The sequence below is a fragment of the Meriones unguiculatus genome, chromosome 1 (genome assembly GCF_030254825.1).
Source record: "Meriones unguiculatus strain TT.TT164.6M chromosome 1, Bangor_MerUng_6.1, whole genome shotgun sequence".
In the NCBI taxonomy this organism is placed as follows: Eukaryota; Metazoa; Chordata; class Mammalia; order Rodentia; family Muridae; genus Meriones; species Meriones unguiculatus.
The window spans coordinates 126,047,611-126,119,699 of NC_083349.1; positions in this window are offsets into that span (position 1 = coordinate 126,047,611).

The following is a 72,089-nucleotide window of genomic DNA, read 5'->3' on the forward strand; positions in this document are numbered from 1 at the left end:
GGCACATGGTTGGACCAGAGAAGCGTCTCATAAATTAGTCATCAGTCAACCTGTGCCTTTACAAAAGTTCTCAAGATCAAGAAGGCCAGTTCTCATGAGCACTGGTTTGCTGGCCAAACCAAGGGTGATTACAGGAGTAAAGGATCTTTCAAAATACCAAAGATTTCTGAAGGGGCAGAATCTCCAAGCTCAGGCTGGGTGAGGATGGATCGTTCTTTCTTGACCCTGTAGTACATGTATTGTGCTGTCTTATGACATCCCAGAGAACTGCAGGTGCTCAGTGGTGGTAAGCTGTGGCAGAGCATCATCTATGATGAAAACACAACTGCCTTGGCCTCCAGCCAGCAGCCTGTGCCTGTTCTTGGGCTTTACTGCCTCTGGGGCTGTTGTTACGTTCTCTAGGTCAAGAGGACATGAAGCTAAACACATGGGACAATTGCCATGATACACAATGACGACCATCACTAACAACCATCACCTTCCGCACCCTTCTGACTGCTCTTTCCTATTTTGACCTCTCTGCTATGTTGAGAATGGGTTAGATACTAAAATTAGTTATAGTTATACCATTGATTAGAAACACAACTCCACACCCCAAGTGCCAACATGGGCTTAGTTTAATCCATTTGCTAAAATCCAAGCACATACTATAACAGAAGATAAGCAGCCTTCCTGTGTCCACAGACTGGTTTACTGGAACATCCTTAAAGAACCAGAAAATCTCTAGAAAGGTTGTGCACTCTTTGTTCTGTTTATATGTGCTCTGCCACCCCTGGAATTGTCAGAGGCAAATAGAGGATGGGTGAATGCAGCAATGTAGATTCTGATCCATGATATTTTGCTCCAGGACAAAAATCCATCTGAAAGTTTGGAGAAAGTGGTCGATGTCTGGCTTGTGCTCAGGAGGCCAGGTGAGCCCGGAGGATGTTGTGAACTCACCTGGAATTTCCAGTGTGTCTCCACAGACAGTCTCATGAATGATGCTTAGTCCCAGGGACCTCCATATATCACAGGAACCTCTATGAAGGAGAAAGCATTCTACAAGGAAGTTACACACAGGAGAAAAATGAGACTCAGCACATGGAAGAGACGTGGCTCCATCTCCCGGGAGGAAGTTAGCAGAGTCTGTATTTGCACCATGGCTAGGAACAGGTACAGTGTCCCCATGCCAGGACTTCTAAACCCCACACTTGCATCTTCTGCATCTTCTGTCTTTGTTTTTGGAAGCCACAACTTGTCTTATTAAAATTCTCATGTTCTACAAACTCTGCAAACCTGTACAACAAAAAATCACAGGGCCTGTGACGTTTAGCATGTTCTAACCATTGGGATAGAGAGATGGCTCAGTGGTTAAGGGCACTTGATGCCTTTTCAAAGGATCAGGCTTCAATTTCCAGCACCCACGTGGCAGCTCACAACTGTCTGTAACTCCAGTTACAGAAGACCTGACACCTTCTTCTGGCCTTTATATGTACAATATGCAGGTAGTGCACAGACAAACAGGTAGCCGAAAGACTCATTACACATATTTTAAAAATCCTTAAAGTTACTCATTAGCTTCGGGCTAAGGTAGTACAAGGCTGTGTTGCATGGAAGCAGACCCCCATGCAAGATGAGAGCAAGCCTTCTCCTGCCTTAAAGTACTTGCTTCATCCAGGCAGTGGGAGAAGATACCCAGATGTACCAAAAAGCAGAGTGTGGGGCTTGTCACACACTGAGCAGGACTACAGAGGTGGAGAAGAGGAAATCTTGGGAGTAGGATGTCACTTTTCATGTGAAAAATCAGAGTGAAGCCAGCACTCAGAGATAAGCTATTTCATTCCATAAAAGGATTCATAAAACTGACATCAGATCAAAATGGTGGAAAGCTGTCTTAATTAGGGTTTCTATTGCTGCCATGAATCACTATGACCAAAAAGCAAGTTCGGGAAGAAAGGGTTTATTTGGCTTGCACTTGAATATTACTGTCCATCATCAAAGGAAGTCAGGACAGAAATTCAAACAGAGCAGAAAGAAACCTGGAGGTAGGAGCTGATACAGAAGCCATGGAGAGGTGCTGTTTACTGGTTGCTAAGCTTGCTTTCTTATACAACATAGGACCACCAGCCTAAGAGTGGAATCTCCCTCCAATGGGTTAGGCCCCCCTGTATCAATCACTAATTAAGAAAATACCTTATAGCTGGATCTTATGGAGGCATTTTCTCAGTTGAATTTCCCTCATTTCTGATAGCTCTAGCACAATAAGTTGTGGGGCAGCTGAGCCTTGCCATCAGGGAAGCTAGCCTGGAGCAAGAGTGAGGTTAAGGCAGTTCCAAACCCTGAAACTCTCATTTTGAGACTGGCAGGAGTAAGACCTTATCCCTCCCTCTTCTGTACCTGCATGCCCTGGTGCATCTAGCCTTTTGACCCCCACCTCTGCCACCCTTGAGGTAGTCAGGTAGCCTGGTGGGCAGTTTTCAGGTCAAAACTTCCTATTTTGTTATAAGAACATGTCCAGTTAGCACCTGGAATTTTTTTTCATGCAAATGAAACATTCACTGTACCTCATCCCCAGACAATGATGTACACTCACCCAGAAAACACCTACCCACTTTCCAAGTTTATCTAATGATTTCCCCAATAAAAGATGGCTGTTTCACTGGAAACCATCTCATTGAAGGCTGTTTCTCCCCACATTTACTGCCAAACAAGGTCCTGCAAACTCACCCGCTCAACTAAGCTTTATTCTTTCCAGTCCAGACTGGTGTGTAGTGGTGTCTGGATACCCCAAGGGCAGAAGTGGACCTGACAGTTCATGTGTCAAGTTGACATAAGACTAGCCAGGGCACATCCTACAGAATGGGAAAAAATTTCATCAATTCTACCTTGATAGGGAGTTAATATTCGATATATATAAAGAAGTCAAGAAACTAAACATCAACAAACAAATAATACAATTAAACGTAGGGTACAGATCTAAAGACACAATTCTCAAAAGAGGAGTCTAAAATGGCTGAGAAACACCTATGGAAGTATCCAACATCCTTAGCCATCAGGGGAATGAAAATAGAACTGTTTTGAGATTCCATCTCACATCTATCAGAATGGCTAAGATTAAAAATTCAAGTGACAGCATATGCTAGTGAGAATGTAGAGTAAGAGGAACATGCCTCCATTGCTGGTGGAAGTGCAAACTTTTTCAACTATTATAGGAATCAATCTGGTAGTTCCTCAGAAAATTGGGAATTGCTCCACCTGAAGACCCAAACATACCACTCCTAGTTATATACCCAGAGGACACTCCATTCTACCACAAGGACACTTGCTCAATTATTTTCATAGCAGATTTATTCACAATAGCCAGAAAGTGGAAGGAATCTAGATGTCCCTTAACCAAAGAATGGATAAAGAAAATGTGGTACATTTACACAATGGAGTATTACTCAGCTGTTAAGGAAAATATGACATGAAGCAATTTGCATGGAAATGGATGGAACTAGGAAAAAAAAAATCCTGAGTGACGTAACACAGACCCGGAATGACAAACATGATAAGTACTCACTTCTAAGTAGATATTAGCTGTTAAGTGAAAAATAATCGTACTACATCCCACAGATCCAGAGAGGCTAGATACCAATAGACTCTAATGGAAAACAAATGTATCTCCCTGGGAAGGAGAAATAGAATAGATAATGTGGGTGGAATGGGGGCAGGTGGGCATGGAAGTTGGAGGGATGATCAGGAGGGGAAGAGAGGGACTGAGGGAGAGAGTACGGAAAGATGACTGGAATTTGGGGGGCACTTTGGGGACAATGTGGAAACCTAGTGCAATAAAAACCTCCTGGAAATTATGAGGGTGACCCTAGTGAGGACCCCTTGTAATGAAGGATATGGAGCCTGAATCTTCAATCTTCTATAACCAGGCAAGGCTTTCAGTAGTGGGACTGGGACACCAATGCAGCCACAACATTTCCTGCCAGCAAGATGTGCTGGGGCAATGGTAGATCAGAGCTTGTGGGAGTGGCCAACAAGGACTTGTCTAACCTGAGGTCCAAACACTTTGGAAGAGGGAGGTCATCTGGCAAGACAGTCAGAAACCAGAAGCTGGATGGATGGAGACCTAGGGTAGAACCAAACACTATGACCCATTCCTCCCCACCCCTGCTCCCTCAAAGAAGAAAAAGTCAATGAACTGATTTGTAATGATATTCTGCTACACTCATAGACTAGTACATAGCCTAGTCATCATCAGAGAGATTTCCTTTGGCTCCTGACTGGACCAGATACAGAGACCCAAAGCCAAACATTAGACACAGCTCAGGAAACCCTGAGGAAGAGGGGAAAGAAAGGATTGTAGGAGCCAGCAGGTTGTGAACATCAGGAGATTACAGCCCATAGAATCAACCAAGCAGGGCTCAGAGGGGCTCACAGAGAGTGAAACAGAAATCATGGAGCCTGCATGGGTCTGCACTAAGTCCTCTGCATATATGTGTGGCTGTTTAGCTTTGGGGGGTTGTGGAACCCCTAACACTGGTAGTGGGTGTGTCTTTCACTCTTTTTCCTGCTCTTGAGACCTTTTTGCTCTTACTGTTTTGTTCATCCTTGATATGGGCCATCTAAGAATGGGAAAACTCATGAGTTTTCACAAAAGCACATGAACTGCTAATACTTAGCAAGCATGGGTCAGGTGCTCAGACTTGAAATGACTGCCAGAGGGCAGCTGCAGTCTTTTTACCAGCAAGTAGACTGAACATTGTAGGAGAAATGTGAGACTCTGCTGAATGATGTTGAAGTCAGTGGTCTCCTGATAGCCAATTATTTGTGCTCAGTCTATGTGATAGACTCCCTTTTCTCAGCTGGATTTTAAGAGTCTCCCCTGATCTGGGTAACCCAACGTCCTATAAGGAGCGTCACATAGCCATCAGGGCAGAGTATAGGCCAGACCCTTCTTTAATAAGGAAACTGCTCTAGCAAGCATCTAGGAATTGCCCCACCCTGCTAAGGAGATCTTGGTCTTAAACCTTGACTTTCAACTGTACTTGGAGATTTTTCCTTCACCCTTAGGATAATTAAGTACTATATTTTTCTTCTTGTGATAGCACCATTAAGTATCTCTGATGCACTGACCCCAGCAAATCAAACACTGTCACCCCTTGAAATCCCTCCCTCTGCCCAAGGTTTATATTGCCCTTGATTTCACATGAATAATGGCACACATTCTCACTTCAAGGCCATCTGAGATTCCTTATGTATTCTCTGCCAGACCACATCTCACCAGGCCTGTCCTCCAGCCCACTAGGCCTCAGCCTCATTGGGTCTGTGTCTTGGCTGCAATCCCACCAGTCATGACTTTGTCCTGCACCTCTACTGTGCTTAGCCCAGCAGCTTGACCAAGATCTGTAGAACTTCAGTATTGCCATAGGCTGCGGAAAACAGGAGCTTCCATTACTACCTGTGACCTCAAACTAAAAGAGCTAAACAGTAACACTCTGTGGAAAACCTTTTCTACACCCTGGCTTAGCACACTTGGGCCTCATCCTAAAGTTCTCTAGCTGCTCCTGAGAGAAACAGAACCCCTGTTCTCTTTCCAGAAGCCAAGTTCTGGGACCCCAGCAGAGATCCAGGACTCTGTTGAATGAAGAACAACAGAAAAACACAGCTTTATGTTCATGTGTTTGTTGTTACTTTTTTTCTTTCTCTTCTCAGAAGTTACCCAAGAGCAAGAAAACCTGTGTCCACAAAAATTACTTATAGAGGAATGCTCTTCCTTCCCAAATGGCAAACAACCCTATACCTGGGGAAAGGATAATAGCTTTATAATTCTGTTGGGTTCAAAAGAATAACTCACTGCTAAAGGCAACATAGGTAGACCTCAAAAACTTTATGTGAAATGCCAAATTAAAAGCAAATGAACTATTGTTGGAAGAGAAATTTTAAATTCTGCTGAGCAAGAGACCAAAACCCACATGAAGAGGCACTTGTAAGATTAACAATTTTTCATTATATGCAAGCAGGTGAAAATGGTAGATGCATCTGAAGAAGATGGCCATAATGCATAACAATCCAGCTGATGCCAGGAAGAGAGAAAGAAACCTAAAGGGATGAGCAGGGGACAAGAAGTCAAACACGCCTGTTCTAGGACTTCTGCAAGAACAAAGAGAATGAAGGAAGAGAGGCATTTTAAAGAATGGCTGGTCATTTTCCAGAATAGTTTGGTATAGAATATGGTAGTTACAAGCATCTTGAACACTAGGAAAGAATGAGACGTGCAATAAGCAGAGTTCTATTCAACTGCAAGACAACAGAGACAGAATGAATGCAGACTATCAGAGGACGAATGGAGAGAAGTTTGCCAAATGAAGAAAGTTACAGCCAGGAGGTAGTCAATGTTTTTTAATGACAAGGAAAAATGCCCACATAAAAGTGTGCCTTTAAAAACTCACCATCTTTCAACCCGAACAGAGTCACTAATGTGGATAACAGAAAATCTGAGCTGGATCCAATGAACCCACCCCCTGGGAGCTTCCTGCTAGGAAGACACCAGGACCTTGACTCTAGGTATGCCCATGTAGTAGAACAACCTAAGTAGGTCAATCCCAACATTCTTCCGTAAGATGCTGGCACATCAAACTTCACTGAGAAAAAAATGGGAATCTATCTTCAGCACTGACCTGAGTTTCACATCTATAGGCTTCTGTAGGGTGCTCTTGGAGATGAGGCCAGGGCTCATGATGTTGGCCTGAGCTCAGATGGTACTATGCTGATTAAATGACTCTTGTCACCATTTGCAGTTCTTTATCATTTAAGAATACTAACCCACACATTTTCTCTTTATACACTGGGCCCTGTGTATATATGTATGTAGTGGTGCTGACCTGCAGACTATTGATGCTGGAATGAGACTGAAGAGCTTCCCCTGAATGCAATAACTGCATGTGGAGAAGAGAGAGGCTTGAGCTTCCTAGTGCTCATGCAGCTCATGGGACACACCCTGTGATCTCCAAAGTGATCTGCCAAGCTGAAATGGTCATTTCTATATCAGGTTAGACAGCTGACCATAGGAAGTAGAGTGGGCCTGCCTCGTCCTTCAGCCTATATTGAAAAGGTAGAAACTGACCAAGCATCAGAAAGGACAAAGAAGCGTCTTCTCTGTGGGATGATCTTGTTGCAAGGATAATGAAGGAGGTTCTTTTGTCTGCTCCCAGTCACCTACCATCTCCCAGCTCATTCAGATACAGCCAATCTCTTTGGCTGTTCAGGGCCTTTGGAACAGAAAAGAAAGTGACAAATAGATACTATCCATACACTGGCTAGACTTGGGGGAAATAAACAGCTTACTCATGAAATTAAATATTTAATGAGATAAATAAGAAAACAGAATACTGAGAATTAAAATTCTATTGGGCTTCCCTTTGAACAGTTATGAATTCTTTTATCTACCTTGAAAACAACTTAAATTATGTAGGAGACAAAAAAGTCATGCTTCTCGGTCAATAGGGATATGAATAAATAGAAATAAAAGTCTTTATCCATTTGATACTATATTTACACAATTTGAAAGTAAAATAAAATATAAGCATATTATTTAAAGTATTTTTATTTACATAATGCAGTTACAAAATAATTTCCCAAAATTATATAATGTACTAGGTCTCTGCTTGATAATATTTTTATAATCATCTAAATACTAGCAATACAAAGAGCATAGAAAATAAATCAAAATTATTTTACAAGAAAGACAAAATAAAATTCTTGCTGTGTTTCTTGATTATTTTAGGAGACTTATTTATACCAATAAAATACTATAATTATGCTACCTACAAATAGCATAAAATTAAAATAATTAGCTTATGAGTTAGCTTTTAAATAACCATGGAGTTATAAAGAAGTCTAAGAATTATACTCCTAGTATGTTTCCATTCAGCCATTGTATAGTCACTTAACAGAAATAAAACTAAAGGAGAAATTATGCTATTTTCAAGAATGAATGGCATTTTAATGTGGTGCTGGGTTTTCAGAAATAAGTTCTTTGGAAAGTAAGTTGAAGGGCCATGCACTTCTGTTTCCACTGTGTGCTACAGGCCTCAGTGAGGGTTTGGAGGAAAGATGGGAAGACGAAATACACCAAGTCAGTCACTCAGAGAACATCAGACTGAGGGATACTAACTCTGTCTTACTAGGACAGGAAGAAAGGAGAAGGTTGATGGCCTCTTCGGAAGAGATGTTCAGGTGGAAGGTTGAATTTTGATAAGGTCTTGAGCATCTCCTACTGTACTAAAATCTCTCCTCTGTGTATATAGAGAAGATGCTGCTCTACATTCAGGTACTTGCTGGGTGAATGTGGGTGGTTGGCATGGTGTTCACCTGGGAAACAGGATAATAGATTTACAAGCCTTAAGTAAGAGCTTGAATCTCTGGGCATCTGGTCAACCTGAGGATTTTTTGTAGTTTTCTCAATTTATGCCAGATGATCTGTTTATAATCTTGATTATATAGATATTTTTGAAATGTGTTTATTTGCCTTTTGGTATTGTTTTGTTTGATGTGTTCTTTCCAGAAATTACTTTTATATGACTGAGAATGTGCTCAGTAAATAGAGTTCATGATTCATAACCACTCTTTTTCTTATGGACGGTATGCTAGCTTTCAGGTTGTCTTCCATGTGATGGTTTATACTGATTGTCAATTGGAAGGATCTAAAAATCACTTTGGAGACAAACTTTTGAGCAAGTTTGTGAGGGACTTTTGGGATTAGGTCAACTGAAGGGAGAAGACTCACCCTGAATGTGGACAGCATGATCTCATAGCTTTGATTCCAGACTAAAAAAGCAAAAGGCAAAAGAACAAGATACATTCATGGGTCTCTGTCTCAGAATATAAAATGTGACCAGCTACCGTGTTTGCCTCAGGGTTTTCTTCAGATACTTTTGTTGGGTGTTTGAACATGGGGATGAGTAACTAATACAAGTGAAACAGCCAAACATGACTGAACCATTTGGTTTATGCTTTAGATTTACAGGGTTTTACATACAGCATTGTTTACTATGATTTGGAAATGTCCCTCTAACTGTGATATTTGGTGAAAGCCTTAGCATTGCTGCATTTCTGAGAAGATGGGGCATTTCTTCTGCAGTGGCTTCCTCTCTACCCACCCCTCCTTTTTTTTTTCTGGTTATCTTGCAGCTTTCCTAGTCCACATGCCTTCATCTGACCTTACCCGCACCTACAAGTCTAACTCTCATTAATGGTGCAGGTTCATCTTTGTTCTTCAGAAGTTTGAAATTAACATCCCACACAGCCACACGCATCATTTTCTCCCAAGTGCCTGTGCCTTATCTTCCAGAAACTCTCCATTTCCTGGAATAGTCATTGTATCTATTTCCAAGTTCCCATTGTAGGCCACATTCTCCTTTCCAAGCTTTGTAGAAAAGCTCTCCTATGTCACCAGGGTCCATCCAGGTTCATTCTAACTACTCTCTCAGGGTTCTAAACAAGCTTTTCCATGTGATGACTTTGATTACCGAGAGTCCGCTTTCACACTGGGGCTTCAGGGGCATACCTACCAACCTTGTGCAATGTGCCACTTTCCCTTCAGAACCTTCTTATCTGAAGTCTTCTGACGAACCTCCACTACAGACCCTTGAACCTGGGTGTGTTCTGATGCATCTTGTAGAGACAGAGCTTTTTATGTTGTTATTTGTCAGCCTACCTTGCTCTCAGGAATGAATCTTGTCTCCTGGTGTCTTTTCAAAGGCAGCTGTTAGTTCTTAATAAAGTTGGATTTCTGGTTCTGTGGTGGTTTTCCATGTGTGTCTAACTTTTTCTTCTTCTACAATCTGACTGCCACTGAAGTTGGCCCAAGCCTGCTGAATATGTATTTTTTATTTAAAATTAATAAACCCCATTTACTTTTAATGTGTCAGTTTCATTTTTATTAATCATTTTAGCTAGCATGGTTTTCATTGTGACATTTCATACATAGATGTTCTCAAATATGGTCCTTCTTCTCTTTTACTCTACCCCTTTCCTGTAAAAAGCTATTTTCATTTTATAGAAAAATTAAACAGAAAAAAAAAACAGAACTCTCACATTCTCTTACACATGACATCACTGTAGGCACACCACACCAACATTCTAGCTTTCTTCTTTTAACTGCTCAGCACGCTGATCCATTATTATTAGGGGAAGTGCAGAGCTCCCATTAATGCCTCCACATGGTGCTTTGTACTCTATATATATATTCTTCCAGGTGTAGTCACATGTATCCATCACGATATCAGCATTACACAGAAGAGTTATTCCACCCTAACACAGCACTGCAATCCCATCTTTACCCATTCTTTCCCCACAGCCCCGTGGTAGCCACTATCATTTTTGCTATCTGTACACTTTTGCTCATCTAGATCATCTCATAGTGTGGAATTATGCCACATAAATGGCATTTGTCTTATTTCACTAAGGAAAATGTGTTTGAGGTTTTTCCATGTCTTTTTATAGCTTCGTAGACTTTGTTTAGTGCTCAATAATATTCCACCTGTTGGGATCCATCATGGTTTATCCAGTCACCTACAGAAATAAATCCTGGTTACTTCTGATTTTTGACAATGATGAATCACAGCTACAATAAGCTTTGCATAAAGGTTTTTGTTTCTTTGTTTTTGCATGAATGCATGCTTTCAACTTATTTGGGTAACAAACATGTTTTCAAAAACTATTTCTTGAGTTTCTCAAGAATGAATTGTGTGCCTTCCAGGAATTATATTCCAGAAAGGTATATAATTGAATGTGCTAGTTTGTCTTTTTAAAAGTATGGTCTCATAATAATTAAAAATTTGCTGTCACTAAAAACACTACAATTTTATAATAAGAGGTGTGTTGACCATACTGGAGAGGATGTGGAGAAAGGGGAACCCTCCTCCACTGCTGGTGGGAATATAAACTTGTACAACCACTTTGGAAATCAATCTGTCACTTTCTCAGATAATTAGAAATAGTGCTTCCTCAAGGTCCAGTTATACCACTCCTAAGCATATATCTAAAAGACACTCAAGTATACAACAAGTACATCTGCTCAATCATGTTTGTAGCAGCTTTATCTGTAATAGCCAGAAGTTGGAAACAGACCAGATGCCCTTCAGTTGAAGAATGGATACAGAAATTGTGGTACATCTACACAATGGAATATTACTCAGCTACAAAAAACAAAGAAATCATGAAATTTGCAGGTAAATGGTGGGAACTTGAAAAGATCATCCTAAGTGAGGTATCCCAGAAGCAGAAAGACACACAGGGTATATACTCACTTATAAGTGGATATTAGACATATAATATAGCATAAACATAGTAAAATCTATACACCTAAAGAAGCTAATCAGGAAGGAGGACTCTGGATAAGATGGTCAATCCCCATTCAGAAAGGCAAAGAGAATGGACATTGGAGGAGGGAGAAAACAGGGAACAGGATACGAGCCTATCACAGAGGACCTCTGAAAGGCTCTACCCTGCAAGGTATCAAAGCAGATGCTGAGACTCATAGCCAAACTTTGGGCAGAGTGCATGGAATCTTATGAAAGAAGTAGGAAACAAAAAGACCTGGAAAGAACAGGAGCTCCACAAGGAGAGCAACAAATCCAAAATGTCTGTGCACAGGGGTCTTTTCTGAGACTGATACTCCAGCCAAGGACCACTCATGGCAATGGCCTGGAACCCCTGAACAGAGGTAGCCTATGGCAGTTCAGTGTACAAGTGGGTTTCATAGTAATGGGGTAGGGACTGTCTCTGAAAGGAACTGATTGGCCTGCTCTTTGATCACCTCCCCCTGAGGGGGGAGCAGCCTTACCAGGCCACAGAGGAAGACAATGCAGCCACCCCTGATGAGACCTGATAGACTAGGGTCAGAAGGAAGGGGAGAAGAACTCCCTTATCAGTGGACTGGGGGAAGGGCACAGGTGGGGAAGGGGAAGGGTGGTGAGATTGGGAGGGGAGGAAAGAAGGAGATACAGTGGGGATACGAAGTGAATGAACTCTAATAATAAAAAAATAATTTTAAAAAAAGAAAAAAAAAGAGAGATGTGTTGACATGAGGTATGGCTAAGGAGTCCCAGCAATGCTAGCCCACCTAGCTCAGAAGCTACTGAGTAAGTGCTGACATGAAGCAAGTTAGCCACCAGAAGGCCACCAATGTCTTAGAGACATAGCTGTAATTCAAATCCAGTCACCAGAACTTGGTTACAACAAATTCCAGAAACCATAGCAAGCCAGGCACCCATGCCCACCTCAGACCCTAGCAGCCTGGGCAGACCCACGACAGGCTGAGGAGAGGAAGGACCTGCCTGGTGTTTCTTCTTGGGATGAGCTTCTTGCTTCAGTTCTCCTAGGAATTACTTTGCCCAGGAAGGTCCTAATTCAGCCTCTCACACTCCCTCACTTCTAGTGATCTTGAGTGTGTAGAATGCAGAAGGCATACAGAAGATCCAGCCATGGGACCAGGATGGGATCATAAATGACAACATAAAATAAGTGATGAGGACACACTGACGTGAGTATACTTATTAGTGGGGAGAGACAGCTCTTTCTCCATGAATCCCCACAGATGTCATGTGGAGGCTGGGCAAGCATCGCAGCAGCCGCCAGGTGCTCATGTACACTGAGCTCTTCAATTACTTCAACTGTGCTGCCTGCCTGGCAAGCTTTGAGCTCCAGATTCCAGGCAAGCCTTTCATTCTGATAGGCTCAGCTAGAAAAGGTAAACCTGTCTCAGGAGCCCTCTGGTAATGCGGAGAAGCAGGCTCTGCGGCAGGTGTGGAAGGTGCTGTTCTAGAAGGGATCTTCCCCAGGAAAGAGCACAGATGGAGAAGAGAAAGAAGCAAAATTGTGTTGGGGTGGAGGTGTTGGAACTAGGCAAACCACAGCAGGTATAATGGTTAGATTAGAATGGCATGATTAGAATGGTTACTGATGCGGCTGTGGACAGAGTGAAACACACAATAGTGCCAGAACTTGGTAAAGAACAGACTGCTTTAAGCAATTCCTTGAGTATTAGATAAAAAAATTCAAAGGAAAATGATATATGAATGAAAAATATCAAGACTCTTTCATAGGAAAGATGACATGGGGTCACTGACCACTGAAGCTTTGCCAGGTAAAGTGGAATGAGGAAAAAAAGAAAAAGAAAGAAAGAAAGAAAGAAAGGAAGGAAGGAAGGAAGGAAGGAAGGAAGGAAGGAAGGAAGGAAGGAAGGAAGGGGAAAAATGAAAGAAAAGAAAACAGAAAGGGAAGAACAAAACTTTAAAATGACACTGAAAAACTGCAAGAAAGCATCATGAGTAGCAGGGAAAAGACAACAACATCAAAAATGTTAAGAAGATAGAAATAGAGTTAACTATCTGAGTACCATATTTCAGTTATAAATGGACTCAATTGGTCAGAATACTTTTACTGAATTGTGAAAGAATTATGTGAATTGTGTTCTCTAAATGGAAGAACACCAAAATTTGAAGTGAAAACATAAAGTAAATAAAAGCAAATGTTATGAAAATTGGGCAAAATAGTCATAACGTTCAAAAAACAATACAAAAGACTACATAAGAGTCTTAATAACATATAGTATAGAAGAGTCAACAAAATTAAGACATTGTTTTATAGCGGCAGCTAATAATCATAGATATGAATGTATTTCAGAATTCTCAAATACAAGGTTTGTAAGGAACTTGACAAAGCCACAATAACTGTTTGCCAGAGTCATGTTTGGGGTCTGTATGCCTGATATGAAGGCATCTGTAAATGAGGCTGACAGAACACCAACCACGTGATGTGCAGCAAGGTCCAGGGGCAGAATCTCAAGACAGAGCACCCGGGCAGATGTCTCCTGGAATACAGAGAGAAAACCTACAATCTTTTACAAGCTCTGAAGAGAGTGGAGTCAAATTCCTATCTGGGCTCCCTCTGCATCAAGGTGAGACAGGTCTGTCCTCGGAGCACTGAAGTGTTCAAGGGGATGCAGGTATCGATATTTTCCTATAATTCATATGAAGGGTGGGCTTTAGAGTGCTGCTTGTTACATTTTAACATTACCACTCACTAGAGACCTCATTTTGAAAGTGTGACACATACAGAAAGGAAGAATATAGTTACTTCTGACAAATAATACCTGGAAGAATTTTAGCTACTACCCAGCTCTTAAGACTTTCCAAAATTTCACCTAACCTTACATACCAGATTCTAAGGATGACCAAAGCTGTGCAGCCCTTACTTGCAGACCCTCACTCTGATGGGATGAAGCGGACAGTAGTACTGGATGCAGTGTCGAAAGCCAAACTCACTGTCCCTTCTAGGGTGACAGCTCCCTTCTTTCAGGCTTTATGGGTGGGGAAGGACAAATGATGTAGTAATACCCAGAGTGACTCAGGGGTGTGAGGTCCCAGAGTGAAGGTCTTGAGTAGCTACTTGGGGGTTAAGTTTTCTAAAGACAAAAGAAACTTTTCGAGAATTTAAGTAGGATAAAAGTAAGAGTAAGTTACGGATTTGGAAACATGGCAGTTTCCAAGCAGAGAACTGACTGGAGGTCTGAGTCTAGGAGATGGAGAGCCAGTGCTGGGGGCAAAGGCAGCAACAGGACTGAAGGAGGAGCAGCCAGAGGCTAGGACACTCAGTGGCATCATAGTTTCCATGAGGCTGAGCTAACCTGATAGATCATGCCTGACCATCTGATCATGGTAGCTAAGGGGACTGTGGCATGATTCCCTTTGGTTTCCTGGATGCTCAGTTCTGCCCAGAGCACCATCTCCCACAGGCCTGATGGAGAAGGGGTTGCCCTGAGCCCACCAGGTGTGAGGTAAGGCTCACCTCAGTTCGGAACCCACAGCATGTGAAGAGTTTCTGAAAACACTCAGAAAGCCTGATTCCTCCTGAACCTGGCAAGACCTCATCTGAGCACAGGAGGCAACTGATCCAACACAGAGAGTAGAGCCCAGAGCCACAGGAGGCAGAGCCAAGAAGCCCCTCCTGTCCCAATGCTTTCTTCTCCTGGCCTCCTCTTCTCCCTGTAGTCCTTTGCTAACCACAAATGTACAGACTATATTTCATCAAACTATCACCCTGAAAGTAATTTTACCTCAGTTGAATACTTCTGAATAAAATATTTCTATTTCATTCACCATGGGTGGTAAGGCAGGATTCTGGGTTTAGAACAATCATCCATTCAGACGCACAGATATTCTTCACCCTCGTCCTGTGATTTGTGTTTATGAAACTTAAAATAGGAAAACTAAGGATGAAAGCCACCAAAACCAACAAAAACCCATCAGGAATAAAGACAAATATGAAGGACTCTTGAAACCCACAGAGGCTCTGGGTACAGTGGAGTAAATTAGAGAGACCACTGCCATGTAAATCACACGTGAAGGTCTCAGCACAGAGCCCTAAAGGGTCACTTTGAAAGACGAGGCTGAGTATGGAAATAGGTTCTGATGAGAAAACAGATTCCTCTCGATGGAGTGGGAACCAACAAGCTGACGTGGAGAACCACTGTCTAAGCCGTAGCCTCCCAGTGTAACATGCACATTCCCACAGTCCTGACTGGCATGAGTACAACCTGCGTTCCAGGGTAGGAGACCTGCAGAGCAAGAACAGGAAGACAAGACTGACAGACAGAAAACATAGGCCGGGGGCAGGGAACAAGCGGGATGCTGCTAGACCACCCACCTAAAACTCTGCATCACCATGGTCTGCAGGATAATGGTGACATTGACACACAGCACCTGTGCAGAGAACAAGGGTACAAACTCCACGGTTTGCCTTTGTCTTCAACAGAGAAACTTGTGTCTGTATTTCTCCTGGCAAACGGCCAAGGCAGGCACCCTCCTGGGTCCTTGGAGCAGCTCACAAGACAGTGCAAGCCAGAAGCCACGCCCTTGCTAGCCTTTGCTACAGCAGCTGCTGCAGCAGCCGGGTCCAGCAAGGCTGCCTGCGCTGTGGTTGCTTAAGATTTTATGCCTCCAGGTGCTGCATGGATTATTCATGAAGGCTGCAGAACTGTCGCCATGGGAGCCAATTGGCTGCGGTGCTTTTAGCATATTAATAACCTCCCCTGATTTAGTGCTGGGCGGGGCTGCCACCTGCACCTATAGTAAACAGGGTGCTGTTGGCAGTTCAATTTGCAGAACCCTGTTTGTTATTTACTTCAGAAGGGCCAGAAAAGCTGAAAGTCACGGAGCCTCAAAGGACTCAGACTCTAAGATTCTCTGTTAAGGTTGAGGTGTTGGTCTTCCCAGCTTTCTTCCTCTCTCCAACAATGGAGGTCAGGCAGGCAAGAGCTCTGAGTTTGCAGATGCTACATCAAAAGACTAGATGACTGAAAGCGCCGTCACCAAGGCCAGGCTGGGGGTGCTCGGAATCACCTGGACATCTTCTAACTATGTGTCCATGTGGGCCAGGGGAACCAGGTGCTGCCATACTGCCATGACCTTGGTACAAAGGGATTCAATTTGCAGGGCCTGCACAAACAAGTTCTCCGTTCAGTGGGGAATTCGATGCTCCCAAATAGTGAAAACTGGCATTCTTAGGCCAGGAAAAGAGCCAGGACCCCAAAGGTGAAGCACAGCCAACATGGTGGACAGGGCAGAGGGGCAGTGTTCAGTCAGAAACATGTGTGGGGTACAGGATAAGATGTGACCTATTGTTGTTGCTGTTATCGCTTTTCTATATCAGTGCAGAGTCAATTTGTCGTGCAAGGGACAAGGGACACTCTTTATAGTTTAAAGGTGGTATGGTTAATGACTGCTTTTCAAAAAACATCACCCACTTGTAGGGTATCTGCTCCAGAGCAGTGTGTGGCAATAGTGGCTTTTCCCTTTACCAAAGGCAGTTAAAGCCCTTCTCAGAGTCTGAATATGAGGTTTCCAGAGAGAAGGCGTTATACAAAGCACTTACTCATCTCTGCCAGGCCAGTCTGTAGCACACAGGGTCCAAGAGTGCTTGGTGACAATTGGGCAAGCCATCCCACTTCCAGATTACAAGGGGAACAGACTCCTGGGCAGTATAAACTGACATAGCCCCTCCACTTGCTGGGAACATGTGAACAAGCCAGTGTCACAGTTCCTGTGCTGTGTTAGCAATGTTCTTTGATGAGGGATAGCAGCTGATGACAGAGATTCTGCCAGGGGAGGGAGGGAAGAGATGTACTTCTCAAAGCACTGCTGAAATCACTGTAAACTCCGAGGAAGCATTTTGTAGAAAGGAGGCCGTCACAGCATCAGAGATGGTTAAGCTGCCATGTCATTTTTTCAGCAAATGTTTGGAGACATAAGTCAGGTTTGGTTGCTGCCATGTTTTGGGTCCTGTTGAAATTTGAAGTCTTTTGGGTGCTATATTATGTCACAACAGGAAACTAAGTCACCCAGCAGGTGACTTTTGCATGTGAGGATGCCAGGCTATAATCTTGGTATTGTCTTATGGCATGCATTGACCATCTTTGGGCTCTGTGGGATCTAGTAACAGATGGTAGTGTGAGCCTTCATAATGGTAAGTGTTCCAAGTCTGAGTATCAGCCCACACACATCATGCATGACCACATGTAAATACACAGGAAGGGGAGCATATGCCCATAGTAGGTGGTTTTGCCTTAGTGCTTAGACTAGACAGACTACTGCATGTTCATATCTTAGCGCCCCCAACAAATAAGCAAATGTTTCCTAAACCTGCGTTTATTCCTCTTGAGTCTTGTTGAGCTTTCTCTACACCTAGAGAGAAGTGACCATTTGGTAGCCCAGGAAGTGAGAGCGAAAAGATAGAAAGGGCTGGAGGGAGGACAGTGAGTTGATGATGTCATCATCTTGGTGGTCCAGATACTGGGAATCCAGCTGAATAGCTTAGCAGCTATTTGCTCCCTGGAAGGAAGCAGCCAAATGGATGAGGTAGCTTCTCTCCCATAGTCTCAACTCAGGCCAGTGACTGTGGGGTCTCTCTAAAGCTTATAATTTTGTGGGTGTGAAAGTTACCATAAAGCAGGGGAATGCACAAATAAGTGATTGTTTCTAATTAACACTTTAAAGCAGAAACGGGAAGGATAATGAACTGTCCAGAGTTGTAAATGGCTGGATATACCACAGCCCTGCAGTAGAGCACCAACTCTACCAGAACCCATCACAGGGCTGCTCATACACTCTTCCAGCCATGCTCCATTGGAAGCTTCATTGGACTGGTGTAATAGCTCCACTTCAGGTAGAGGAAGCCCTTTGCCATTATTTTAATAAAGCAATTTGGAGTGGCTATAGGCACAAAGGCAGTATCTATACAGTAAGTATATACATACATAATTAGGTGGCCACAAAATTATATAGGATGGTGTTTAAAGACTCAGAGGGTTCAAAATTGAAATGGAAGCCTGGTAAATAACCCATTATGCCCAAAGAAGTCCTGATTGCCTATTCATAGTTGAAATTTACATGAACCCGTGTTCATTAAAGAATGAATAGCTGCTAATTTGCAGCATAACCAAGCAAAGTTCAGATGACAGAATTAAAATGGAAAAAAAAAAAACCTTCTCAAATCAGAAATCTACCAGCTGTCCCATATAAATTAAAAACCACTGCTGCTTCCTCCATATACTGGAGACCTATTTTTAAGTCCTACTATCTAATTAAAATACCCAGAAGAAAAAAAATGTATAGATAGCAGAAATCAGAATTTAATAATAAAGAAGAAAATGAAAAGAAGAAAATCAGTCTATTTGTTAAAGAAAATTCTTAAGTGGCTTTCTTTTAAACACTCCCCCTCTATGTCTCTTTGTCTCTGTCTCTCTCTTTGTGCTTCTCTCTTTCTCTCTCATCTAAGCACCACTCAAGGACACAGCCATGCTTTTATGCAGACTTGAATCTTAAATGTTTAAGACATTTAAGAGATTGGTCTTGGACTCACTATGTAACTGAGGCTGGCCTTCAACTCCCAACCCCCACTGCGCCCACCTCCATGGTGAGAAAGATTTTAAACTTCAGTTTTGTGTTGCCAACCCTGTCTCTAGCACTCGGTTTTCTGATTTTCTTAGTACAGCTCATGGGAATCATAATTGTTGTTATTTTGGCTTTCAGGATTCTGACATTTAGAGTTTTATCAAAATTCTTTCAGGATTTTGATATTTGGGAGGATTTTAAATGCTAGTGATTTTAAGCTTTGAAGCTTGGGGTTTTCATGTTCTGCTGTTCAGGGTTGTGTCTCTAGGATTACGGCTGGCAGCATGAGCGTTGCCAATCTGTGGTGCCTTCTAAACATGCACGTGTGCAGTTTCACCTTCTGCTTCATACGTCAGCCCTCCATGTGCTTTATGTTCATGTGCCCCATGATCTTTGTGGTTTGAGGGAAAAAAATCAGCTTAGAGTCCAAAGAACCAATTTATTTTCAGTTTTAAAATGGCATCTTTAGTTATCTAACAAGTTCATACTTTTTTACCATTTTCTAGTTTTGAATCTCTGTTATCTTTTACTTGTCTATTCTTGTATCAGTCATCTGATGGTAGCTAGGTATCCCTAGTCTCAGTGACAGACATGCAATCCTCAAGAAGATGAAGGAACTATTTGAGTCATAGGAAAAACAAGGGCACTGTGAGTCCACAAGTTTGAGCAATAAAGGCATCAAAAGAAGTAAAATAGTCATTTGAAAATATAAACTATTTCAAACTATTTTTTTAAGGTCATGAATCTCCTTTTTATATGATTTTTCTCTTTAGGGGATTTCTACAAAAATTAGGTTATGAAATATTAACCCATACAAAGAATTAGCAATATTCAGAAAAGACTCTGAAATCTAAAATTGGGTTTAGTTAGCTATAAGAATATATCAAAGTTAAATAATTGCATCTTGTCCCTGATACAAATGTATTTCATTAGCTAAGACACTTCAGTCAAAGATGAAAGGGACTCATGCCCTAATCAAGCTGATGCTAAGAATGTCTGCAGCTCAGTTCACACGGAAGTGTCTCAGTAACGATGGAGAAGTCCCACCAACTACTCTTTCTCACTTATTGTTATTGTTCTCCAGGAATCATTATTATCACCAAGATTCATTAGTATTCACTTTCTGCCTTAGAATGGGATAGATATAGATGTCATGTAAGAATATTGGTTCTGACACAGAGAAAAACTACTGCAAATGGGTCTCACCCTGTAGGAAACTCAGCTGTATATGAGGCCAGTCTCCCATAATGCACTGTGAGTTTGACTTGGAAAGCAGCCAAAACTGAGAACACTTTAAAATGTAATCTTGTGCACCACATAAGATTCCACCATCATGCAGTTTCCATTCCCACAGAGCAGGACATTTAGCCAAATGTTTTGCAAAACAAATAGGCCCTCCTTAGAAAGGAAATTCTTGTTGTGTTTTGTATAAATAAAATACTTGAATCTTTTTTATTTAGAGACATTTTACACAACTTGTAATCTCTTCAATCAGCTTATTCGGTATTTTATTTATTTTAATTTGAGATTTTGTTTATTTATTTTTATTTTATATGTACGAAAGGTTGCCTAAAAGTAAGTCTGTGTACAACATGCATGAAGTGGCCAAGAAGGCCAGAAGAGGGCGCTGGATCCCCTGAGAATAGAGTTACAGATGGTTGTGAACTGCCGTGTTGGTGCTGGGAATTAAACCTGCATCCTCTGGAAAGACAGTCAGTGCTTTGAACCATTGAGCCACCATGCCAGTCCCATTAACCATTGTTTTTATGCCAGAAATTCGTCTTTTCAGTGTAGATCTGCAGTGGGTGATGAAAGTGGATAAGTATTTGCTTTATTGGTTAGTAAACCTTGAATTGGTAAATCCAGTATGTTGTGTTTGTATGAGGTATTTTCAAATTTTCTGGAAGATTACAATTATTCCTATTAACACTGAAAAGCTACAGCTGTTGCTATAACTACTGTTACTTAAACAGGCTAAGTTTCTTTGTTAAAGACTTCACTATTTTATAATCTATATTATTTGTATTATTTATGATGAACATATAAAGTTTACTAAATCCAATAATGTTTGAGACAACTTAGGTTAAGAGATACATATGGCATATCAGAAAAATAATTTTTTAAAAATTTCTTGAGAGAATTTTAAGTAAACGATGATAAACCCCAAACACTTAATGAGCCCTGCTTCTTCTGAAACAGTATTAAAGGACAATACATGTGTGTCTGGAAACATGAAGATCTACAAAGATAAAAGGCTTAAGAAAATATGCAATGTGTTAAACTTTGATCAGTTAGGGGCATTCTAGTTTCCTGTTTTTGTCTTTTTTTATTTTATTTTTAATTACACTTTATTTACTTTGTATCCCCCCTCTAGTTCCCTCTCTCCTCCCCTCCCAATCTCTCCCTTCCTCTCCCTTCTCCACGAATGCCCTTCCCCAAGTCCACTGATAAGGGAAGGTTTCTTTTTTTTTCCTTCGGATCCTGGTCTGTTAGGTCTCATCAGGAGTGGCTGCATTGTCTTCCTCTGTGGCCTGGTAAGGCTGCTCCCCGCTCAGGGAGAGGTGATCAAAGAGCAGGCCAATCAGTTCATGTCAGAAGCAGTCCCTGTTCCCATTACTATGGAACCCACTTGGACAATGAACTGCCATGGGCTACATCTGTGCAGGGGTTCTATGTTATCTCCATGCATGGTACTTGGCTGGAGTATGAGTCTCTGAAAAGACCCCTGTGTTCAAATTTTCTGGTTCTGTTGCTCTCCTTGTGGACTTCCTGTCCTCTCCAGATCTTACTATTTCCCACTTCTTTCATAACATTCCCTGCATTCTGCCTAAAGTTTGGCTATAAGTCTCAACATCTACTTTGATAGTCTGCAGGGCAGAGCCTTTCAGAGGCCCTCTGTGGGAGGCTCCTAACTTGTTTTCTGTTTTCTTCTTCCTCTGATGCCCATCCTTTTTGCCTTTCTATATGGGGATTGAACATTTTAGCCAGAGACCTCCCTCTAGATTAGTTTTCTTTCTTTTGCTCTGACAAAGCACTGACCTAAAGCAACTCAAGGGAAGAAAAGGTTTATTCGGCTTACACTTCCAGGTCATAGTCCATCACTGAGGGAAATCAGGGCAAGAGCTTAGGCAGCAATTGTAGCAGAAACAGAAAAGAGATACTGTGTGCTGGCTTGCTTGCAGGCTCATGCATACCTAGCTCTCTTATTCAGTCCAGAACCAACTAACCACTCATAGGAGGCTATATCCTATCACATCTAGGAACAATCAAGACAGTCCTCCACCTACAAATCTGACCTAAGCAACTCCTCAATTGATGCTTTCCTCACACATGACTCTATGATATGTCGGGTTGGCAGTTAAAGTTAACGAAGAGAAGGGGAATAACATCTGAGCAATTGACTCAGTCCTCCTACAGAAGAAAAGATTCTTGTTCTTGTCTATTAATCCCACAGCAAAGTGAGTTAATGGAAAGATAAAAGATAGAGTTAACCAAGTGACTTATAATGAGAAGGCTTTAAAATAAAAGAAAACAAGGGGGAAAGATGAAATCTCAATGCCAGTGGGTTTGGCATCTAAAGGGAATGTTTGAAAGGAGGCAATGAAGACAGTCCTAAGAACATCAGTAAGACTCCATGATAGAATACAAGATAGTTTTTGTAACAGAAAGAATATCTGTACTTAAGGCTACATCATAAGCACAACGAAAATAAATGAGCAGTCCAAAAAAGTCATAGCCTTGAAAAATTTATATAATATATATATAATAGGAAATTATATTTGTTACTAAAGGAAAACAAAATATTAACATTTAAGGATTGGTTTTAGTTGATTGCTCAAAACATGGAGAAGCCAAGTATTTAGAATACTACATCATCATCATCATCATCATCATCATCATCATCACCAAAATAAGTGTAAGACTTATAATGGAACTTTGATGGCATGTTTTAAAAGGATAATGAATGGACAGCTTGAATGACAACCAAAAGTAAACTAGACTAGTTGGGAAATGATTTATCCCAAATGTGTAATAAGATGTAAAAATGGAAAACTAAGTAAAAAAAAAAAAAAAAAAAAAGAAAGAAAGAAAGAAAAAAAAAAAACAAAACAATTATTCTTACCATGAAAATGTTTTAAGAAAAGGAAGGGGAAAAGGAGAATAGAGAAGAAAAGAAAAAATTCTGTGCTACAATTGTTAGGCTCACAGAGGGCCTCATATGGCCCCTTAGCTACCAAGAGTATTGTTTGTCCTGACCTGTGAGAGCACTGACCTGGGAGAGCACATACTGAGTGTTTCTGTGTAGGTGGGATGGGGAGATTTAAATCATAACAGTGTATGAGGGGAAATGAAGACATATTTCTTAATGTTTAGTTTGAGATCCTCACTGGTAAGGCTGAAAACAAAACAATATCTCCAGAAGCATCTCCTTTAGTGATACTCATTCAGATTATAGAGCTATCATTTGAAATATCTAAAAGCTGTGTTTCCACCAAGAACATATTGCTTTGGCCACGTAGGGTGGTGCTGTCTACTTTGGGGGGAGGGGCGTGTGAGTGAATGTACATATGTGAGGAAGCCACAGATCAACAAAAGATGTCTTCCTCGTGTGCTCTCCACCATAATTATTGAGACACTGTCCCTCACTGAACTTGAACTCACTTGTCTAGACTGGGTGACCACTGAGCCCCAGGGATGCATCTGTCTCTATCTTGCCATGGTAGCTGGCTTTTTATGTATGCTGGCGATCTAAACACAAGTCTGCATGCTTGCTGGGCAAACACTTTTATAGAGTGAGCCAGCTCTAATGCCTCTACTTTCAGATAACTGCATGTATTTTATTCAATTTTTACTCATTTTTTTCTATGATGATGCAGTTTGAACAATGATATTATAATGAATAAATATCCTACAGGTCATGGTTACTTTTGGGTAAAGATTTTTTTTTTTATTATTGAAGATGATACTATTATTATTCTCTTTTTAAACCTCTTAGCCCAAGTTTATTGGACCACAGAAATGAGGTGTTAAAAGACATTCAATACACAAACCTAGATCAAAAGTATTTTTAGTGTCTCTCTGTTGAGACAGGACCATGCCACAGGCTAAATGAACAATGTCTAAATAATACCAGAGTCTTGTTTCCTGCTTCCATCTCTTTCCAACTCACTTAATATGAACTGGAAACCAGTTAAAATATCTAGCAAAAAAGAGGTTATGATTAAAACCAGATGATGTACACAGGTCTATGGCAGTGGAGTTCTTAAAAACATTTTGTCAGATCTCTAGCCACGTTTGTTGTGTTCTTCTGTTTTTCTTGTCTTTAAGTAGAGAATGAACAGGTGTTGTCAAGTATTGTCTATACTTACCCTGATGGGCAAAGTAGCACTGCCATCATTCATGCATTCCTACAATAATAATGATAATTTGAAGTCATCAATTGAATGAGAAAGGCATAACATCATTGTCTTAATCATACAGCAGAAATTAGAGAGAAACAATATGCTAGCTGAGATGGATGGCGGTGAAGCTCCACAACTTGAGAATCTTCTTGTTTGACACTTATGAGAATCAACCAATGAAAACTAAATCTATTTTTGTAGGAGATATTTAACTATCAATTAAGTTTCAATGGGCATAGAATGATCTCTAATGTTCACCTCTTCTTAAGGAGATTTGTCCATTATTTTCTTTAATGGAAATTTTTCTTTAATCTATATTGGTAAATTTACCAGAAGAAGGCTTGTTTTGTAACACAAGATAATTATATTTTTATTGCTTTAAGGATATTTCCAAACTCTGTGTGTTATGTGATCCCTCTCACTGTGTAACTGTCTCTCTCTGTGTCTCTCTCTTTCTCTTTCTCCCTCCCTCTTTTTATAGTCCTCTCTCTTCTCTCTTCCCATCTGTTCTCTTCTCTTCCTTCTTAGCTGAAATACTTTCTCATACATTTGTAATAAACTTGAAACAGTTTTGAAAGGTAGTAGCCAACCATATTTTAAACGTCACACAATTAGATTTTTGTCTGGTATCTTTTATCATTTGGTTTTAGAGAAGAATACTAAAACAATAACACTATTTAGTGGCAATGTATTAAAGCTATATAGTGGTTAGTTTTAACTGTCACCTTGATGCAAAGTTGAATCACCTGGGAAGAGAGTCTTAATTAAGAATTACTTTGATCAAGCCAGCCTGTGGGCATGTCTGTAAGGGATTGTGTTGATTGTTTATCAGTAGAGGATAACACAGCCCATTGTGGCAACACCATTTCCCAGATAGAGAATCCTGAAGTTTGTAAGAGATGAGAATGCTGGCTTAGGCAGGTAAGCAAGAATCAAGCATCAGGGGAAATGGTAAAGCACAGAGCATTTCTTCTAAGAATTGAACTCCTTGAATACCAAAGAAGAAAAATCAGAAAGAGCCCTACAACCCCAGTGGCCTCTTGGGGTGTATACAGAAGCAAACGCTGACCAAGGTTGAATCCTGTATATGAGGTTAGCATTGTTCTAAATTACATTGAATGTAATTTTACAAATTATTTGATTATGTGATTTCTCAGAAAATGTGAATGAAACAATATTGTTCCAAAATCGGAGCAGGTACCAAAGATAACGTTTTGTCATTTGTCATGGGATGTTGCTGTCACCAGGAACAACAAGACTATCCTGTCTTCTTTCATTCCACTGTGGTGCAAATGACACTGAGAAAATGAAAATAATGATGTGAAATCACGTAGATGGAGATTTGAAACAAACCCAATATGTCCATCTACTTAAAATAATTAATATATATTCAGTATGTTTAATAAAGCATCGACAACTATCTTCTTTTCAAAGACTCAGTCTGCAGATGCAGAATATGATGACCCATAGCACCCATTACCTTTACAATATTCTTCATAGTTCCTCAAACTATTCACCGTTTGTGCTGAGGCTGAACTGAATTTGGATGGAAAACATAATAGAAACATCTATGTGCAACCAGTTTCCAGATAGAGATGCCAATGACTGAGACGTGGAAGCATTATTACCTTTTAATTGGTTGACCCTCGCTGTTTGAGGGTATAGGGTTGCTATTGTTTATTATACCAAATAAGTTACTAAGCTCAAAACAAACATAAAATGATGTGCTTTACTACCTTTGACCAGAGTGCTGTGTGAAATATGAACCGGGCAATTGCTTACACATGTCTGAAATACTGAGAGCTATTCAGGTTGAAGACACTAATTTCTGTTTTAGCAGCCCATGGGTGAGGCTTCCAGACATTGAGTTCTTCCTGACATGTAGACAAAAATGAAAATTAAAGCTTGGAATCTTCCAAAATTAGAGGTTGTAGATGAGATGAATCATCAAAGATGGTAAAGAAACAGCAGCCAGGAAATTAAAAGAAAATGAAGAAAGAATTGTCACAGAAGCTAAGGGAAAATTGATTTTAAAAAGCATGTAATCAACCAACTCAAAAGCAGTAGGAGATGAGAATGGACAATGTGCTATTAAATTTCCTCCACCCAATGCTATTGGCCTTCGGGAGAGACTGGATGTGATAGGGGTGGGGAAAACCATAACAGAAATGAGTCCAAGGACCAAGCATGGAAAACTCATCATGGGATTTCATGCTCTGTTGGCCTACCCCCAGGTGCACCTCTCCTGTGGAGTGGCTCCTTCTCTACTCACTCTGTGCCTCTGCCTTGCTGCAGTGTATCCCGCCATTAGCATCACACACAGAGGTATCTCTTTATGATATACCAGGCCATGTTGGCAGCTGTGTGCACAGCCCTTGTCTGCTAGACTGAAACCATATGTGCACCACACCCAAGCTTGGATTTGCCTTGCTGAACTTCCTACCCTCTTTTTTCAATTCCTTGAAGGTATTACTGTCAATCCCCCTTCCCAAATATTCCAGTAGGAAAACTGTCCTAGAGATTTCCTCCAATAGCCTTAGGACATGAGATGAAAGAGTTGAAAGAAAATCTTCATGTTCTGCAAGTCTAGACTACTTATTTTACACATACATCCCCCCCCCCACACACACCCTACTGAGTCAATTAAAGTCAATGACTTTATGTACATTCATGTGTTTCGGGCTGACTGCTTAGGATTGGATAGCCTCCTTTCTAAAGAAAACTGCTTCTCTGTCACTCAGCGGTATTGATTGCCTACAGTTCTTCATCCAGGACTCAGGTCTTTTGAAGTTTTCCCCCATCTACATTGCATATCAGCCAGTTCTGTCTTCATGCAGGTCTTAAGCGGGGAGCCATATTGCTGAGATTTCAAGGGTACAACATCTCTGTCATGTCTAGAAGACACTCTGACACTCTGACATCTTTGTCCTCTAGTTTTCATGTTTCTGGCCTCTCTTCCTGAACTTCTGCTGAGCCTTGGGAATAGGCGTTGTGTTGTAGATGCACCAGCTGTGGCTTGGAACCTGCAAACAACTGACAACAAATTCTAGTGATGTTATAGAGAAAGGAGAACTCTTATCCACTGTTGGTGAAGTGGTAAACAGGTGTAGCCTCCATGGAAACCAGTGCAGAGAATTCTGTAAAAGCTGAAAATGGATCTACCCTATGACCCCTGTTTTACTTGCTTTTCTATTGCTGTGCTAAAACGCCAAGAGTATGGAAATGCCTGAAAGAAAGCTTTTATTTTGTCTTGCAGTTTGAGAGGATTAGAGTCCATCATAATGAGCTCAAGTCTTCATCCACAAGCAGGAGGCAGAGAGAATTGGGAGTCATAGGACTCTTGCAACCTCAAAACCCTCCCTGAGTAGCAAATCTGAGTAGCAAGGGCACATGCCCTAATCCTTCAAAAACTGTTCCACTAATAAGGAACAAAGTATTTAAATATATGAGCCTATGGGAAACATTCTCTTTCAAACCATCACAATCTATCTATATCACTCCTTGGCATATACCCCTAGGATTCTATATCCTACTATGAAAATGCCCTCCATGCAGTGTTCATGTGTTTTATTTACAATAGCCAGGAAAGTGAAGTAGCTTAGATGTCTGTCAACTGATGAGCAATGAAAATGTGTGCATCTACACACACTGCTGTCTCTGTTGGCTGACCAGTGTGAAAGCTAGGCATAGTCACAGAGTTTGGACAACTTTATTCATCAATAGGCTACCTCTTGAAAATTACCTGGTACACAGCAGAAATGGAATGCAGTAGAGACTAAATTTTTAAAAATTAAGATTAGTGTGTAGGCTTATTTCAAACTGAAAGGCTCAGCTTGTGTTGCCGTCTTAGTAAAGCTATGATTAAAGTCTACCAAGTATGTTTCCAGAGGCCATGAGCCTGTGTTTATTCCTGTAATTTAATTCTGCAGTGCTGCAGATGGAAGACATGGCCTTTGTGGCAAATACTCCCTTGACTGCTGAACTATGTCCTCAAGCCCTGGTTTTTGGAACTGTTGATTTCTTTCAGAGGAGCGGGGCATGGTGAGGTATGCCCGTAATCCCAGAACTTTGGGTATAAAAGAAAACAGATTGCGAGTTCAAGGTCAGCCTGACTACATAGAGAAAGTTGGTCTCTAATAAATAAAACAAGTGAATAAAATTTAAAAACTGTTATCATTCAGGAGTCAGATTATTTTTATTTTTAACATTCAGGAGATGCAGAACAGTCTTCAAAGGCATGCTAAAATAGTGCCTGCTTTCTCAGGGCACCCGATGCCCCCAGACACACCCAAGGGATCACAAAATCACTTTTTAACTGCTGGGTGGAATATTTTCTTAACATGACCAGTTGATCTCTGAAGTTTTCCTATTCATCTGCTCACAAACTGCTTTTGAAGGTGTTCCACACACTGAATGCTATTCTAATCTTGGAAGAGCTGTCTAGCAACAATGTCAAATATTACTTCCTTTGAGGCTCATGGTTCAGAAAGAACAAACTATGAATATCATGCTATGCTATCATGGAGTCTCTTTGATATGCAGAATGATGTGAAATGAGGAAATGCTGCTGCAGTTCAGAGGATGACCTCCGGACATGAGGGGGACCTCACAGCAGGGGCTATGCAGAAACTCAGTTCAAAGAACTCAGAGGATTTGCTAGCAGAGAGTCAGGAGGGACACCGGGAGGTTGGAACAGCTTGTACAAAGCTCAAGGAGGGAGTGGCGTGGTGGAATGGAGCTGGAGGTGAGTTGTGGAAGGCTTTTGTGCAACGGTGACAGCAAATGAGAAAAATCTCAAATTAAGTTTTATCCCTCCATATTTAAAATCTACGTAATAAATATCAGTGAAAGGAGTGTGTAGCTCTGTGAGGTTTTCACTTGTGGTCAAATACTCAATGCCATCACAAAAATGAAAGTGTGACTGGTAATAGGAAGGAGTCATTGTCTTGTGTTCTCCATTTGCAGGACTGGGTGTTCAGGTGAGCTTTGTGCTTCAGGTGGTGGTGGCCTCCCTAGGAGAACAGCCCTCCCATGAAGGACGACATGTCTCTCTTTTCAGAAGAAGAAGGGGGAGACATAAGAAGAACTTGGTGCACAGCGCCAGGGCCTCACATTCGGTTCCTGTTAGATTCTTTTGTTGTCGTATCATGACAAAGTTCTGTATATGACGTCTCCAGCTCCACTGTCCTCTGCAGGAGGAGAGCAGAGGTTTCAAAAGGACACTTCTTCTCAAGGCAGCAGCACTGAGAGCATCCTAAATAAAAGGCTACAAAAATAGACAAAATTCTGGATTCTGTTTCAATGGAAGGGATCAGACTTAGAGATAACACAAGGGTATGATCATGATAGAAAGTTGGTAATTTCTGAAATTAGGATTTTGTTTCAGGGCTAGGAGACAGTGGTAAAGCAAGTGCTTGCTGTTCAAGCATTGAGACTTGGGTTAAATCTCTGGAACACACATAAAATAGCTGGATGTGCTTGTCACCCCAGACTTGGGAAGGTGAAAACAGAAGGATCCCCAGGTATCACCAACTGGCCAACTTGGTCTACTGGGACAGTTCCAGTCTGATGTGGTAACATGTCTCACAAAAAATGATGTGCCTCCTGGGAAATGACATCCAGAGTTTATCTACATTTGCATGTGCTTAAAAATCAAACATAAACATCATTCCTTACAGCTTGAAATCGAAGTGTTGGTGACACTGAGTCCCCAGGCAGGCTGTAGAGAAGGCTCCTCTGGAGTCCTCCAGTTTCTTGTGGAGCCTGGAGTCATTCACTCACAGACTCACTGTTTGATGCCCCTGTGTCAGGTTCTCTACCTTCCTTGATGCCAGTTTCTGAAATGGCTTTCTGGTAAGACCATCATCTCCTGGGTGTAAGGTCTACCTTTAATCTACTACCGATGGCTCTGTGTTAAGTAAAAACATACACTGGACCTTATCTCCAAAATAGAGTCACAGTTTGCATTCTGGTGGACCATCTGGATGGATAAGACCCTAGTCTGACTATTGAAATTGCATTCTTAAAATTAGTATAAAAAAGGTTAGGTCAAGCAAACAAGTATCTTAATTTGACAATGGAAAGTGAGCCTTGCCAAACTAATAAGTCTCTTCTTCGTTCTTAAAAAAATATAGCCTATGTGTTTGCACATGTGTATGTGAGTGTGTTTGATTTTCAGAATCCAAGGATGTTTCCAATTGTAGTGTTGTAGTTTATGTCTTAATCAGTCATTGCAATTCATAGACATTCCCAGGTTTGTGAATACACAGCTGCATTTCACATCTTCTTCATCGCAGCTTCATCAAGTGCAGCTGCAATCACCAAGTGTGGATTTTAAATTGTTTTAGATTTATTTTGTATTATTTTATGTGTTCTTGCCTCCATGTGTGTCTGTGCACCTCACTTGCTGGTGCTTAAGAAGGTGGCGGCCTCCATGTGGGTGCTGTGAATTGAATCTGGATCCTTTGCAACAATAACAAGGGCTCTTAACCATTAAGCCAACTCTCCAGCCCACCAACTGTGTTTTGTAGGATTTCCCATCTGAGCATACGATGTGTGAATGAGCATTTGCCATCTTGTCTGGGAAACTCAAGAGAAAAGAACATGACTAATAAAACAGTCTGCAGATCTGAAAACAAACAAACCAACCAACCAAACAAACAAACAAAGATCACTATGGGAAAGATGGTTTAGAATTCTGTTACCTCTTAGAGGAATGGTTCATGTTTAAGAGAGAACAATTAGAATTGTTCTTTCAAGGTCTATAAAGAATTGTGTTGGTATTTTGATGGGAATTGCATTGAATCTGTAGATTGCTTTTTGGCAGGATGGCCATTTTCTTTGTTAATCCTACTGATCCATGAGCATGGGAGATCTTTCCATCTTCTGATATCTTCTTCAATTTCTTTCTTCAGAGACTTGAAGTTTTTTTTCAAACAGGTCTTTCACTTGCTTGGTTAGAGTCACACCAAGGTACTTTGTTACTAATGGCTATTGTGAAGGGTGTTGTTTCCCTAATTTCTTTCTCAGCCTTTTTGTCTTTCATATACAAGAGGGCTACTGATTTATTTTGGGGGGGGGGTTAATTTTGTACCCAGCCACTTTGCTGAAGGTGTTTATCAGCTGAATGAGGTCTCTGGTTGAATTTGTGGGGTCACTCATGTATATTATCACATCATCTGCAAATAGTGATATTTTGACTTCTTCGTTTCTGATTTGTATCCCCTTGATCTCCTTTAGTTGTCTTATTGCTCTAGCTAGGACTTCAAGTACTATGTTGAAGAGATATGGAGAGAGTGGGCAGCCTTGCCTTGTCCCTGGTTTCAGTGGGATTGATTTAAGCTTTTCTCCATTTAGTTTGATGTTGGCTATAGGCTTGCTGTATATTGTCTCTACTATGTTTAGGTATGTACCTTGTATCCCTGATCTCTCTAAGACTTTAAACATGAATGGGTGTTGGATTTTGTCAAATGCTTTTTCAGCATATAAGGAGATGATCATGCATGAAGAATGTGGATACAGAGGATGGACATTGGGCAAACCTAGGGAATAGAGACTTCTTGGCACTGGGAATTTGGAGGAGGAAGCTGCATAGCCCCTGAGGCAAGGCCAACATTCCATGGTCATCTCTGGTGCTTTTCAGACCTAAGCCATATTTCCATTTTCCCTGGTGTCTGGTCCTGTTTTTGTCCCATTGGGTCACTTACATTTCTACTCTATAACCAAAGACCTTGTAAAGCTGATCTTTCTTGATGTCACTCATCTCTTGCTCTTGCCTTTCTCATCAAAGATGGTGGCGTTCACTGTGGCACAATGCTATTAAGCTTGAAGTCTGGAATTTCCAGATAGCATCTGATCTCAGTTCAGATGATGATAATGCACTTCCTTTCTCAACCAGGGTACCATCTTAGCCTGGTCTGGGAAACTGTAGATTCCCTAGGGAGCATCACATGCCCTCAGGAAAGATTACAGGCCCAACCCTTTCCTGATAAGAAACCTGTTCAGCAAGCACCTGGGGATTCCTGGAGATACCCATCCTATGCTAATAAGATATCTTGGCTTTCAACCAATGACCTTTAACTGTACCTGGAAATATCCCCCCATCCATAGGAAAATTAAGTATGTTTTCCCCTCTTATGACAGGACTGTTTTGTTACATGTCGATCAAGTACCCCTGGCATCCCTAACTCCACTGAATCAAACACATCCATCTTCAGAACCCCTCCCACTGCCCAAGGTTTATAAGTCCTTGATTCATGAAATAGTCTTTCACTCTATTTTTCCACCATGGCCACCTGAGACTCCTCATTTTCCTGGGAAAGAAGGGGCTCCTTGAAGACTCACCCCTAGCTTTGCTGCCAATCTGCATTCAGAACTGCCTTGGCAACCATGGACCTGGATCCTACCAGAACTGTGTCTCACTGGACCAGTCAGTTTGGGGGCTCTTGCCCAAACACTTGCTGTTAATACAATATTCTAACCTAAGGGTTCTAACACTGCAGTATTATCACAGGCTTTTGAAATGCCTGAGTTCCCAGTGCTGGATCAGAAATCTCATTTTAAAAGAGCTAGTGTAAAACTCATTTTCACCTTTCCTGGTGAGACCTGGTGCATTGGTGCATGGGCCTCACCCTAAGTGCTCTAGCTGTTCCTGAAAGAAATGGAACCATTGATCCCTGGGTTCCTCTGTTCCTGTCCAGGAGCAAGGTTTGCTTCCTGATTCATTTCAAGTCTGCTGCTGGTTTCAGAACCTCTGAAAACAATTCAGTCCTCCAGCCACTTTCTCTAGGGGCAATTGACCTATCCAGGTATCCTCAGGGCTACCCTAGATTTCTTGTGGCAAGAAATCTACCAATCACTCTGATCATTCAATTCATGTCTTATGTTCCTATTTGAACATCACGCCAGACTATTGAACAAAGCATGATATTCATTCAGAGCACTAAATTTATCACATGAAATTTTTGCCAATGTAGAAGTATGACACAAGCTGGAAAGATATCTCAAAAATTATGATCACATTCTGCTCTTGCAGAGGATCCAAGTTTGAGTCCCAACACCAATGTTGTAGAGGCTCAGAGCTGTCTATAACTCCAGCTCTGAAGTATTTGATGTTCTTCCCTGTTTTCTGCTAATACTACATATATATATGCATGAACTCACAGAATCAGAAAGAGAGAGAGAGATAAATTTTTTAAAAAGTACTAATTTTTTAAACAGAAATAAAGATTGTAAAGGGGCTATGATTCATGAGTTTGAAGAAGAAAATAATGAAAAAAATCATACCAAAATATCTCTTTCTTAGAATTAATATTTTAATTTATTTGAGTGCCAATGATTTAACCATACAGTGAAATACACAAAAACATTTCATTTTAATACATACATAATTAAGACAGTTTTCTATAATGCTTCTGGAGCTACAGGGGATAGTGAGTCAAATAGGAGACATTTCACTATGAAGGTCTCCGAGAAATGAAGATACTAATTGGGTAATCATTGTATGATGTCAAAAGAGAAAAACAATTCCTCTTTTCTTGTAAACATTGGCAATATTTAAGAGTGAGAAGGTATTGGGAATTTGAGCATGTGTGCTAGCATACAGAATGTATGCATGTGTATATACATTATTCTCTGCAATCAAATCTGGAGTGCTGTATGAATAAATGTAAGAGAGACCTGGGCCTATTTGAAAGGTGATCTTGGCTTCGGTGTATGCACTAAATCTGCCCTCAATTTATTGTTGAGGGGAATTCACTCTAAATAGCACCATTAACAGAGAAAATGATCAGCAGATGTTTCCAGTTTCTGGAACTGTTTCTGACAATTGTTGTATGAATTTTTCAGAATTATCTATAAAACAGAGGAAGGGAAGGTTGACAAAATGAAGTTAAGATCTTTCCATCTAGTAGATTAAACTTCACTGCCAGGGATTTGGGAGAGAGACCTCAGAATGTCTTAACTATTCTGATTCTATGGATACTTTAAAAAATATTGTTTAGAAACATACTTTATACTAAAACATAACTAGCAACCCATGCTTTGAAGAAGGTACGCTGTTGTTTTTTTGAACAGCCACATGAATGATGACTGTATCTCTGCTAAGTGGGATGAGATATGAGTAACAGTCACAATAAGAAAACAAGCCCTATGGGGCCCTGGGCTCCATCCCTAGCGCAGGAAAGACAAAGTATGAGTATCTGCCAGGAATCCATGAAGACAAAATTTGTAAGATGGAAATGAAGCCAGAGCCAGCAAGATGGCTCAGTGGGTAAAGGTGTTAGCTACCAAGTCTAATGACCTAAGTTTAATCCCTAGAGCCTGCATGGTAGAAGGAGGTAGACTTAATTCTCCCAAGATGTTCCCTGACCTCCACACACATGCTATGGAACACTCACAGCTGTGCATGCACACACATTCACACACACACACACACACACACACACACACACATATCCATACACACAATGAGTACAATAAACAGTAAATTCAAGAGAGCTGTATTTTCCTTTTCAAACCAGAAATTTCAGATGCTCAGTCCTAGATAACTCTTTATTATAACTGTCTAAATGCATCCTGGCATGTGTGGACATTTGTATGCTCACAAAGTGTACAAACACGCATTGAGCATCACATGCACAACAATAAAGTAAAATAAAACGAACAAATAAAGATAATGACGTGTCCCCTGAAGATTGTTGTTACCAAATTGCTACTCGGCAGTTCTCAATGTGAGAAAAGTGCTTCCAGGGTATGGTACAAGCTCTGACAAGGCTGCGAGATGCTTAGTGCTGCTTGGGGAAGTGTGTATAGCTGATGGAGCCGAAGGGACAGGTTGTCAGTTTAGGGTTCCAAATACAGAAGTGGGAATCAGTGGCCTGGGAAGGTGTCATGGTTTCTCCACTGTGAGTTGTGTGAATGATGGCACTTACTTGTTCTCAAATAAGAACATAGATTGTTGTTGTTGTATGTAGTTATCAACATGAAGGGAAAATGCATTTTTATGTTTTATTGAGTTCGGGACAATGAGAGAGTTGTGTGATGTACCGGTTTACCATGAATGTGCATATTTGCACAATTGATCTCCAGACGGTGACACTGTTTTTGCAGCCTTGCTTGAAGAACACCATTAGGTGGGTGTTGAGGGCACAGAGGCATGGAGTCAGTTGTCTCTCTGCTTCCTGCTGATGTCAAGGATCTCTCTGCTCTCAGCGCTGGACACCTTGCCTGCATTCTCATGCTAATGGACTCTCATCCCTCTGAACGGTAAGCCCAAATAAATCCCCTTACAAAGGTTGCCGTGTTTGTGGTGCTTCATCACAGTAACAGAAAATTAACTGATACAGTTAGTTGCAAGCAACACACACGCACACACAAAAGCGAAATTGAAATCCAAGTAATTAATTCTATAATTATTATAGAGTTAAAAATATTACAAGATTCATTTTATCAATCTCAGAATAAAATATTCTGAAGAGTAAAGTATAATATGCTAGGAATGCTGTTGACATTTTAAAACCAAGTTTTTAGTAAAATTAGGTAACAAATAAACTTGATATACTACACTTAACATGTAGTTCCATTAAACCATTGTCTTAGATGTGAACTGAGACATGCTTCTGAGGCACGACTGAAACAGCTTTTGCTGCAAGCTTTTCTCTGGAGGTGACTGATACAGTGCTTACTGCTATCTTGCTGTGAAGAGACACCATGACCAAGGCAACTCTTATAAAGGGAAACATTTAATTGCAGCTGGCTTACAGTTTCAGAGGTTCAGTCCATTATTGTCATGGTGGGAATCATGGCAGAGTCCAAGCATATATAAGACCTCAAAGCCCACCTCCACAGTGATGTACTTCCTCCATCAAGGCCACACCTACTCCAATAAGGCCACACCTCCTAATAATGCTACTCCGTATGGCCAAGCATTCAATTACATGAATCTATGGATGGGGGGGTCATTCCTGTTCAAACTACCACAACCAGATATCATTTTACACCCAAAATGGCCTGTTTAAAATATACTTCTTATTGAAACACTTTAAACTGCTTTATGCGTGAGAGAATTATAGTACTTTTTCAGATTAATAAAAAGGAAGGTTGCATTTGATAGCAATAAGCACTGTATCAGTCACCTCCAGTGAAAAACTTGCAGCAAAAGCTGGCTCAGTCATGCCTCAGAAGCATGTCTCAGTTCACATCTTTTGCCTTTTCTACATGGAGCACACTATGTACTGTGGTTTCCTAGGACATGCAGGAGGATGAAGTTCACAAGGGACCTGGCATGTGTCTTATCGTGTTGAATGTTTCCTTTTAGCTGCCAGAGAATGCTTGAAGGATTTCAGAAAAAGGAAGAGGTACTACTGGCTGCTTTGCAAAGATTAGCCACTCTGCATCCAATTACTCAGAAATGGCTTCACTTTGATCAGGTATGTTCGCTTTGATTTTGAGCTAACAGCCGATCATTAAAAAGTGCTCATGATGTTTTTATTGCTGCTGATGAGGCAGCTCTCAGAAAATTCAAAAACCTTGTAAGCAGAAACACTGCATTGGAGAACAGGCTAGCCAAGGGTTTGCATTGATCAAGGCTTGCCTCAGCTTCCTGGTTTTCTTGCTGTCCTCTCTGGATGTGATCTGAGCCTCAGGACAGAGATGTAGAAATCCTAGTGTTTGAAGCTGCACTCTGGGTACAAAACCAACTTCACCAGCCAGCAGCCAAGTGACTATGGCAGCCTTTGTGCCTCCACGTGCCCACTGTCCCCATCTGTGATGTGACCACCACAGTCCTGACACAGCCATACTGGTCTGTGAGGCTTGCATAGGCTGATATGCAGTTTGCCTGGTGGCTTTGCCCAGAGGTCGGCCCTGACTCTCTTTACTATGTTGTAACTGTTTTCAGGGTGGTGAATTCCTTGTACTCGAACTTAAACCGAGACCTAATTTCAAAGTCGAGGACTCTCCATCTATAGCTCATGACTCAAATAGATGGGCAATGCTCATGAAGGGGATTGAAAACAGCTGCTTCTCAGCTTCTTGATGACCTGACAGGAGACAGGAGAAGGGATAACGATACGTCCTGAATCCCAATCATGGATGAATCCTGATGCTGCAGAGTGTCTCAAACCTGAGAGTGTGGAGCCAGAGGAGTGCCTTGTGTGACTGCCTTCAAGGGAGGACACTCACAAAGGATGGATCTCCTGTGTGGGGAAGTGAGGGTGACATGCTGCTGTGCTTCATACTGAAGGACTCCACTTTGCCAATACAGTAAGAGGGTTCTAGGTGCAAAAATTTGGGAAGATTTTGACAAGGGGGAAAAGAGGAATATTCTCTATTTACCTGGAAGGAGCAGGAGTTGAACAATTCCCTCACAGTATCAAAACAACTCTTTTCCTAATGATCAAAATAAATTTTAAAAGTCTTAAGCCTTAAAGAACCAAACATTCCACATCTATTTAACTTTCTTCCTTTGTCTATCTCTTTCACCTGAACCTCAGTACACACTCAAGCACAAACAGACACACACACACACACACATGCGCAAACACACTAGGACCTCAAGTGTGAGCACAATTGCTAGAGCACTCCTGAACTCAAGCACATAATTGTCAGCAGTGTGCTAATTTTTTTTTCCCTTAATTAAAGGCTTGAGGGTCAGCAAGACGAAAACAAATGAACAAACGTGGGAAGAGTGAACCTTCATGGGAGCTTTGAATGTCAAAGGCATGGTCTCTGCTAAATGAGCTGGAGGTCTTTATAAGGCAGAGGCAGATAAAGGCCCCACTTCTCCCACAAAGTGAGCGTCTTCATGTTGAAAGCTTCAAAGAGGGAATATTAGGCACTTACAAACTTCTTTGTTCTTTTCTAAGAAAATAATTATGGCACAATTTATCCTAATTCAGATTTTAAGCCTTGATTAGAGATGTGCAATCTTACCTTCAAATAAAATATATAATTTTCTGCAGTGTGTGCATTCATTCACTCACTCTTCTCTCTAAATTACAGCAAATTGCTCCAATTTCAGTTCCTAACAGTGTGCATTTAGGCCACTCAGAAGCCAGCCTGCTCCTTCACCTACATGCGTTCCACAATCACTAATAGAGAATGTCATTTTCATCAAGAGTGGTGAATTCTGCCACAGGCATTTGATCTTGGCACAGGAAGGAGACTCGGAAGCAGCTGCTTCAGAAGAGCTTCCTGGGGTGAGGGTGGGGGACAGTACTAGATGGTTCTAACATCTCTGGGACATTCTACAACACTTGGCTGCTTCACTTTGCTTTGTAACAAACAGTTTTTTTTTAATATAATACTGTATTTAAATCAAAATGCAATGTTTGTGTATCATTAAAGAATGGGGATCTGGTATTGGTAGTTGGAGAGCATCAGGTTTGTAAGGTTAAGAGGTAGATGGAAGTGAAGGATGCTGTCCAGACCCATCCTCTGAGGACAAGGACAGGGAAGTGTTCCTACCCTGTCCTCAGGACACAACAGTCTTCTGCTTTTTTTTTTTTAACTAGAGTAAAGTCATATGACATGCTTTGTCATTATTGCCCATTCCTAGGGCTGAGGTTCAGACTAGTCTATTACTGATGAATAGTAGAGCTAAAATTTGAACTCAGAACTCTCACTGCAGAATCCATTATATAACCACTGAATTCCAGAAAGGAGAGCTAAAAAGTTTGAAGTCAGCTGGTGATCAACCAAGTAGAAGCCCAGACTATGATGAGTGGACAGTGTTCTGTTTTCTACTCTATGATTTCCTGTCTTTTGCTTTGACTTCTACTGAAAATTATGATTCTGTTCCATGCTTGTCTATATAGAAAGAAGAATTCACATGGTTTGTGATGAAGACAATGATCCTGGGTTTAGGGATTTAGCTCAGTGGTAGGATGGTTGCCATGCAGATGCAGGACACTAGGTTTGTTTCCTAAAACAGGACAGGAAAAAAAAAGAAGAAGAAGAAGACAAAACCACGAAAAGACATGCTCTAAAACAGAAAGGGGAAGAAAAAAAATCAAGGAAAACTTTTGCTGCATATAACCATATTCTTCAGTAGACCCTTTCAACCACATGGCTTTAATTAACATATACTTTTAGCACATATGTAGTAGGTTTACATGGATTAAAATTCTAAAAGCACAAAATCAAAGAAAACAGAGATTTTCTACTCTTTTCTATTTGCTGGCACCCAGGATTCCTCCTCACAGAGGGGTCTACACATTCATGTTTCTGTAGCCTTAAACCTAGTCCCAGTCTAGGTTTTGGGACTCAAGACCAGAGTGGAGGCCAGAATTCTCCAACACAATGATTCAGACATACATATGACAAAGTCCAGTGTATAAAACTTGCATAAGAGGCCAATAATAACACATAAATTAAATATTGTTATAAGTAGTGTAAGTAATTATTTCAATTGTAGGAATTGTTTATCTGTAGACTTTCCTGTTTTACTCTTTAGAACTTAGTTGACTATAAGTAACTGAAACTGCAGAATAGAAAACGCTGGATGGAGCACTCAATATTTGAAGAAATATGCCTGTGTATTTATCCAGCCTTGGTTCTGCTGATATCACTTATCAGTAGATCCTGGAACTCTCTTGTTCTTCTATGGGATCTCAATTTCTCTATCTACAGAGTTACCATAATCTAATGGAGAGTGCCTTCTGATCATTCTCAATCACAAATCTTGTTAGGACTTTGTGTTTAGAATCATGACACAATGAGTTTTATTAGACACTATTCAAAATACAAGGGGATGGATTTTTTACAATGAGTTTCTGCAAGCACAATTGATAGGGTACTGATAAAAAAAAAGTCTTGAATTTAGTCTCTTCAAGTGTCGTAAGAGTCTGTCCCTGCTCAAGTGAGGTGGTATCTTGTCTTTATAATGTCAGTTAACACATGACCTAAAACTCAGTTCTAGCTACCTTCAAGCTGTCAACTTGTCATTGTCTAGAGTCATTTAAGGAAGTCTCAACTGAGGAGTGACTAGATCAGACTGGCCTGTGGGCATGTCTGTGAGGGATCATCTTGATTGACTATTGATGTAGGAAGGGACATCTACTGTCGATGGCACAATCCCAAAGCAGCTGATCCCGGGCTGTATAAGAAAGCTGCATGAGCCTGAAGTAAACCAAAAACTGAACCACCAAGCAAGACATATTTCTCTGTGCCTTGTGCTTCCAGCTCCTGCCCTGACTTCCCTCTGTGTTATACTGTTAACTGGGATGTGTAAGCCAAGTAAATCCTTTCCTTCACAACTTGTATTTGGTCACAGTGTTTGTCATGGTAACAGAAAGGAACCCTGGCCTTTACCAACCTAAGAGCTAATCACTGTATTTAGCAGGCTGGTATTTTTTCGTAATGGGAGCTATAAGATTTCTTCTGATGTTAAAAAAGTCTTTGGTTTTCTCTTCTTTTGAACCCTCCATTTATGTTTTTCCTCTGATTTCTTTGACTTTTCAGAATTTTCCTCTCAGTTTGCAAATGTTATTTTAGACTTCCATTATTCTTTACCCTTTTAAGCTTCATTACTTTTCTTTTATTTATTTTGTTTTAATTTGGAAAGTATGTTTAAAAAAATCAAGGGACGCAGGTCAGGGAAAGGTTGCTTTCATAGCATTCACAAAGCCTTGAAGTCAACCTAGCACCAAAAGAAGAAAAAGAAGAGGAGGAAGGAGAAGGCAAAGGTGAAAAAGGAGGAGGAGTGGCTGAACTAGTGAAAACACTTCCCAAGGTCATGCTCAATGACTAGAGTGCTTCAGTGATACTGTCTTTGCACAAGGAAGTCTTTCAAATAAGTTTTCAGTTTTAAACCCTGTGATGGGTAAGCCTTGTCAATTCTTAGCGATCCGAAATGCACATTTTAAAATCGACAAGTGTTAATTCTTTGGCTTTTGATGCTTTTAATCTCTGCAACAGTTCCAGCCTCTTAAACACACTTTTGTTTAAACAGCAAGCTGTCTTGCATATTTTAGTTCCCAATTCTCACTTGTATCCAGTCACAACCAGTTCAGTCAGTCACCACCCTGAACCGAGGCTGTAGTGACTGGATTTTTGTTGTTGTTGTTGTTTTAGATATGCAGAACAAAAGACTTATGCACTCCTAGAGGCTTGCACCAAGACTCCAATGAAAGGCTTTTCAGGACACGTGATATATAACCAGCTTGAGTTCCCTGTGAGAGCCTCCTAAGAAGGTTGTATGTGAACCTAAGTGGTTGGAGCTTGAATTGCATTGGAGACCCCAGGATGTTGGAGCTACTGAAGGACCATTGCATAAAAAAACAACAGGCACAAAGTACAGCTGACCAAAGAGAAAGACCATGTGTGTTGGAAACAGGCTGTTGGATCTTGCATCATGTCACCAAGCCCAGATGTTAGGAGTGCTCTCCCCATTTTTTAATTGGAAGAAAACAAAATAGAGTAAAACTCTTGGGCTGCACATCATTTCTCCCATACCAAGCATAGCCCAAACTTACTATTTTAATTCATGTGACTTTTCCAGCAGCCTTCAAGGAATCTTAGTGATATGAGCAGCAACTTCACCAGCTTCTGCAGCAGAGTGGACAATAGTCTAGTTTTAAGGCTCACAGAACTAAAAATGACTGAGATTCTTTTTCAATTGCAAGAAAATTGATTCAGCATCTTTCTCGTCCAGAAGGTACAGTTGAGTGTCTAAAACTCACTTTTTGCTCCAGTTGGTCAATGGCCAAAAATAGTAGCTATGAGCTTCATAAGCTCTATTTAAATTTAATTTTAAACTGAAATTTAGATCTAGTTCTTCTGTGTTGAACTCAGAACAATTCTTCTTTATGTACACTTGGGATGTAACTTAAGACAATATGATGTCTGATATACATATGTGTATCAAATTAGTTACTGTAGTGAAGCATATTCAAATGTCTGTCATGCACATTATCCTCTGTTCACATATGGTTGCAGCATTTACAATCCACTCTTCAGATTTCTGCTTTTCAAAAAAATGCTGTCACTCCAGCACTCAGATCACCTGTGGACCTCTAGACTCACTGATTCTCCATATCAGAATGCTTGTGCTTTTGACCTATGTCCCCATTTACCCCGTGTTATTCCTAGATACCACCAGCTTTATTCTTTGTTTTATAAATTCAGGTGGTGTGTGTGTGTGTGTGTGTGTGTGTGTGTGTGTGATATGAGTGTGCATGTGGGTACATGTGAGTATGAGGGTATGCATCCCAAAGCACACATGTGGAAACCACAGCTGATGCCATTCTTTATCATTCCTTGTGTTTAAAAGCAAGCACAGTGGATAGTTGGCCATCTCTTTAGTGTAATTTCATCATTATTACTGTTATTATTTTTTATTTCTCCACATACCTGTGATATCATTATTGATTTTCTTTCTGTGTTTGGCTTATTTTGTTTAACTTGGAGCTCTTTGCAGTTCCCCATATAATAAAATAGTAGGCTCCCATTTTTTTTTCAATGCAGTTTATTCAGAAACCTTAAACAATCATCTGACCCTGGGTAAAGCCAGCCCACAGCTTAAATAGCCTCTGGGTAGCCAACCCAGGCGTGCCACGGGGGCAATGCAGATAGGTCCACATACATGGAAGCAAGCCAGATCCTCAGCCTTAGCCAAATGTGGAGTTGTTTGTGACAGAGAGCACTCACCATCGGGAAGGTGGAAGGCGGAAACCAGCTCCATCTTTCAGGCGCGGCATTACGCAGCTCTCTACAGTTCCCCCTTTTTGTTTTGGACGCATCAGGCAAGAGTAGAGGTCTGATCTCTGATATTAGAAATAAATTGGGACTTTGTACTGATGTTCATTTAGGTGTCATCCACCCAAAGAGCATCAGACCCGTCCGATACCATTTTCTCAGAGGCGGGACCTGGGGCATCAACCCGCATGCAATCAGACATGCTCTTCTCTGGGTCCAAAGTGACTGACCCTGAGTGCAGTGCTTAGCCTCGCATCCTGAGCGTAACATTTTGGCTTTTTATGGTAGCCAACCATGCTTGGGGAGACTGTCCTGCTTCAATGGCTGTAAAGGCCTGAATGGTCATGGCTGCATTACGCTGTTGTGAGACTCTAATCTTGCATATATAGTAGGCTCCCATTTTTATTCTCCTGAGTATTCTGTAGTGTATTCACCAAGAGTTATGTGCAGTGAGAACTGCATAGAACAGGGTAGACACACACACACACACACACATATACACACATACAGAAGCATGTGTATGTGGGAGACATATGTATACATGTTTATATACATAGATGTATATGTGTTATAGACACATATGTATGCATATGTGTGCATGTATGTTTTTTACACAAACATATATGTACATGTGTGTACAAACATACACACACATATATATATACATACTAATAGGCACATGTATACATGCACATATATATAACACATATATGTATATATTTCTTAGGGCAGAATGTTCTTTTTATGCTGAAAGGCTTCTTAGGTTTTCTGTGTTTACATTTTATTTTTCTTACCTTGTCATGTCTTTTATTACATTCTCACCAGGTAATTTACACATCCAAAAATCTGAAAATATAAATGAAGCAGATCTCATGTGGATGATCAAGTAATTGTTGAGGCCATCACTGTGTGAGGTCTAGGAAAGGGAGAAACCTGTGCTAACCCTTTGGCCCCAGGATTTCTGTCTTTTGCAATTTAAGTCACCTAGCTTTTGTCAGCAAGCTGGGCTATAGAACCTTGAAGGCTACATTTGGATAAATCCTCACCATTTCTGAGACTTATCTTATAAAATGGGATCAGAATGCCAGCAGCTTTACAAGAGACCCTTCAGTATCCCAAGTTGCTAGGAGAAGGCAGAATGTCTGAGCCAGTTTCCTGTGTCTGTTTCCCCTGGTTAGTTCCGATCTTCTGAGAGCTCTTCCTTTGTCCTGTCCTTCTGGTTTTCCAGGCTCTGAATCATAGCTAATGATGTACTTTTGATTTAAATGAGGTCCCATAAAACTGGCCTCTTCTCAGCAGCTGCACGGAATCACTCGGGTTTCCCAGGAGAACTTCCATGTGTGGCTGCTCATCTGAATCCTGTCTGAGCAGATGAAGCTGGGACTGGGGAATTGGAAACCTGTTGTGAGCTTCCTGAGATGCATGGGGGACTCTGCAGAAGTGTGTGTGGGAAACATAAGAGGGGAGAGGCACCAGAGATGGGTGGTTTACTGAGCACTCGCAGTGTTACAGGCACCTGTCCATGCAGTTCTATCAAAAGATCTACTGGACTGTAAGACCCACAGAAAGGTCATGACCTTCATCTGTCAGCTGAAGCCCACCACCACACTGCCCACTGTTTGCTTTGGCTGGGGCTCAGAAACTCGAATGAGCACAATTGAGTCAGTTTCAGACCCCAATTCCCAAGATGCAGAGAACCAAAGGGAAAAGATATTGTTGCTGAGTGAGACACTAGGAAGCACAGAGAAGGATGGGAACTCACACTGGTCCAACCAGGAAGGTCTTTATTTTTTCATTGATACCACAAAATGGTTCAAAGAGATATGTGTGTAGGGCAAGGCACTCACAGAGAGACACAGAGTACAGAGTGTGTACCCACACATTTCTTTCAACTCTGTCACGAGGTTGAAGGCTAGAGGTGAACTCATAGCAGATGGGAGCACTCCCAATCTTTCCTCTTAATTCACTTGATTGGCACAATGATTCCTCCACCTTGTTGGAGAAGGCCTTATGAATGATGCATCTCTGCCTAAAATATTTCTCTCAGTGTTTATCTTTTTTAAAATTTTCCAATAATAACTGCTTTGTAAATTTTAAACCTTAACTGGGTAGATAAATACTTCCAACACTTCAACTTAATTGAACCATCAAATCCTTTGGCATGGGTGCTCTGCTAATGTCACCCTAGACTATGGCTAAATGTAGGCACAAATGTAAGCAAGAGCTGGCCTAGAGAGAGTGCTGTGGCTACCATTAGTTATCTAATAAATGAACCTCTCAGAGACAGGGTCTCTCCTTGTTTCAGGGCTTATATAGCTGTGACGAAACACCATAACCAGGAAGCAAGTTGGGAAGGAAAGGGAATATTGAAAAAAGCCAGGACAGGAATTCAAACAGGGCAGGAACCTGAAGGCAAGAGCTGATGTAGAAGTCATGAAGGAGTGCTGCTTACTGGATTGCTCCCCATGGCTTGCTCAGACAGATTTTTATAGAACCCAGGACCACCATCCAGGGATAGTATCACCTACAATGGTCAATCACTAATTAAGAGAAGGCCCTACAGCTGGGTCTTATGGAGGTATCTTCTTAACTGAGGTTTCCTCTTTTCACATAACTCTCGCTTGTGTCAAACTGATATAAGACTAGCGATCACACTCCTATCAATCTGCTGCATGAAGCTGACTCTCAGGACACTTCAGTGAGGAAAACACCATGTGACACAATGGCAAGCCATTGTTGTTCAGGATGGACAGCCAGTTTGGCTCTCCAGTGTGGTGGGTGGAGGTGGAGAGCTGAATGGCACTGAATTTTCTTATATTCATTGTTTACGTTTCCTAATTCCAAGATCAATCTTATGAACATCACAAGGCAATTTCTGTTATAACTTTAAGCCAGCATGAAATTATAAATAGTACATGTTGTATATAATGTAAGATCATACTTATAGGACAGGAAGCCATGACAAATTTTTCAATACTCAGCAAGCCACCTTGTACAGAAATAGCCACACAGGCAATGACTTTGCATCAGGACCATTTTATGATGTTAGTGAAATTCACATAAATGCACATGGGATTTGACCAGGGTGTGGTGCTTCAGGCCTGTAATCCCAGCATTTGGAACTACAATTACACAGGGTTCTAGGCCAGCTTAAGCTACATAGTGAGTTCAAGACCAGCCACAGCTCGGCCTCAAAACAAACACACAAACATACACACCAACAAACAAATGGGAATTGGATTATAAACCTTGGATTTAAATCTAAACTTTCTCTCCTAAAAGTTGAGTGATAATTTGAGGAATGTCACTAACTTATTTAAAATGGGTTCATTCACCTCTCCGTTGTGCCAGTAGCACTGATGGCTCTTCTGAGGATGGTGTTTACAGACCATGACTTCATAAGGTCTGTGGAAAGCATTGCTGGCTGGCTGCACCCTTGGTGTGTGAGACTTGCCATGTCTATAGTTTCTCAGGAGCTTTAGAGAACAGTTGTCTTGGCTGCTTTACCTACTATGAACATGATGGTAGCTGAGATGAGAGTTCCTCTTGCTTCAGGTGCATAGTCTATGACTGAAAGAATCTGACCTTGTCTGTCACAAAAATCCTCCTTCCAACCTTCCAGAGCCATCCTGATGGGCAACCACAGTGAATAGCCTCTGTTTCTTTTGTAATCATATAGGGTTCATCTTCTGGAACCCCCCCTTCTCTCGTGTGTTTTGTCTGTGTGTGGGGGGGGATGCAAGCACCCACACGCCATTTTCTAAATAGTGTGCTAGAGAGATGGTTCAGGGCTTAGGAGGCTTAGGAGCACCTGCTTCCCTGAAGAGTACTGGATTTTGGCTTGCAACACCTGTGTCCTGTGCCTCACACACTCCTGTAATTCCTCCTCCAGCAGATAAGACACTCCTTTGTGGCTTCAAAAACACCAGCACACACACGCATTTTGTGCATTGTGTGCATATGGATGTGCATGCATGTGCACATACATGCACACAAGAGCATGAGCATGTGTGTCCATGTGTACACACACACACACACACACACACACACACACACACACTAAATAAAGAAATAAATCCGAAACCAGCATTTAAGATAGTTGCTGGCACTGTATGAAACAGACGTTTCAAACAGGAATAATAGAATTTTTTTTTAATTCTCTCTGACCCCAGAAATAAATATTAAGCATCAAGAGCTAGAGATCTGGCCCCTATGGGTCATTTTCTTGTCTCTGCACAAAAGCTTTTACTTCTACACCATAGTAGACTGATGCTGTGAGATGCTCCACTTTTTTACAGGGGGAAAAAGGCTCCCTGAGGCAAGCCACACAATAAAATAGGTTGAGGCTACCATCACCTCAGTTTCACAGTCATTTCTGAGCCTTTTTGGCCAGTGTTGATGCTGGGCTGAGGAAGAGTCTTGCCCCCTTAATGGAGAATTACCAGGACATATGGTCCAATCCAAAGACCTGGGTAGACAGAGCGGTTCACAGTTGCTGCCCCTTGCTGGCTTCTTTCCACTCGACAGCTTCGAAAGAAGCTCAAACCTCATGCTGGGGGCATATGCTTCTGGACTCTGTACTTACTGCCTGCAGCTATGAAGTCCTGCATTCTAATGGTAATGCTGCAATCTGCTCTGTGACAGCTCAGGGGGCTGGGTGACATGCCTGCTCCTGACAGGGACATCACTTTCATGAGACATTGCTTTCCTTGCACCTGAGAACTGTTGAAATGAGGGGGGTTGGGGGGCTGGGGAGTCGGCATACCATGAAATAGAGTAAGACCAAGGATTCACAGAATAAAAATAGCAGACTGCCTTTCAAAATGAAGCTCATTTTATACCCAGCAGAGCTATGTTAAAAAGGCTTTTTTCTTTCTTTCTTTCTTTTTTTGTTTTTCCTGTGGGGTAAAAATTGTCAGACTTGCAGGCTAAGGGTTTCAGAAACAGCTCTTCTCTCCTTCCCAGTGATCTAGAAGGCACCACTCTCAGAGGGATGTGTTTGCACAAGACCCATGATGCATTTCTGTTTTGTTAGCTCTAAGCCCAGTTCCTAGTTATGGAAAGGAAAATGGACAGGGAATAAAGAAAATAAATTCTGATTAACCAATGAGAAAATCTCAGTATTTTGCTGGCTCTGCACAGACTCTTTCTGCCCAGTTCTCTGTTGTTGCTTATACAATTGAATAATTGAAAAAGAACACACACACACACACACACACACACACACACGCGTGCCACACTTATAACCATTATTGGAGAACATACAGACAAAAGATGTAAGGGTGAATTAGCATTTTACAACAAGAGCAGCATGGGAGGCGTTGGGTGCAAATCACCGACAGAGTGCAGAAATAAGCAATCACAACGGAAGGCAAAATGTGGTGGGCTTATGGAGGGTAGGAAAGTCGGGCATTTTAAGACCAATAAAGAAAGAGATGGATAAGAGTGCTTTGGGGGTAATATCAGCAAAACAAAAGCTTAAAGCTTTGATTCTTAGGGACTTTCATTATAAAGAAACTAGTATAGAAAGGTACCTTGCCAGGAAGGCTTACTACCCTGCTTTCCCAGACAGCACCCCTGGGACGAAAAGACTCTGCAGTCAAACAGGTCTGAAAACCCATCTCTGCTTGGAAATTTGAATCAGGGTGCTGCCACATAGAACCAACTGAAGCTGAGGCAGCCAGAAGGTGTCCATGTCTGAGAAAATTCTACCTGCGAAGAAAGTCACTGCCAAATTCAGCCGAGGCCCTCCAAAATCCAACCCGGGCAGGGGGACTTGTGAACTTGAAGAGACTCAGACTTCACTATTTTCTTGGTGCATGCTGTCCTGGAAGATCATCTCACACAGGAAACAAGGGAAGCATTATCCTGGAGTCACTAAAAGAACATAGAAGGGACACTCAATGGAGAATGATTCTCCAGTTCTAAGATGATGGTTGTTGCCAAAACCATGAGGAACACATTGACTCTAACATTTAGCATTTGTTTCTTGTGACTGATGGGCAGGATTTGATTGCCTGCCTTACTGCTGATGAGAGGGATAAGGAGGGGGGAAGGAGAGAGAGAGAGAGAGAGAGAGAGAGAGAGAGAGAGAGAGAGAGATCTTTAGGACACACACATCCCAGTATAGCTTAAATCTCTCTTCCCTTTGTATTGGTTTGGTAAGGCTTCTGTTACCACATGCCATGGGTTGGGTAGTTTAAAAAAACAAAAACAAAAACAAAACACTCTTTTTCTCTGACAGTTCTGGAGAATGAAAGTCCAATATGTCATCTAGAGAAGTTTTGGTAAAGGTGTCTGTCTTGCTTGCAGGAGTCACTGTGTTCCTCTGTGGATGTGCCATTTTCTATCTTCCCTTGAATGCATTTCCTCTTAATGTAGGGCACTCAGTTTGAATTTTAATCTAATCAAGTGTTTAACGGTCCTGTCTCCATGTATGATCACACATTCAGTGGCTGTTAGTGCTTTAACACAAAACCACCAAGTGTGATGTAGACCTTTAGGGCCATTTTCTGTTTGTCTGTTTGTCTGTCTGTCTGTTTGTTTGTTTTAGGAATCTATGTATCTTCAAAGGAAACTTGACTTGCATGGATAGATGGACAATGACATCACCTTCCTCTTCTTTTTTTACACCCAAGATATTGTACATACTGCTGCTATTTCCAGAAGAGTTTATGGCCACCTAAAGATAGTCCGTTGATGCCTCCAGTCACACTCCATCTTGCTTTCCTTATCATCCATGGGAAATACTTTTCTTCCACATATGCACCTGCTCTGGATTTTCAGTATGTAGAATCATGAAATATGTGGCCTCCACAGCTGCTTGGCTGAATGCTAAAGCAGATGATGAAACTTTATTCCTATTTACGTCTGGATGGTACCCCGTTCTCTGTGTAGCACATCTGTCAGTTGATAGGCTTGCGCACTGTTTCCATGTTTGGGTGTTGTGATTAACACTACTGTGCACACCCACAGTCAAAGTTTTGGTATTTTCAACAGTAGGTGCTTTCAAATCTCTTTTGTATATACAGAATAATCAAATCTCTCACTCTACTGCTAAACTTGAACCTTGTCTTCTTTTTAAAGATAAAAAGTTTAAAATATGTAAGTGTATGTGTGTATGTAGAGGGAAGGGTTATTTGCACAGGAGCCTTAGAAGCTGGAAGTGGGCGTCAGATACACTGGAACTGGAATCACAAACAGTGTGAGTACCCCCAGCATAGCTGTTGGGAAATGAACAGAACATGGTTCTGTGAAAGAGTAGGAACTCCTTAATTGCTGAGCATTTCCTCAACCTAGAAGTTGCATTTTTGATGGGATGCAAAATGGTTTTCCAAAATGCCTGCACTGCTTGGTGCTCTTTTTCATCCCAGTGATGCACACAGCCCCTGATTTCTTCTGGTCAGTGTCAGCCTTTCTGTTCTAGGCTATGCTGGGTAGTGTGGAGCAGAGTTTTCCCTCTGGTTTTGATTGCCAAGTTTGTAGTAAGCAGGGCTATCCTTCAATGAGGTCACCTTTACACTCTCAATTCAAATCCAATAAATCATTTATCTGTCCAGATATCAACACCACACAGACATTGTTTCATCTTTTCAATGTGTCTGAAATTAGGAAGTCTGAGTTCTCTAATCCTGTTCTTTATCAAGATTGCTTTGGCTCCTCAAAACCTTTGCAATTCCACATAAGCTTGACAACTGGTTCCTCCTACAGAGGTTCTTGCATTTAAAAAAAATGTGCTGATGATAACTATAAAATAGTAAGAAAAAGGAGCAGATAAAATATATGCAAATTTGATGGTAACCAGGATTCATGGGGCTGAGGCATGAGCATTGCTGAGAGTTCAAGTCTAACCTGGACCTTAAACTAATGAGCCCCAGACTGGCTTAGGCCTCAGAGTGAGTCTTTGTTCTCCCCGAAAATGAAGGGTACATAGAGTCAGAATATTTGCAGACCATGTGATTATATATGTAGACAAATAGCAAGGAGAAAGAATATGGCTGAGGGAAAGGCATGCCTGAGAGCACCTTTAGCATTTAAATTGTTACTCTGGAAAGAGAATCCTTCCTACAATACAGAACACTAAGAATTAAGCAGAATGGATCCATGGGAGAAGCTCCAAGAGTCAGCACAGGGAAAGTCCTCAGACAGGCATCAAGTACACTCTGAGAAGAAATGCTGGAGACATGCTCTTGCTTTCACCACAAGGTAGACTCTCAGAGTTTGTGGTCTTTCCGGTTAGCATAGCAAAAATACATTCCCAACTCAGCTCAGCCTCCACACTGAAGCAGCATTGAGTCCCTCCAGGAACTTCCAAGAAAAAAGAAAAGACCCCGCTTTCCATTGCTATTCATTTTCTATTGCTGGATAGGTTTGTGTCTTTTATGTCTCTCCTTCAATACCCAACATATAAAATATTTTAAATTAAAAAATCAATAGAAATGTTGACAAAAGATAAGAAAGCTGTGCACAGAGAAAAATTTCAGAAAGACTGCAATTCAAAAGGAAAGGCACCACAAAGGGTAGAATTAAGATTCCGGTCTCTGGTGCAGAGAAACAACAGAGTAGAAAAGAACTAATAATCTTTCCCAACCCAAGAATATCTACAATAAATTAAAGGGGGAAAATGATAAATACCAGCATTATCTGTATCTACATCTCTGGGTGTGTATATTAGTGCAGAAATGTCAAGGAGCTGAAAATAAAAATAAAACCAAATACAGCTCACATTGTTAAGGTTAAAACAGGCATTTCAGAACACACACAGACTGTGTTAGTCCCCACTGTTGTCTGAGAATCTCATTGAGGTGGGTGGTGGTTACTGTAGAGATTCCCTTTTGTCCAAATTACTAAGAATAAGCAACTTTGAGTGCTCAGCCATATACAGAGTATCTGTAACAATTCGCTCTTTCCCCTGATTCTCAAGGAGCATTGCAAAAGAGGAGGTAGAAAGAATGTAAGAGAGGCACAATGTAAAAAAAAAAAAAAAGTGTTCTTTTCTGGACATGGTTTGACCACTGCACGTGTCAGCTCACAGCAGCTGCAGTTGCCAGCACAAGATGTAGCCGCTGTTCAAGAACACTCCATCATGGGGAAGGAGAGGATTAAGAACTCCCATACATAGATAGGCAGAGTAACTTTTATTCCATGATGTAGTCCATGGTAAGTTAGCCACGCCCCAGTGGATGACCACACACCTACATATGGGCAGCTTTATAGATACCAGGTGGGTTAAAGTAAGTAAGTAAGTAAGTATGCAGCTACAACTTTAGAAGGGACATGTCATGGAGGGTTCTGGTTCTGGGGGTAAGAATGAATATAACCAAGACATGTTGTATACAAGTATGAAGATTTAAAACAAAAAGAAATGGTTATCAAGGAAATCAAATCAAAACTACATTGACATTCCATCTCAGTCAAAATGGTTACCATCAAGAAAACAAAAACAATTCCGATGGAAATTTAGGGAAAATGGAACGCCTACACTGCTGATTGGAATATAACTTAATCTAGCCACTATGGAAATTAATATGGTGATCAATAAAATAACAATAATAGCCTATAATCCAGCTAATCTATGTACTATTCATAATGGGCAACTTATGGATTTCCCTTATGCCTCTACAAGAGGATAAAAAATCTTGTTTTCAAGCATTGGATGTATATATCTCCAATATATATAATATAATTATTAATGTATTAATATATTATATTAAATTAATATATTATGTGGATATATTGATATATAATTATATAATACATAATATCCAAAGTAGTACAATTTACACATAAAGGAAAATAAAATTATATAATTTGCAAGAAAGTTGATGGAGCTGGATTGAGGATGAAAAAGAAAGACAAAGAAAAATAAACACCATTGTGTTTTCTCTCATCTTTTTCAAGACATGAGAGCATAAGGGGACTGTTAACACAAAGAGATGATGGGGAGGGGCCGAGAAAGGTTGATGGGGTGGTGAGGTGAACATGATCCAAGTATATTATACATCAGCAGTTCTCACGAGTCTTGTGGTCATTTAACAGATATCTGCATGTCACATATTTACATTATAATTCATAACAGTAGCAAAAATACAGTTATGAAACAGCGATGAAATAATTTTGTGGCTGGGGATCCCCGTAATATGAAGAAGTTTAAGAAAGGGCTTCAGCATTAGAAAGATTGAGAACCAGTGTTATTCAGGGAAAAAACATGGTACTGTACAATTAATAGATATAAGCAAAAGGAAGAAAACCATAAATGTAAAGCAATTTCTGAAATTACTTTATGTCCATAAAGCCACAAATGCTTAATATCAAAGAAATCACAACAAATAGAGAAAGAAGCCTAAAATATGTGTCATAGCATACATAGTACTTATGATGTGGGCACAAAGCAAGGACATGTGTATTAAAATAACAAGTTCGAGTGGGATGACATATTTAAAGTCCTGAAAGAAAATAACTGTGAACTTACTATTGATACTTATAGAAATTATTACTACACAGAGTAAAGTTGCCTTCAGAATCAATGGGGATGTGAAGCAATTCAAGATAAGCAAGAACCAAGGGAATTGAAGGTAACCCCCACATTATCAATGTGAAATATTTATATCTTATCCCAAAATAATAAGACACAATCATAGAAGAAAGGGAAACAATAAATAACGCTCACAAGGTGGTATATAAGCAAACGAGAATTAGTTAGAAATTACTGGTGGTCAATACTGTAATCCTTCTAAACTCCACTGTGAAAAAAATAGATTAAATTAACATGTAATATTCTAGATAGCCTGAAGAAACAGAGAAAAATGACAAGACATAGTAAAAGTATGTAAGTAGTGAACTGAATGCCAATTAAAAGTTACAAACTGGATGACTAAATTGAAAACTTGAAAAATCCAAGAAATAACAATGTGCTTCCTGCAAGAAACTCGTGTCACTGGCAAAGACACGGACTGATGATGAAAGTACAGAAAGTGACATTGGAAGCAAATGTATCTGTCAGAAAGTGAGAGTAGCTATATTCACATGTTACAAAACAAACTTTAAGACAAAATCAATTGGTAGAGACAAAGAAAGTGTATTTAAAATCTCTTTATATACTCATTGAATAGTAAGGTATCTGATTTTATGAAATAAGCACTAGTTGACATAAAGGTCAAGACAGGCCTAGTATAATAGGAGGAATGACTTTAGTACCCTGTTTCCACTGATATGTAGGTTATCCAGAAAAAAACGAAAGTCAACACCATCTATGGCTATACCACTCTGAACACATCTAATGTAGTCAGAAATAATTGCTCTAAGAGAAAAATAAATCTAATATATTTCTAAAGAACATTTTATTCAAGAAGATATAAATATTTCTTTTATCACATGAAATATTTCCCCAAATACATAATATATTTCAAGGAAATATTAACAAGTGCAAACAAAATGCCATATATCATATCAGATAATAATGGGACAAAACTAAATGTGAAAAGCCAAAGAAACTACAGAAAATATACCAGCACAGAGACCTGGAAATGTACTTCCAGGAAATGTACCTGGAAATGATTTGTGATCAAAGAAGTCAAAGGAGGCCAAGTTCTCTAAACTCAAATGAAATTGGAAACAGAATGTACTAGAATAGGTGGCTTGTGCAAAAACTGCACAAAGAAGGAAGTTTATACATGTGACATTGAAAACATAAATATTAAATAGATAGCCTAATGATGCACATCATGGTTCTAAACAAAACAAACTAAATGTGCATCCCACAGAAGGAAGGAGATAATGAAAGTCACCGAAGAAATAAATGAAATAAACTAACAGAACAATACAAAAACATCATTAAAGCAAGGAATTGGTTCTTTGAAGGGACAAAGAACACTCACAAAAATAATAGCTAAAATGACCAAAGGAGGTAAACACCTAAATAAATAAAGTTGAATTTAAAAATGGAGATTATAATAGGTACCACTGATATTTTCAGGATATTCTGAGAGCTATGTTCCAACAAAATAGAAAATCAAAGAAATGAGCAAATTTCTGGATGTGTATGAACTATCAAACATGACACAAAATAATATAAACTTAAATAGACCAATAGGAATCCATGAGATCAAAGTAGCAAATATTTTCCCAATTTCTAGAAGATCAGCACTAAACTTCACTCCCTGCTGAATTTCACTCAAATTTACATTTTAAGAAATTAGTTATTTAAGACTTTTGATACATAGACTGGCTATGAAGTCTTAGTTAGGTTAAAACTTATTATGAAGTCCCAAACCTATGGTAATCTTTGTGTTGGGCTTACAGACATGTTCTACCGTACAAAACTAACTATACCTTTGAAGAACTAATATCAATACCCTTCAAACCATTTCACAGAATATAAAGTGAAGGTAATCTTCCAAATGCTTTCTGTAAAACTAGTATTTTCCCTAAACACACAGATACACACACACACACACACACACACACACACACAGAGAATTATGCCAACATTCATGATACATATTGATTGACATATTTTCAGCCAAATATTTGTCAATAGAGTTTAACATCACACTAAGAAGATCCTAAGCCATGGTAAAGGTGATTTTCTTTCAAGACTGCGGGATGTTTAAACATCTGCAAATGGATAAAAACAATATAGCAAATAATCAGAAGAAAGTAACAGGACAAAAGAATAAAAATCTTTGATACAATTCCGTATTCCTTCAAGACAAAATTCTGAAATGAAGTTTAGAAAGACAAACATCAACATATTCAAATATATTGTCATATATATTTTCATATATATTATGTATTCTTATCAAGCATGTTGCCAGCATTATACTGAATAAGGAAGATTTAAAGGCATTTCTTCTAAAATAATAAAAAGACAATAGTTTTTCTTCCAACTTTTACTCAATACAGTGCTTGAACTCCTGGCCATAACTGTTGGTCAAGAAGTAAAAATGTGATGCATACAAACAAACAAGGAACAAATCAAATTATCTCCCTTGGGAGACTATAACACTTTCTATTTAGAAAATCGTAAAGATTACCCCAAAGGATGTTCAGTATGAGTTTGTATTTAAGAGAGCCTGAAGACCAGGCTACACGATAATGGAACTGATAAGCAAATTCACTAAAATAGCAGAATATGAAAACAGCAGCTTTTTGATATAACAATTATGAACTTGGGGAGGACACACTCAGGAAAGCAATCCATTAACAATATTGGAAGACTACGGAGGATTACCTGCTTAGGAATAAAGCTGAACAAATTAAATACTGAAGAAATTGAAAAAAACATGGGAAGATGTATGCCCATTCTATCGAAAATTACCTATATGTTCAATTCAAGCACCAACAAAATACCAATGAGATAGTCACACAATCAGAAATTCAAATGGAAACACAAAACAAAACAAAAATGAAATAGCCAAGGTAATTCTGTTCAAAAAGAACAATTCTGGTGTCATTGGAGAACTAGAAGCAAACGCGTAAAAGAGACATGTGGCAAATGCAAGGCAGCACCACCACAGAACAAGGAATATGGAAGGGCAAAATAGTTATTGGATCCAGAAATAGCCCCACATCTGCACATGTGAGTCTTGACTATGAGCCCAGCATATACCCAAGAAAATATGGTGCCTGTAACAGGCAGTTCTGGAGAAACTGAGCATTCCCAAGGATAAGGATGAAATTGGACATACATCTCTTTACATGGACAAAAACCAATTCAAATTGAGTCAAAGTTCTGAAAGTAAGGTCTGAAACTTCAAAAGTACTGAAGAAGCAGAATGTAAAGTGGGAGAAACAGTAGGGTAAACGGAAAACAAACAGTAGGGGAAATGGAGCAAGAGCAGAAACAGGAAGCAGTAGCAGGAATAGAAAGCACTATTTAGAATGTTGGCACAGGTGGAGGTTTCCTGGGTAGGACTCCAATAGCCCCAGAAACAGAACAAGAATTGACTGGGAAGATGTATCAAAGGTTCTGCACAGTAAAAGGAAAAATAAACAGAGGAGACCTCAAGCAGAATGGAGGAATGGTCTGACAACCATTCATGTGATAGAGAATTAATATTCCAAACATAATAAACAAATCAATGAACTTAACCATGCCAGAATCAAAATTGGGTGATATGAATGCATACTTTGCAAAGTAAGTACAAATGAGTTCTAAGTATATGAGGAAATATAAACTATTCTCACCCTGGTCAGAAGAGCCACCATGAATATAAGGAAATGATTAAAATATGACACACGGTTGGACACGGTGGTGCATACCTGTAATCCCAGCACTCGAGGAGTTAGAGGCAGGTGGACCACTGTGAGTTTAAGGCCAGCCTGGTCTACAAAGTGAATCCAGGACAGCCAAGGCTACACAGAAAAACTCTGTCTTGAAAAACCACCACCACCAACAACAACAACAAATGATATACATCAGAAAAAATGTGGAATGGGGATGAGGACTCATACACTGTTTTTCAAGTGTAAAACAAGTAAGTAATGTCACTTAGAACTTCCTCAATGAAGTGAATATACAAATAGAATGACTCAGTCATACAACTCCAATGTACGGTCCCAATGGGAATGAAATCAGCACACACAGGATGTGTGTGTTTGTGTGTGTGTGTGTGTCTGTGTGCATGCATGCAAAAGCTCATATGCCCATCACAGAACTATTTACAGAAGCCAACCCATGGAATCAGCCTAGGTCCCTGATTATTAATTTTTGTCAACTTTATACAATGTAGAGCCATTAGGAAGAGGGAATCTCAGTTGAAGAATTGCCTCCATCACATTGACCTGTGGGTATGTTTGTGAGGCACCTCTTGATTAATGATTGATGTGAGAGGGACCAACTGACTGTAGTGCCACCCCTGGGCATGTGGTCCTGGGTTATAGAAAGAAAGCAGACCATAAGCAGGTTTTCTCCATGGTCTCTGCTTTCAGTTCCTGCCTCCGGGTCCCTTGCCTCTTTGACGAACTGCAACTTGAAAGCCAAAACTCCCTAGTTTTGGTCAGAGAGGTCTATCACAGAGCAGAAAGTTACATAGGAAAGTTGCCATGATTAGATTACAGAAAAAGGAAATGAAGTAAACCAACATGATAAAGCATCAGCCGACTATAAAAATTTAGACAATATTGCAAGAAAATGCATCAAACTGAGTATCATACTAAGCAAAATAAGCCTGACATTGCAAAGCAAGTAGGTCATGTTTTCATCAATCTATATGTTTCACTAAACGGTTTGAAATAGATAGGTTAAAATTGTACCAAATCAAGGAGATGGGAGACAGCACAAATTACAGTATTGCTGGAAAGCCAAGTTGAATCCTTGTAAGCAGTCATGGTTTGTGCAATTTGTTTTTAAATATATTGAAAAAGAGATAAGGGATGATTGTGGAAAGTATAAATAAAGTAACTGAAAATTGATGGATTTGGGTCTTCTTGCAAATTTTCTTTAAGTATGGTATTCTTGACAAAACATGGAATCTAAAATGGCAGTGACCAGCATGGACTGTATCTGAGAGGCACAGGATCTGAAACCTTGAAATTGGTGAGTAGAGGGGCAGCTGAAACCAGAACATAGACATTGAGGCTTCCTGGGCGAGAGTGGACAACCGATGAGCTGGGGCAGTTCAGATCCAGGTCACCTGTGGACTTCTCTGGGCACTGAGAGTGACTCTGTACTTCCCTTTGCCTCAAGCACAGGCCTTCCTGCTCAGTGAAGGTGAGGGGAAGTGGCCACTACCACAAGCACAGGCCTCAGTGGAGGCAGCAGTGGTTGCCCCAAGCATAGGCCTCCATGCTCCGTGACTAAGAGGGTAGAGGTGGCAGCTGTAAGGGCCTCCCAGGTCTGTGGCTGAGGTGGGAGGTAGCTAGCCCAAGCAGAACGCTCCATGTTTGGTGACTGAGAAAACAGAGGTGACTCTGTATGGGTCTCCTTGTCCAGTACGGGGTCTCGCTGTCCAGTGGCCAAACAGTGGTCAACACTGAGCTGACAGATCTCCTACAATTTCATTTGCTCCTGCGGGCCCAAATCCAAGAGTAGAGAACTGGAGGAACCCCTGTGTTTTCCTATTAGGCCTGTAAGCAAGTGAGTATGCCTTCAAGTGACTGCATGCAGAGCCAGAGATCCAGGGGCTCTATGCTATATGCTAGCAGCCAGACATCAGAAACCTCCCCCACTCCACTATGGGCAACATAGAGATCCTTGGGATAGGGTTCTAAACATTCAAACCCCTGTTCTGTGGGTCTCCTTGTGGAGTGCAAGCAAACAATTCCTGGAGCCCAGACAGGTCTGAATAATAGGAGGGCAGCACAACATGACTGTAGGCCACTGAGACATTCAGGGTACCTGCGCATACACATTGCAAACAACGCCATCACCTCATCCCCATCCTGTGTTTATGCGCCTCCTTTCCAGGCATCTACACATTCTAGCACCCTGTCCTTCAAGGCACGCTTCCACTCACACTCCCGCGCTTGCACACATGTGCCTGTGACCTTCCTTCCTTAGCTAAAGCTGAAACACCAACATCCATTCTCAAACTGGTAGACCTTTCTCATCTTCCTGAAGAATACTCCAGACACCAGAGACAGACGGACCCACTGGGAATTACAGACTCCAGGAACAAAGACCCAAGGTTAAGGATAAGCAGATGGGTAGAGGTCGGCACATGAACACATCTAACAAAAATCAGGACATCACAGTTTTACCAGAAACCCCACAAATCAATGGGTACTTTAATTTATCAGTAACACAGGAAAATGATCTCAAATCTATGCTTATCCAGTTCTTATTAGCACATAGAGAACAAACAAACAAAACTCTCAAAGAAATACAGGGAAATAGAGCCAAACAAATAGAGACAAGGGTAGAGACACAAGTATAGGCATATAAAGAGGAAAGGAACAAAGCTCTCAAAGAAAAACAGGCATATACAGCCAAACAAATAAAGGCACATGTAGAGGCATAAGAAGTGACAATATAGAGAGGAAATGAACAACAACAACAACAAAAAATATAGAGGCCATCATGGAAAGACAGGAATTCACATTCAAAAAGATGAAGAAAGTGGTGCAAGATATGAAAACAGAACTAGAATTAATAAGAGAAACAGAGCAAACCCTGGAGCTGGAGAACTTGGAGAAAAGATCAGAACCACAAACATAGGCATCACCAACAGAATACAAGAGATGGAAGAAAGAATCTCAGATGCTGAAGATACAATTGAAGAAACTGATATATCTCTCAAGGAAAAATCAAAACATCCAAGAAATTAAGAATGCCATGAAAAGACGAAATCTAAGAATAATAGGAATAAAAGAAAAAGAAGATTCCAGGCTCCAAGGTCCAGAAAATATTTTCAAGAAAATCATAGAAGAAAAATTTCCCAACATAAAGAAAGAGATGTCCATAAACATACAAGAGGCCTATAGAACAACAAATAGACAGACCAGAACAGAAACTTCTCATGTCACATAATAGTCAAAACACTAAATCTACAGAACAAAAAAAAATGTTAAAAGAAGCAAGGGGAAAGGGTCAAGTAACATATAAAGGTAGACCTATCAGAATCACACCAGGCTTCTCAACAGAAACTATGAAAGCCAGAAGGGCCTGGACAATGTCATGAAGACTTTAAGGGACCACAAATGCCAACCCAGACTACTAAATCCAGCAAAGCTTTCAATCAACATGGATAGAGAAAACAAAATGTTCCATGAAAAAATTAAACTTAAACAATATCTACACAACAACCCAGCCCTACAGAAGATACTAGAAGGAAAACTCCACTCTAACAAAATCAACCACACCCAAGAAAACATAGGATGTAGATAACTTCACAACAAAAAATTAAAAGAAAACAAACATAGAAAAACAGTAGCAACACCAAATCCACAATAAAAGAATAGATAATTGGTCACTATTATCTATCAACATCAATGTCTCAACTCTCCAATAAAAAGACACAGACTAACAGAATGGTTGCAGAAACAGGATCCAGCATTCTCCTACATTCAAGAAACACACATCTGCAACAAAGATAAACACTTCTTCAGAGTAAAGGGCTGAAAAAATGATTTTCAAGCAAACGAACCCAGAAAACAAGCTGGAGTAGCTACCCTAATATCTAATAAAATAGACTTTCAACCAAAATTAATCCAAAAAGATAAGAAGGGGCATTTCATTCTCATAAAAGGAAAAATCACCAAGAGGACATCACAATCCTGAACATCTATGCTCTAAATACAAGAGCAACTGCATTTGTAAATGAAACTTTATTAAAGCTTAAATCACACATTGATCCCAACACCTTAATAGTGGGATACTTCAACACTCTACTCTAAGGGACAGATCATCTAGACAGAAGCTAAATAGGAAAATAATGGCACTTACAGATGTCCTAAATCAAAAGGACCTAACAGATGACTATAGAACTTTTCACCCAAACTCAAAAGAGTATGCATTCTTTTCATCACTTCATGGAACCTTCTCAAATGTTGACCTTGTAGTCTGGCAGAAAGCAAGCCTCAACAGATACAAGAAGATTGAAATAATCTCTTATATCCTATCAGACAAACATGGCCTAAAAGTAGACCTCAAAAACAACAAAAATAACAAAAAGCTTACATACACATGGAAACTAAACAACTCTCTACTCAATGACAGCTTGGTCAGAAAGAAATAAAATTTTAAAAAAAAGGAATTAGAGACTTCCTAAAATTCAATGAAAATGAAGGCACAACTTACCCTAACTTAAGCAACACAATGAAGCAGTTCATATGCTAGTAGCACTAAGTGACACCAGAAAGAAGTTTGAGACATCTCATACAAGGAACTGAAAGGTATACCTAAAAGCGCTAGAAAAAAAGAAGCAGACACAAACAAGAGGAGTACGCAATTGGAAATAATCAAACTCAGAGCTGAAATCAATGACTAAGAAACAAAGAAAACAACTCAAAGAATCAATGACACCAAAATCAATGATTTTCTTTGAGAAAAATCTACAAGATAGACAATTCTTTAGCCAAACTAACTAAAAGCCAGAGAGAAACTATCCAAACAAGCAAAATCAGAAATGAAAGGGTAATATAACAACAGACCCTGAGGAAATCCAAACAACCATTAGGTCTTACTACAAAAGCCTATATACAACAAAATTTGAAAATCTAAATGAAATGGAAAATTTTCTTGACAGATTCCATCTACCAAAATTAAATCAAGACGAGGTAAATAGACTGAATAGTTCTATTTCCCCCAAGGAAATAGTAGCAGTCATCAAAAGTCTCCCTTCCAAAAAAAGTCCAGGTCCAGATGGTTTCAGCACAGAATTTTACCAGACCTTCAAAGAGCTAACTCCAATTCTCTTCAAACTATTTCACAAAATAGGATCAGAAGGAACAGTACCAAACTCATTCTATAAAGCCACAGTCACTTTGATACCTAAACCACACAAAGACCCAACAAAAAAAAGAGAACTTCAGACCTATCTTATGAACATTGATGCAAATATACTCAATAAAATACTTGCAAACTGAATCCAAGAACACATAAAAGACATCATCCACAATGAAGTAGGCTTTGTCACAAGCATGCAGAGGTGTTTCGATATATGGAAATCCATAAATGTAATCCACCATATAAACAAACTAAAGGAGAAAAACCACATGGTCGTCTCCTTAGATGCCAAAAAAGCATTTGACAAAATTCAACACCCATTCATGTTTAAAGTCTTAGAGAGATCAGGGATAAAAGACACAAACCTAAACATAGTAAAGACAATATACAGCAAGCCTATAGCCAACATTAAACTAAATGGAGAGAAGCTTAAGTCAATTCCAATGAAATCAGGGACAAGGCAAGGCTGCCCACTCTCTTCTTATCTCTTCAACACAGTACTTGAAGTCCTAGCTAGAGCAATAAGACAACTAAAGGAGATCAAGGGGATACATATCAGAAAGGAAGAAGTCAAAGTATCACTATTTGCAGATGATATGATAATATACATGAGTGACCCCAAAAATGAAACCAGAGAACTCCTTCAGCTGATAAACACCTTCAGCAAAATGGCTGGGTACAAAATTAACTCAAAAGAATCAGTAGCCCTCTTGTATATGAAAGACAAAAGAGCTGAGAAAGAAATTAGGGAAACAACACCCTTCACAACAGCCACAAAGGACATAAAGTACCTTGGTGTGAACCTAACCAAGCAAGGGAAAGACCTGTTTGAAAAAAACTTCAAGTCTCTGAAGAAAGAAGTTGAAGAAGGTATCAGAAGATGGAATGATCTCCCATGCTTGTGGATTGGTAGGATTAACATAGTGAAAATGGCCATCCTGCCAAAAAGCAATCTACAGATTCAAAGCAATTCTCATCACAATACCAGCACAGTTCTTTACAGACCTTGAAAGAAAAATTCTCAAATTCATATAGAAAAACAAAAAACCCAGAGTTGCCAAAATGATCCTGTACAACAACATTGTCTACAGGTATCTCCATCCCTGATCTCAAGCTGTAATATAGAGCAACAGTAATAAAAATTGAATGGCACTGGCATAGAAACAGAATGGTGGATCAATGGAACTGAATAGAAAACCCATAAGTAAACCCCTACGGATACTAGATTTTTGACAAAGAAGCAAAAAAACCATACAATGGAAAAAAGATAGCATCTTCAACAAATGGTGCTGTTCTAACTGGATGTCTACATGTAGAAAAATGCAAATAGATCCATATTTATCACCCTGCACAAAAGTAAAGTCCAAGTGGATCAAAGACCTCAGCATAAAACCAGACACACTAAATCTGTTAGAAGAAAAAGTGGGGAAGAACCTTGAACTCATTGGCACAAGAGTCAACTTCCTGAATAAAACACCAACAGCACAGGCTCTAAGAGCAACAATCAATAAATGGGACCTCATGAAACTGAAAAGCTTCTGTAAAGTAAAGGACACTGCCATCAGAACAAAATGCTAGCTTACAGACTGGGAAAGTTTCTTCACCAACCCTTTATCTGACAGAGGGCTAATATTCAGAATATATAAAGAACTCAAGAAGTTAAAAAGCAACAAATCAAGCAATACAATTTAAAAATGGGGTGCAGAGCCAAACAGAGAATTCTCAATAGAGGAATATCGAATGGCAGAGAAACACTTAAAGAAATTCTCAGTGTCCTTAGTCATCAGGGAAATGAAAATTAAAACGAACCTGAGATTTTACCTTACACCCATCAGAATGGCTAAGATCAAAAACTCAAGGGACAATACATGCTAGAGATGATGTGAAGAAAAGGGAACCCTCCTCCACTGCTGGTGATTATGTAAAGTTGTACAAGAACTTTGGAAATAATCTAGCACTTTCTCAGACATTTAGGAGTAGTGCTACCTCAAGATCCAGCTATACCACTCTTATGTGTATATCCAAAGTATGCTCAAGTATACAACAAGGACATTTGCTCATCCTTGTTTGTAGAAGCTCTATTCATAACAACCAGAATTTGGAAACAACCCATATGTCCCTCAACTGAGGAATGGATACAGAAATTGTGGCACATTTACACAATGAAGTACTACTCAGAAATTTAAAACAAGGAAATCATGAAATTTGCAGGTAAATCGTGGGAACTAAAAGAGATCACCCTGAGTGAGGTTTCCCAGAAGCAGAAAGACACACATGGTGTATACTCACATATAAGTGGACATTAGACATATAGGATAAACATACTAAAATCTGTACACCTAAGCCAAGCAAGAAGGAAGACCTTGAGTAAGATGATCAATCCTCATTCAGAAAGGCAAACAGAATGGACATCAGAAGAGGGAAAAAACATGGAACAGGACAGGAACCTACCACAGAAGGCCACTGAAAAATTCTACCCAGCAGGGTATCAGAGCAGATACTGAGACACATAGACAAACTTTGGGCAGAGTGCAGTGAATCTGATAAAAGAAGTGGGGAGATGAAATACCTGGGGAAGACAGGAGCTCTACAAGGAGAGCAACAGAACCAAAAAATCTGGGCACAGGGTTTTTTTCTGAGACTGATACTCCAAACAAGGACCATTCATGGAGATAACTTAGAACCCCTGCAAAGATGTAGCTCATGGCAGCTCAGTGTCCAATTGGGTTACCTAGTAAAGGGAACAGGGGTTGTCTCTGACATGAATTCAGTAGCGGGCTCTTTGATCACTTCCCCTGTTGGGGGAGCAGCCTTTCTAGGCCACAGAAGAAGACAATGCAGCCAGTCCTGATGAGACCTGGTAAGCTAGGTTCAGATGGAAGGGGAGGAGGACCTCCCCTACCAGTGGACTGGAGCAAGGGCCAGTGAGAAGAAGAGGGAGGAAGGGTGGAATTGAAAGTGAATGAGGGAGGGAGCTACAGCTCAGATACAAAGTGAATAAATCATAATTAATAAAAAGTATTGCATTCTTTATAATTACTTTCCATGTGGTTTCTTTTCTGTACATATTTGATAGCAATGTGCAGTTTTGCTTGTTCATTTCTATAAAATAAAGAAAATTAAGGTATGGCAAATCTAGTGTTATTAGTCAGGTTTTCACATATGCTTAACTCAAAACTTGGCTCAATGTCCCTATATTATTTCCCTGACTCCGCTGAGCCAGCGTACCATATTCCTAATGGTGGAAAATGCATACATCGGTTCTTTGAGAGAGTTCCAGAGTTAGACTTCCCAAATGGATTTTTCTGGAATAGAAATCAAAGCACTGAGGGAGGCCCATATTTTCTGGAGCTCCAAGGATAACCTGTCATCTTGCTTTTCTCAGTTTCCAGAGGACAGCTATGGTCCTCAGCTCAGGGACTCACTTCAAGTGCAGCAACAGGCAGATTTAACCTCACTTGGCTCTCTGTGATCTTCCATTGCTATCGGAGTTCCTTCTCTGACACTGCCTATCTGGACCCCTTCTACTTTACGAGGCTTCGCTTTTGGTGACGTTGCTCTGTTAACCCACGATAGTCTCTACAGCTACAAGCAGCGTTTGAGACATCTATTTTGTCACTTTTTTTTATTTCTCTGCTAAAACGCCATGTCTAAGACAGCTTATAGAAGGAAGGAGTTATTGGGGGATCACAGTTGCAGAAGGAGAGCAGACAGTCACCATTGTGGTGGGATTGTAGCAGCAGGCAGGAAGGCATGCAGCTGGAACAGAAGCTGAGGGCTCACCTCAGGTCCACAAAGAGGGGTTAGAGAGAAATAGAGAACTGGGAATGACATGGACTTTTGAAACCTCAAAGCCCACCCCTAGTGGTACACCTCCTCCAATGAGGCCACACTTAATCCTTCCTAAGCAGTTTCACCAACTGGGTACCAAACATTGAAACACATGAGCCCATGGTGGCTGTTCCCGCTAATACCACCACAAAGACCTTTCCAACTGTAAAGTCTGCTGAAAATTTTTTCCATATTTATTGGAAGCAACATTCAATGTATGTTGACTCCAAACTCTCAGAATTAATTCTAAATTGTATGGCTGTCGCCAAGGGAAATTATAGGGCTAACCCAGGTGGTGTCCAGCTGTAGCTGACTGTGGCACACATGGCCTGTGTGTTGCCAGGAATAGCACCTAGTAACATTCGCGCTTTCTTCTACGGCCCTTATCTGTCACCTTGCACAGAGATTGCCCCACTTTCCTTGTTCCTTCCTGTCTCCACTAGTCGGTACATTCAATCCCTTAGCTGCTCTGGGTCTTGCTTCCACAATGTGCTATAGCATTTTCCACCGTGTATATGTCAACCATACTGATAGATGCAAATGTTTAGCTCTGTTATGACTCCTCATGCATTATGAAGTTACAGAATCATATGTACCCATTAGTTGAATGAGAGGCTCAGTCAACACTTGGCGCTTGCCTATGCATCCCATGAGGTCCATGCATTTTCCTAGGAATGTTTTATTTCTTTAGGTTTTTAAACACTTCAATCTGGCTGTAGTAAACTTTTGACTTTTGTGTCCAAGAGACTTTGCCTGGCTCTCTTTCTTTTTACTGAATTATTTGCTCAACCCCTGGACCCCCTGCAGGAACATCAGAGCATCTACCAAAGTCCAAGCCAAAGCCATTTCTGGTAAGAGGAGCCTTCAGACTTGTGTCCCAGCCCTACTTTCTGTGTTCCAAATGGATGATGTAATAGATCTCTTAGAATGTTCTTTCCTGTGATCCCCTTGTAACCTGCAATTATCTGAACCTACTCAGAAGAGTCTCTATCTTTCACCAGCATTTGTATTTGATGCAAGTACTGCTGTTTCCTGCTGTGGTGAGGAGGAAGATGTGCAGGACAAGAGCTTGGAAATGGAAAATAAAAGCTGAGACAATACACCCCAGATTTAGCCAGCTGCCCCAATAGACACAACCAAGCTGTGTGTGCCTAGGAATTAGTGATCAGGAAGTCTGTGAGCATGACAGTGGGTGGCATGACCATCTTCAAGGGTGAAGCAGTGACTGGGGAGGTCCATCTCTGTGGGGTCTGTTTTCCTGTGCGACTTAGTCTTTCTCCAGACAACAGTCAGCTTCTTGGGAAAACCCTTCTCTCCCCTGGGAGATAGTGTTAATTGTCAACTTGACAGAATATAGAATCTCCTGGAAAATGGGACTTTTGGCATTCCTGCATGTGTGTAGGGGAGGAGAGTGTATCTTGAGTGTGTTAATTGAGTTGGGAGCACGAGCCCATAGTGGGCGGCACCCTTTCGTGAGCTAGATCTGGAACTGGATGCAAAAGATAGAGGAGGGTGTGTTCATTGTTCTTCGGACTACAGCCATAACGTAACTGGTTCTCTGGGCTGCTGTCCTGTGACTTCCCTCGGTGAAGGGCTGTAACAGAGGACTTCAAGCTAAATATGCTTTCTCCTTTAAGATGCTTTGTCAGAGTATTTTATCACAGCAATGGGAAGACACCTTCCTTCATAAATCTCAGAGATAGACAGGCCTCTCCTTGACATTGACACAAGGCTTATGCTCCAAAGAGGAAAACTGAAGGATGTGGGATGTGATTCCTGGTCATAGATTTGCACTAGAAATTTTGTGGATAAATTATGACATTGTTTAATGCTGACCACAAAGTTGGGTACGACTTAGGATTTTTGCCCTTCCAAACTTCCTCAGGGCCACACAGTTATGAAAGAGCAGAGCTGAGGTTTGATTTGCTTCTAGTGTTCAGAGGGCTCACTCCAGTCCTCTTACTAACTGCTTGATGAGAAATCCTTACAAGCTCAAGAAGAGGAGGGAGCTGCTCTTTAAGACCTCTGTGGCCCCAGTCACTATTCGAAGTCTTTATGTCCCAGCCATGATCTCTAGCTAAGTAGTTAGTTTTAAGCGATCCTGGCCTACTTAAAAGAGATTATCTGAACAGAAACAGACAATCCAAAGTAAATTTGAATTTTCTTTTTTCGATTCATTTATTTATTTACTTTATATCCAGGTCAGAACTTCCCCTCCTCCCAGTCCCTTCCCCTTCTCTTCCCCTTGTGCCACCCTCCCCCATCTTCTCAGAGAAAGGGAGACCTCCCATGGGTGTCAGCCTGCCTTTGCATATCAAGTACAACTGGGAACATCTTCTTCTATTGAGGCTAAACAAGGCTTTCCATTGAAGGTAAAGGGATCCAAAGGCAGGCAACAGAATCAGAGACAGCCCCTGCTCCTGCTGTTAGAGGTCCCACATGAGGATATGTGCAGATTTGTTACATATGTGTAGGGGGATGTGTAGGTCCATGATGCTCTCTGGTTGGTGGTTTAGTCTCTGTGAGCCTCTATAGGCCCAGGTTAGTTGATTTTGTAGGTTTTCTTGTGGTGTTCTTGACCTCTCTGTCTCTTTCAATACTTCTTCCCTCTCTTCCATAAGATTCCCTGAGTTCTGCCTGATGTTTGGCTGTAGGTCTCTGCATCTGTTTTCATCATCATCTGGGTAAAGCTTCTCTGAAGACTGTTATACTAGCCTCCTGTCTGCAAGTATAGCAAAATATTATTAGTAGTGTCAGTGATGGACTCTCTCTCATGGCATGCCACACAAGTTGGGCAGGTTGTTGTTTGGCTGGGTTGAAGGTTTTGTACATGGGTTGGTGTCCCTCTCTCTACCGGAAGTCCAAATGCATGGCTTGAAACCTCTGATATTAGTGGAACCTCCAGCCTTTGTGTTCTGCATCTTAGGTTCTTATGTTTGACTTCTCCTGACTTATTTTATGCTGTGTCTGCCTGTAACTTACCCCATTATGTTTATTAATCGATTACCTCTCAGTTAATCTTATCTTTTGTTATCCATTGCTTGTATATCAAAAAAGACTGGATAATCAGGAGAGAAAGTATCACAGCTTCCTTCTGCCCAGCCCCAGGGCTGAACTCTAACGGCTTTACACATGATTAGTGAGTAAATGCTCACTCTGTAAGGGGGCATGAGTAGAAGGTAGACACACACACAAGGGCAGAGATCTTCATGGAGATGTCTCTCAGCCTTTTGTGATTGTTCTAGGCAGCAGTCCTTGTTTGATTTATGACAGTGTTGATATGTTAGTGGCTTTTGTTTGTAACTTCAGACAAAGTGAAGATATGTACTGAAGAAAACGACCCGCAAAGGTGAAACGCTTTGACTCTGACTCCACTCATTTTTGCCAGATGTAAAAATCGAGACATTCAAAAATCAACTCCTGTCCATTTCTTGCCTCTGAGCTACTTCTGCAAGACACTCTTGTGCTCTTAAATACTTTCAGCTTCTTTTTTTTTTTTTTTGACATGAAAGGATCAAGATGTAAGGCCTTTTAATTTCCAAAGTTTAGGATTAGCTCCAATCATTGCAATACCACCTGACCAAGGACATTCTTTCAGGGAGGAACGTGCCTGGGGTTAGCAGTCAGCTGTCAGACATCTCCAGGCCTGAGTCCTTCTTCTGCTCAGCTGCCAGTCACAGAGTGAGGGCAACACATGCCTTTGCATTTTGTATCTGATCTGAAAACCACAAAACCTTTTAAGATCCTAAAATCTGGATGGAAATGGAACATGCTATTCTATTCACCTCACGTGTGTGTGTGTATGTGTGTGTATGTGTGTGTGTGTGTGTGTGTGTGTGTGTGTGTTCTGTTCACCCCAAGTCATCCTAACATAGCTGTTGTTTCAAGAATCTCAATGAAATTCTTTAGGCCAGCAGCAATTACTATTCATATGATGGGAATTTTCCAGGATGGGAGGATTTTCTGTTGTCATAAATTAACTTCACATCCCATTTTATTTTAAACTTTTGAAAAGATTTCCTGAACATTAAATTTCTTGACCAATGGTAGGGACAATAGGCATCAACTGTCATATAATTAAAGTTGGTGAATGATGCTCAGAAAGTCTAAGTGACTTTTCTAAAGTCATATAGCCTAGGGTTACATTGCTGTCAAGTCTAGCTTGTTTTGTTTTTTTTTTTTTTTTTTTTTTTTTTTTTTAACTGAAATGCAGCTATAGCCTTGGCTTCCTGGGAGCTGGAGAGGGGGAAGAGAAGAAAGGGTTTTCTCATCCCTGCCTTACTCTGAACTGCCTCCAGTTCATGTCCTCCCACCTAGTTGCTCAGCTACTAATTCTCTTTATAACTCTGCTGTTTTGGGTATTCTCTCTGTCTCTGTCTGTCTCTCTTCTTCTCTGGCTGTCTCTGTCTCTCTATCTCTGTCTTCTACCTACTTCCTTCTCCTGCTCTTGCCTCTTTCACTATGTTTTCCCTATTCTCTATCCCCTGCTATTCTCCCCTCTCTCTCAGATAACCCTGGCCAAGTCTAGGCTGATGCCTGATGCCCATGTTCAGTCCAGTCTATTTCTTTCTTTCTTTCCTTTCTTCTTTCTTTCTTTCCTCCCTTCTTTCTTTCATTTCTTTCTTTCTTTCTTTCTTTCTTTCTTTCTTTCAGACTAATAAAATTGTACAAGACTGGAGAGATGGCTCATCAATTAATATCACTTACTGTTATTGCAGAGGATCAAGGTTCAGTTTCCGGCACCCACATGGTGATTCCAGAAGAGTGGATCTTTCTTCTGGCTTCCAGAGCACCAGGCACCCATGTGGTTCACTTATATGCATTCAGGCAAGCACTCATGAACACAACATAAAAACAAATTTAAGATAAGTTAAAACTATAAAATAGTTAAATGGTGGTATTTTATACCATTTTAATTTGTGTTTTATGTTCTGTATGTGTTTTAAATGGTGGTATTTTATACCATGTTTTTGTGTTTGGGAAGGATCTTTACATATATGCACACACACACATATATGTATGTATTTGTGTATGACAAAAGAAAAATTAAAAAAACGGATGCCCAAACATCCATTTTGTGTTTATTTATAGTACTAAAATGTAATTTTCATGTGTGTAAATGATGCAGATTTGTTTGAACAAGTGACTTCTCCCCACCTGCCTTGGTTATTTTTCTGTCACCAAAATAGCAAAATACCTGTTGCTAGATGATTGATAAAGAAAGTTTTCTTTCATAAACCTTTCATAAAGAAAGGTTTCTTTTTGTTCTGAAGGCTGGGAAATACAAAGGTAAAACAGTAGCATTGTGCCTTTTTCATGGGAAAATCTCAAGCAGCTTTGACTTATGACAGAAAACACAAGTGCATTCATCTCCTTGCTACCCAATCTATTCCTACAAGAATAGAATTAGTCCAATTTGGGGTACTTCATTCCAAGATACACATGCCTCCTGAGGGCTCTCTCTCCCAGCACAGATACCCTTGGAACAGAGCTTCAGCCTGAGTTTTGGTGGGGACTACATTCAAATCAGGTGCTACCTAACAAGAATGACCTGTGGGGAATCATCACCAGACTCCATCTTCATAGTGTCCTCATGTTGAACACATCCATGACTCTCTGAGTTAATATCATCCTTCCCTTACATTGTGGCCACTTAGACCCAAGAAAGTGGTGACCTTCCATCCATGTACCCTTTCCATGCATGTACCTTCCGATGTATCCTACTCTGTCTCGCAGGGAATTTAAGCTGAGCAATGCTAGAGAGGATCGGGCCCTCTCAGTGGTAGCCCTGCTCCGTATTAGAGAGGCAAGGCAAGAATGTGCACAAGGAAAAGGGAATCTAAGGTC